We start from the raw sequence: 72,089 nt of genomic DNA, 5'->3' as shown, positions 1-72,089 counted from the left end.
AAAATATGTATGTAGATACCTACTTAAAAACCTACATGATTTTAAACCATTTTTAACCATAATTTACAGATATTCACATAAAAAGAATCTTTTTATGTGAATACCGCACAAGAGTCTCAATTTCTTCGATTGTTCTATAGCCAGTGAGACCATGGAATCACCATTTGGATTATGTTGTGTGGCAGAGGGACGTGGAGAGAGGAAGGAGGTGGGAAAGAGGAAGGTGGTACAGTGCCTAGCTATTTAGAACACTAAACACGGCTAAAGCCATTACAAGTAACATTTCAATTCTGAATGGTGGTATTACACCAGGGCGATACCGATAGTATCTTCCACTTTGGATTTACTGCATATACTCGTATGTGGTAATTTTTGAGGATATAGAATGTGCTTTAAAGGGCTTAGGGCTTAGGGCTTTAAAGGGAAACTGTGAATCAGAATTTGCGGATCATTTATTAAATAACGACCATACTTTCGATATTAATTCAGGTTTTAAAATACTACATTCTGGTTACAAGGTATCTCAAATCAATAATTTTGAAATCTTAGAAATAAGAAAACACGTGAATATGAAAGCAGATATTATTAATGAACAAAAAATTTTTATAAACCCCATTTTAAATATTTTCCCAATTACCCGGTCTTTCCCGTCTAATGACATTTTAATTCCTACTTTGAATAACCCTCCCCCACTCTTACCCCTCCCCGCTCCTTCTACCTCTTCTTTCTAGACCTAATTTTTAATTATAACTTTAGTATACTTGTGCTCCTGATGATGTGAACTTGGTTCACGAAACATGTTGAGATTTTGTATCGAAATAAAGTGATGTAAACTAAGTTATTTGTGTTTTAATAAAAAATAAATAATGCCATCACAAAGTGAAAAGCAGTTAGAAGAAGTTTTCTTCGAAAAATTATATAGAATGTATTTATATAAAAATATATAAAATAACACACGCTAAATTTTTTTTAATTATTACCGTGATCCAATTAATGTATAACCTACTATTTTTACTACAAGTGTAGTAGGGGTGGGTGATATTATTATTCACCACGAATAAATGTCCTCACAAGAGGGACGGGAGCATCGATGTTTTAAGCCTTTAATTTTTAAAGTTTACGCTTATCGGTAGAAGAAGAATATTATTTAATATTTTTTTCGTAAATATAGGTACCTTACTTCTTAAAAATTAACATTTATTAATTTTCGAACATCATACTCGTTTCCTCTAAGTTGTTTTTACTTTACAGCCATAGCTTATAGCATGTTAGTTGTAACGGAGCTCGAGTTGTAGTTTCCTTTGCTTTGCGAATGATATAATGCCTCCGTCTCTGCTACCGTTAACATCTCGACTTGAGAAGCGGAAGCCGCTGTCAGGGGCGGACTAACTCATTCCACCAGTAGACAATGTCCGAATGAAATGATATTAAATTTTTTGTTTCAATAACGTAGAATTATCCTCAATATTTCGCCCAAAGTGCATGACTTGAACATTTACTTGAGGGATAGGAGTCAATAATTCTATACGTTTTTCGTATAATATGAAGTCATCCCTTAGTTAAATATTTTGGAAGGAAATATTAAAAAATACGTAAATAAAAATTGGACGGATCTTAGGCATATATTTTTATTGCTCCATATACCCGAAATCATAATGATTAAATTATGTCTATCTTATTTTATCTTTAAATTACTAATTTATTATTTTTTTAATTTCACTTGCGCGGCAATATTCCCTCATCCCTTTCCTCCCCCATCCCGCTTCATCCTCAAAACCTGTCTCTCACTCCCACATCCGTCCTGTATACATAAAAAACACATATATTCTTGTATAATGCATTATATAGGTGTATTACATTTGTTCTACTTCCATTTTATACTTTTTTATACTCGTTACTTAGTTAGGCTTTTAAATTTGTTACTTTTCAGATAGTTTTTTCTTTTAAATTAGTCCTGCTTTTTATATTTTAGTCTACATTAACTAAATACTTAGTTGTATATTACCAAATCAACCATCCGTGAACATTTATAATTTGTCTGTTTCCTTTGTCCTCCTCCTTTGTATATTAAATTATTATTAAGACTGTTTATTTTCATTAAAACAAATAAATTTAAGAGTCTTAATTGCCTGGCATCAGCATGAATATTAAATACAGATTTTGGATTATATATATCATGAGGCTGAAAAAGTAGGAAAGGAAAAGATTGGGGATTACCTGGATATTTAGATTTGGTATTTTGTTACTAAAAACGACCGATACCATTTCAAGCAACGCCAATGTTTCAATGGTTATATTTACCGTTCTGGGGATGGAGCAAAAAAGATATTTTATCAGGATTTTACGGGGAATACACAAGCTTAAAACGTATATATTCTTAATGTGCCTTATATTATAAAAAATATAGGCAACAAGTATAAATTCGCTTTGCAAAAGGAGTCTACTAATTAATTTTAGCGCAAAAGTGGTTTTTATTTATTTTGTAAAAAAAAGGTAATTAAGTAAAACTGTTACAGATAATCTTAGCCATACATTTTTAATAGTTCACGCTTATATTTTCTTAGATAGAAATAAACATTTTTATTTTAATTCTACTCAAGCAAAACGATAGAAAAAGCTTTAATTTACCCAATGCATATTTTGGATTCATGGTGTAAACCGATTCGCTGTAAAGATTAATTGAAAGTGGCGATTTCACATTAAATTTCGTCAATATAATCAAGCTGATAACATACCTACCATGAAGAAATATGATCAAGTGCTGACATTCAGTTAGAACTAATTTCTCATTTATCTAATTTAAGTATGAATATTAGATTCCCTTGGAAACTGATTAAAAATAATATGTTAATAACGATATTGCGAAGGATTACTTATACTTATTACCGATTCATCGGAGAGATGAATGAAACCGTTATCATTGGTTATTCAGTATCCGAAAAAATACATATTTTTAAAGTTTAAAAAATATATTTCTGTTTTTTAAATACATTTGTCTCGATATTAGCCAGGTTATATTAAGGCACCTTTTTCAAAAACTTCTCAAATTATCTCATTTACCAATCCGTCCCTGCCAGCCATGAAGATATTAATGCTACTTGGAAAAGACTATTAACTGGATATCGCCTGGATAACGACCACGCCTTTTAATGGAGAGGTCTATCATATTAACATGCTTATCAAAAAGTATAGTCATGTTTTAGTGGTACCTAGTATTACCACGAACAAGCGCCCTTGAGGTGATTTTTCACGAAAACGGCGCTATATAAATTAGCTAAATATTAAGTCTTAATATTGTGTATTTTGCTGTTTGAAAGTAAAGTTATGATTTAGTGGTACATAGTATTACCACCAGTAAGTGTATTAATATTTTGTTTTTTTGAAAGTAAAGTTATGTTTAAGTGGTAGCTAGTATTTCCACGAACAAATATTGATACTGTGTATTTTGTTGTTTGAAAGTAAAGTCAAGTTTAAGCGGTACCTAGTATTACCACAAATAGGTGTATTAAAATTGTTTGTTTTGCTGTTTAAAAGTAAAGTCAAGTTTAAGTGGTAGCTAGTATTACCACCAAAGATATTAGAAGAACGAGATATGCTATGTTGGCCGCCGGACCGTAGCCGGAGTACTACCTAATTAGGGTACTTTGAACGGTATCGGGACGTGTACGCACAGAAATCTGTTCTATGTATTAGTGCGGATACCTTAGCGCAAGCGAAGGTGTGCAGTAGTATTGGTGAACAAAACCGGCGACACTCGGCAAAACAATTCCACTCAGTACGAACTGCTCATAGCACATCTCGTTCTTCTAATATCTTTGATTACCACAAACAACTATTGATACTCTGTGTTTTGTTGTTTGAACGTAAAGTCAAGTTTAAGCGGTACCTAGTACTACCACAAAAAAGTGTATTAATATTTTGTGTTTTGCTGTTTGAAAGTAAAGTCATGTTTAGGCAGTACCTTTTATTACCACAAACAAGTCTTAATAATGTTTATTTGTTTGTTTGAAAGTAATTCACATATTCCAGGTAAAGAATAATGTGCAAATATTTTCGAAACCCCAACTAGAAAAAAAAAACAATAGAATTCATTGTGTAATGATGGAATTCATTGTGCAATGATGGAGTAGAGGAATTCAACTCTGGCGCCGTGGTTAAATTGGACTTTGTTTTAGCTTGAAACCCATCGATACCTACATCGTGTGTTGCAATAAGTACGGTTTAGCATATTATGTAAACGCAACAAAAGTGGGTGTTTATGAGCCTGGTTGGGGTTAAACATTATTAAATGTTGTTTTTCATTTATACTTTATGATTAATTGATGATTTTCAGAGATGTGGACACGCACTAGAATAATAAAGATTAAAAAAATCACGAGCTGCCACTGCTAGAATCCTATATAAAGATTCCTCGAAAATCAATTAAATACACAATGCAACAGCTGGTGGCCATAACAATGCTCATTAATCGTTCGCGAAATAAAGGCTTGGGTTGGTATTGCTTTATGAAATTTACGCCTTACGATAAAAGGCAATTTCATCGAAATGATTCAACTAAAGGTGTTCTGAAACGGATTTCCGAAGCATATTTTTAAATAAACCAACAATTTTATTTATCACTTTTGATGAGAACACTTTATATTGACCTCAAGGAGCACATACCATAGCATTGGTTTATTTAAAAAGAAATACGTTAACCCCATACAGGAGAATAAGGGGAAATTATTTCCCTCAGGGCCTATCTCATCTTTTAGGATGCTGTGTGGAGAGTCTTTTTTAATAACAGGAAGGAGAGGAAGTTCTGGGAAGATAAAAGGTATGAGGGTTGGGGAGGAATCTAGGGATCAATGTGTCCAGGAATGACTGACAAACGAACATTTCCACCCTGCTTTGTCAAATGGTCTCCCCAAAAGGAAACCTCCCGAAACGTGGGAAAGCGCATCCTGAACACGGCCAACTGGTAAACCCGAGTACCCCTACTGAATCACCAAACGTAGCGTACCTCTTGGGGTGACCTATGGCAGAGCTGTTGGTTATACAATAAATGGTTTACGGGCGGCGGTAGAAATAGTATCCCCTCAATTTCTAATTAAAACAACGTATTTTCTTCACTCTTTCCAAATAAAATCATGATAATAATTATAAATATTCAATTACAACCAGAATAACACAATAAAAAATAAATTCCACTTATTTACAATCACAATTCACTACGGAAGCAATTTATGTATGAAATCAGTTTCATCAACGCTTATAGTTTATTCGTTTATTACTTAATAAAAGGTAGCTCTAAAGGCATCTCCCCACCGGACGATGCTTTCATTTTTGCAAATGGCGTCTTATGTCATCACGACAAAGGCTTTTGTGAAGTGAACGGAAGCAGAGTACACCTTAACAAACCATGGCATATTTGTAATGGCACTGGATAGATGGTCGTAATTTTTAAATTTTTCTAACATTCTTGAGAATTTATTAAATTTCTCCTTTTAAAAGGAAATTTAGTAATTCCGGAGGCAAATATTGATTTTTTATAAATACTTCACAAATCCTATAATGATATATTGTCCCGTGATTTTTTACGGTTCTGCGCTAGTATTACGTATAATATTATTCATACAATGATATATTTATGATTATGGAGGACTTATTAGAACACTCATATTCAACACGAAAATATATTGCTTACTTGCGGTCAAACAACTTACAAATCCGCGGTAACACTCGCGTTTGTAAATTGTTTGTAATCCGGAGTATTACCAAGAAACGCCTCCATTTGCAAACTCTCATTGCTCTATTATGGCACAGCACTGCCTAATCACATGACACCTCAAAACCTGTCAGACGCCCAGGCCCCTTATCCTATGGTTTATTCCATTCATACACATACATTTTTTAAAGTATATATCTTTGTCATACATGAGCAACGTTTGAATTAAGAATTTACTGGAAACAAGAGTGTTTCTTGCAACATTTTATCTAAATACTGTGAGACAATAGTAATTCTAGGCCATAGGTAATGAATTTTTTTGTCTCTCTTCATGACGTTAAAAGGTAGCTAAATATGTATAAAGGTGGGTACCTACCTACCTAATCAGTTAAACATAAAAATAATAAATCATACCTTTGTGCGTTGAACAATACACCTTATACGGTCCGTTATTATTAACACCGCACTCGCCGTAAAAGTGTAATGCCTTATTGTCAGGCGGTATAATTCATTCCGCGCGGTATTATTTTTGTGGCGCGGAGTGTGAAAGGGTTAATTTAAAATGGTATAAGCTGGCCGTCGGAATAATTTACGGCTTTTCGGCTGCGGCCGTAACATCCGATATCTCCCGGTAATTTGAGACTCTGGCTGAGAGGCGTGTAACGTATGACCGGCGTTGCTGTGCAATACTTTATGCGGACACTTCTAAAACTGTGTGAAAATTAACAAATTTGATTAGTATGTATTTTTATTTGTCAATCGCGTTTAAACAAACAATTTAACGACGCAATGGTAGATAAAGGAAGAGATATAAAAGGGCCAAGAGTCTTATGTATATCATATGTACCTACTCACCTACTAGCGTAGACACATGAAAAATCACGGGATAGTTGTAGAAACGCTATTGAATTCGATCGTCCGTCGTTAGAACGTTGGAGATCAAATTGAACTAATCCGATGTTAAAAATTGAAACAAATTTCTTGCTTCGTGTCACATGAAATAACATAATACATCAATGGGGTTAGTCTGAATTCTCGACACATCAGTTCCAACTTTGGAAATTGTAATTAAAATATTATTTTGTAGGTAAGTACTTTATCGCTTTTCTGAATTCTCCAAATTCGAAAATGAAACTTTAATTCAAAGCAAAGTTCTAGAGTTCATTCAACCGTAGTTACAGACAAACGATCAGAGTTAGTGCTTCTTAAAAATAAATTAATATAATAATAATATAATAACACACCAACCTTTTTTACACAACTAGTAATAATACAAACGCTGCAGCCAATTCCACTATTTCTCGCATCCTTCAAACATTCAACTCAATTCAAACAAGCACAAATACCATTATATATTTTTTGATTCTCTCCCTCTATTTAAGAAAAACTTTTTTAGCACACTGAATTCGCCCACATAACACACACAACCACACACAGACACACATGCACACGTACACACACACACACACAAACACTCACACACACCTCTCTCCTTCCCCAGCACACTAATTTAACTTAACTTAAAAATGTAACTTAACCGTAAAATGTATAATATACCTCATATGCATATATGTCAGCGACATGTCATTGGTACCAATTATTGTACTAACTTTTATAATTTTGTAACTATTGTCATCTATGTAATTATGTACTGTTTGTTTCTGCAATAAACAAAAATAAATAAATAATTCGCAGATTGACAACCATAGGTCTCGCGGGTAATGAAACTGAAGCGGCATATGAAAGGCTATATATTTTCTAAGTGATCGCTTTAACAATATATTTTGACAGGTAAGTATTTGGTAGTTCACGATTCCCGCCGGTTACCAACCATCGCCATTGCAGCAGTCGTTATGTTTACCGATTCACGGGCTGAAGACAAAATGCATTTCGTGTATTTTAGTGTTCAGTGTAGTTGTTGTTTATGGACGGCTTAACAAAGGTCATGGGAAACAAATAAAAAAAAATCGATTAATACTTATTTTATTGAGTTAGTAGTTTATTTTTCTTCTTCTTTCGTATGGTGGGGGGTCAGAGGGGAACATCTAGGGCCTCAGGAGTCACCCTGTTGACCACATCAATCCCGCCGGGGAATGAATGCAGCGGGCATTCTTTGATCACATGTTCGGTCGTCTGCACTGTACTGCATTCACACGACGCCAACTCTTTAAGGCCTCACCTGTGCATCATGAAAGTTAATAACTATTACGTATCTGCGGAATGTTGTAGCTGAAATTTGTTTTTATTTTTGTTTTTATTATGACCCATAGTAAAAACCAAAATTTTAACTGAACTGAATGGCAAAAATAGGTATTTTTAAAATGCACAATTACACGAATTTTTTTAATAATATTTTTATTAGCTTTTGCTATATGATAGTGGCCAGATTTATTTATTCGTGTTCTCCATAAAATGGCTTTGTACCAATAATTACGAAGAAGATTACAAATTTGAGGTACATTTAAGTATAAAAGGTTATAGGGGCAGTTTTATTACTTTGTGACGTATGTCAAAAGATAAGCAGTTGAGTCGCTATGTTTGATAGTCAGAAGTCTTCATTTTCGGAGTAGGAAAAATGCGGTTTCATGATATTTCATCAAAATGAAAACTCAACACACCTCCAAAAAGTGATATAAAGTCATGAAAAGTGATGAAAAAAAACTAAGTTTAATAGTCACCTATTTAACCTAGTTTTTGTTTCATCATTTTTCATGACTTCACATCACTTTTTGGAGGTGTGTTGAATTGTCATTTTGATGACATACCTGGTCACCGAAAAATGCATGGAATCTCCCACGAGTGTATTTGTTAGCCACTCGAACGATTTTTTTGCATATTTTTTTTTATTTTTTTTTATTTGTTACAATATTTTTTTACATTTCAAAGTTTTCCAGCAATGTTGGCCTCACTGGGTGGCTTGCCCGTGCTGAGGCCTTCATTTTAATTTTTCAATATTATGGGAAAATTACAAAAAATGTTCAGCGATAGCTTGCCATAATGTGGCAAATTTATAGAACCTAAATGTATACGATAAAAGTATAGTAATCAAAAAAAGATTTGTTGATTTGTTTTAATTTATGACTATATACTCTTTCAATGAAGGTGTATGTATAGTTCCAGAAATTACTTAAAAAAAATGTTTACCCACAAACATTGGCTGCTTCTAAGGTATTGAAATCAAGCATTCCTGTAAAGATCATCAGGGATTGTTGCAGAAATGGATACTAGGTACATCTCTCATGTACAGGTAATGCGCAAACCTCTTTTATACTTTTTCTGTTTCTATATATGGTATGGTTAGTTCATACGGAGCCCAAATAATGGAGCTATATTCCACGATACTTATCCAGATCTGAATGGGCGTGTCTTAAAGTCCAACAATAATCCCCAAAAGGAAATATGATCCCAAAAAAAAAATTACCTAATTCTTTGCCTAACAGTTGACTATCATTAATGAGAACTATCCATTGATAGATAAAAACTATTGTTTTTGTTTATATTTTTCATGTAATATAGTACACGAATAAAGGACGTAGGAGTGTAATAGACAAGTTGGATCTAGTCACTAAATATGGCTAATTCGGTTTTGAGCTACTTTTCAATACTGATAATAGTCATCAATAAAACAAGTAATACTCATCAATTTAATGCATAAGTTAAATGACTAGCAAACAACAAAAAAATCACGTTTTACCACTACTGCCACGAGTTCTTGTATGTAGTTATACTCCGTTCAATACAATTATGCCGTTTTCGTTTTACGGGAAGGGCATGCCTTGAAAACGGTGGTCATAAATCATGTTTTGATTTATGTGCTTGCCTTCAAATATAAACGGATAGGTATATCGATCTGAAATCAGAAGTTGCACGTTTCAACAGTATTCATATTAAGTGAAGGGTTGTCAAATGAAATTGCATGCCAGAACGTATTCTGTCTAAGATTAAATTGGGGGGTACACTTGTTTCTCGAAGAAAATCTGTACTTAGAAATTAATTTGGTATTTTCACGTACATCCACTATAAGTTGTAAGTGGATAAGCAGGTAATGTGCGAGCCTGCTAGAAAGATCGTTACAAACACTTTTGAGTGTGATTTTAGACCATATTGTTAGTTTTCTTTCACGGTAACATGATTCGTCAAATGGTGAATCAGAAGCATATTATAGGGCGCTAGAGAAAAAAATTTTTTATCATGAAATGCTTTATTTTATTTTTAGTAATGGTCAACTTTTTCATAGCGCCTTCAGTGATAAAATCAACTCAAGTAAGCTTTACATTTGATTAAAGTTGGTAGACCCTAAATTGATCATTGTACGCCTTGGTAAATGAGTTAACGTGAAGAAATTAATGGTTCAAAATAATTAGTGTGCAATATAAGAATAAGAATACCCAGCAGAGAGACCCCTGCGGCACACCACAAAATAAAGAAAATTTGTAAAATCTCCTACCCTCAAAAGCCACTGTCCTCTCAGCTTAATAAAGGGTTCCCACTATAGTACCTAACTACAGAGTTACCAATACTGTATTTATTTTTCCGATCAGTTCATGCTCAAATATTGTTAAATCGATCCCGGGCGTGTTTTCACATAATGTACCGCATTTGCAGACATTCATAAAATGAAACAATTAATTAGCAATTTTGAAAGATATTGAATTTTAAATGATATTGTTTCATAACTGCCCAAGAGTGTGTCGCCTTTATCGCGATACTGGCAGATACAGATTAGTTGGTTATTTATTAGTTTTTAATCTGATGCACTTATTGTGGCAAAGTAACATTTTTAGGAAGCTGAAATTATTTATCTATTAAATGATTATTAATGCATTGAGTAAAATTATTTTCTTTTGTTATTTGTTTTTGGGGTGTTATGCCGTGTTGCGCTAACTCCTTCTTTAGCCCTGCTAACATATAACACCCCAAAAACAAATAATAAAATTACTTTTGCAAATGTATCATAAAATTAATTTTGTTTCACATTTTTTCCGTTGGAGTATTGTAACTTTGTAATCGAAGATTCAAACCAGAATTAAACCAATCTGTTTTTAAAAACTTAATTAAATTTAATTGATTAAGTTTCATGTGGAAATTGCTAAATTATAGACACCATGAGACATACATACTTCACATTCTTAAAATGATTTTACCGTGAAATTGAATCAATCGATTTCAATGCGTTTCGAAAAGATCATTAAAACCATTGTACAATCTGGAGCACATAAAAAAGTAGTTAATAGTATGAACATTTTTTAAATTTTAATGTTAGGGCTTCTATCTAGGAGTTGGCACGTATTAAATCTTTAAAAGATCTATTATTATCACAGCATCTGTTCAAATGTTCAGTACTTTTTTCGCATTTCGATAGGAATCTATTCCGTGACCTCGTATTTCGGAATCAAGACCTCGCCGTGGGAGCCATCGCATTCGCAGCCAAACTTCGTGCAAACTACTGAACTATTTCGTTATAGAAAAATATCACTACTAAAAACGTTAATTAAACCACCAACCACTGTTGGCAATTAACAACAATGAAACGTATTCCCGGTTAGTTCGGCTGGTATTATCATGACCATTATTATTTAATAATATCATGCCATATTCGGACAGTATTCATAATGTGGAGGAAACGGCAGTTTCCCGGGAGAGACCATGTTGAAATCTAAAATATAATACAATGCATAATAAATTGAGAAACAACAACAGTGCATGACCAACGACCCTCATATAATAATATACGCAATGCTTTATTTTAAACAATAAAGAAAGTTGATTCTAGACACACATCCATTTAATTTTTATTTTATTTTATTTAACTGCAATATAAAGTCAAGTAAAAAAGATACAATATTAAGTAAAATAAGTCATGTAATCTGTTCTCAGTCCTGCTCACTAGGTATTTCTGTTCCGAGGCGGACTGTAGGTTGTTGTATGTGTGTTGATCATGATTTCCTCATCTTCTAATTTGTTGGTTCCCACAAAAAATAAAATAAATTAAGAAAAAAGTATTTATGTTTGTTGTCTGTAGGTTGCGTTGGGGTTACTTCATAAATTTAATCTGACCTAGAATTTTTCGCTTGATATATATGCTATCACACTTGATTAAAAAAAAAAAATTAATAAAAATTTCACAGTAGCTTCGTTTTGCATAGAGTTCTTTATTAAAGATTATTAGTATTTATTTTAACAAAATCAAAAACATCCATTTTGTAGTATTAGACATCATGCCATACAAATAATGTGCACTGAATGTTATTTACTGGCCTTTTGTTGTGAATTAGGCATTAAAATCATTTTCACTGTGAACTCATTCTCACAGACTATAAATCAGATAACTGTTTGATAAGGTTTATTAGCAGGAAATTAAGTGCAGATAGGTATTACATCAATAATCACCAACCGATTTACGATCAAATCTAGGTACCAGGGGTGTGCTTATTGTACGATTTTTTGCATTAAATTCTTTCATAAATATATCTATTTTAATTTCAATTTTGTTTTCAGTAGTGAAATAATGCAAATCTAAGAAGGGAAAATTTATCCACTTCCCGTCATCAACTTAAACTTGGAAGATAGACTCGGTGTCTATGGCAATGCATTTTATCAACTTTTGGTGGCAATCACGTACACTCACGCGGATTGTGTACGCATTATTCTGAAGTCGAATGAAAGTTTTGCTTTCGAGTTTAGATCTGGTAAGTACGTTTTGACATGTCTTCGCTGTGTTATATTTCTGTTGTGACTTATATGAAAGATTCGTGTTATGCTTAACACCGGGTACCTGGCTTTGCTTAACGGGTACCCGATAATAGGTTTCAGTTATTCAGTTCGTATATAATTCATTTAAATGCATATTTATCTAATTTCAGAAGAGAACAATGGATGAAATGCTTGAAAAAACAAGATTTTTTCAAAAATATCTAAATTATTTTCTCAGTACTTGTAATAATAATTTTTATACTACTACCGGCTACCCGATATATGGGTAGGTATTCTATTACCGGGTACCCGATAAATGGAAGACACGGTACCCGATATACAGGCCTCTTTTTTTCGAAGACAAAATAATTCTTTTTACCTATTTTTCCTTCTAAATTTGTAAGTCTGTTCGCTAAATTATTTCACTGTGCATCGATGATAAACAACGAGTAAAGTTGGGCACCTGCACATTTATTTTCAAAAAATTCAATAATTTTCTTCATTTTAGAGCTGCTTAAAAAAAGTTCCCTGTAAATAGCGACTTTACTTTATTGGCCAAGAGTAAAAAATTTATATAACTTTTTTGTCAGAAACTTAAATTTGCTTGAAATATTGAACATCAATCGCTTTAAAAATTTATTATGTGCCACCTATCAAAAAAAAAGGTTTTGATTACCAGCAGTTTCGCTATTAATTAACTAATATGTATTAATACATAATACTCGTGAGCGGAAATTGATTTAACTATAAAAATAAATCATTCAGCGATTTCCTTGATACAAAAGCTCCAAGTTATATATTATTGTACTAACTGTACTTAGTGAATGATTTATTGTTGATAATTTCAGTTCTACGAAGCATTAATCGATTTCCCTGACGTATATGTGGGTGTAAGACGGTGATTAACAGAACACTTCTGATATTGACCGGACTAATAATTATACGGGTACATACGTAGATACTAAAGTACTGACAAAGTTGTTTGTACTCATTTTGTACCAGTTGTACCTGAATCTGCTTAATGGTCTGATGATAGAGATATAATTTGAACGTAAATCATGACTAGATCTCGTTTCTTTGTAAAATTACCCATATTATTTTAATTTGTCGAACAAACACGATTTTAGTCTAAAGCAGTGACGTGCATTATATTTAGGACCTTTAAAATATTATAACATATATTTGAAAAAAAATTTTGAATGCTCTGTTGAAAACTTTATGTCAATATTGGAGGTCCGCATTGTAATAACATTAATATTGTAGATCCGCATTGTAATAACATTAATATTTGAGGTCCGCATTGTAATAACATTAATATTGGAGGTCCGCATTGTAATAACATTAATATTGGAGATCCGCATTGTAATAACGTTAATATTGGAGGTCGGCATTGTAATAACATTAATATAGGAGGTCCGCATTGAAATAACATTAATATTGGAGGTCCACATTGTAATTACATTAATATTGGAGGTCCGCATTATAATAACATTAATATTAGATGTCAGCATTGTAATTAAATTAATTAAAATATTAGGATTATTTGTATTTCCGTTATTTTAGTAAATTTTTGTGGTTGGGTTATTATATATTTTATTTCACCTATTATTAAAATAGATCCATATTTTATCTTCCAATTCTTTTTTTAATAAAACATAGTCAGGTCAGTGTCAACAAATATATTTTCACATATTTATTTGTTTGTTTCATATCGACATTTATTATTTTTTCAGATACAAACATATGTATCTACAACCTTTGTTCAAGATTTTTAGATAAGTCTTTTTATAAGCCCAGAAAAAAATAATGTACAAGGCCTATGAAAACTGCTTTAATGATCAAAATCTCCTACTTACGAACCTATTTTCGGTTAAAATTTTATTGTTTAATGTGGCAAATTAAGTTATTTATAAAATGATCGAAAAAAAATTAAATATTTATGCCTGAACATCCACAAAATAAAATAAAAGGCACTTTTTGGCCATGTTTTTTATTGCATAATTCAAAACAGGCGGATGGTGTTAAGCGGGAATTTAAACCTTATCACCATCTACGTAATGGTTGTTATTGATAGCGGCTCAATTTAAAATATGACACGACGTAGTGCATCGCCTTAATGGTATCTTTGCAAACTCTACCTAATGCAAAGTTACCAATTATTAGCACATTCAAGAATATGTATTGGAGAGTAAAAATATTACTGAAATACGAACTTCATAATATATTACAATCTGTTAAAAGCCAAAAAGAAAACGGGAAACCCAGAATATCCAATAATTGGTACTTCAGGAGACATAAAGAGGATAAGGACCTCACGGCTTCCAAAACTATTGAGTAGCTGTTCTAAGATACTCCAGTCAACACACTGTAGGGCAAAGAGTGCCCTCATAGTATCCAAGTAGAGGTTTGGTTTTTAATGGTCGCTTGTCTTTAAATAACAATGCATTAATTGTAAGTCTCCCAATTTAAAAATGTGATTATTCTGACAAAAAAACCTCTGGTATTGATATATTCATATCATTTACGATTAGATAGTGGTTTAAAAAAGTTCTTTATTTAATTTAAATCAATAATCTTATCTTGCATTAAATGCAAGTTAAGGTGATAAAAATGTTCAATAATCTTATCTTACATTAAATGCAAGTTAAGGTGATAAAAATGTTCAATAATCTTTTCAAGCAAACTCAATTTACATACTGTAACGCAAAAAAGGAAAATTAAACTTTATAGTGTTTGTAAAAAAATAGTCCTTCTAGTCAAAATTTTCGAGGTTTTTTTTGGATTTTTCACAAAGATCCGGAGGTTTTGTACCAAAAACTCGTAACTACCCCATTCAAGTTATAAATTTACTGTATTATTTATAAATATTACTAAATAGGGGCGGCTCGAGCATTCTTATATAAAGGTACTACTAATAGATACATAGGTAAATAGAATAAATAGTGTTCTTCTTTATTGTGTATAAATACAGGCAGCAGCGGGGTCGGGCCGTGTCGTGTCGCCGGGCGCGGATACGGTCTGTATCTGTACTCTCTACGCTGTAAGGCTGTTCCACTGAGACCGTACTCGCCCCCGACACGGAATTACAATGCCAGATGTACAGATTGCCCGTTAATTAATTGTCACGAAGTTAGGCCCATTGTCCGAGAGATCTGATCTGCATGCGCGACGACAGGGGTGGGAGGAAACACTGCCAGGAATGGACCAAACTTTTGATTAGTTTACTAAAACATCTTTTTCAATATTTGCTAACACCATTGAAGAAAAAATCGAAAGCATTTCTGGGCATCTCTACATCTCTCAAGGAAGCACAAAAATTATTTTATTACGTTGAAATATTTTAATTAAACTTTTCAAAGAACTAAATTGTTTATTAAGCAGATAATCAATATTATTGGCCTGTCTGTAACCAAGGTGTCGATTTCACAACAGGCGCCATCATTCTAAGGCATTTTATTCCACAAAAGTTGATCCCCCGGACCGTTGATCCCTCTGCATTTTATCCCTACGATACTTGATAAATAATTATTTCTGTTGTAATTCCTCCCTAGTGTGGACTCAGAGATCATAAATATATGTCTAGGTACCCATAGCGGATCTCCTCAAAAAAGGCCTGTAGATACAATGGCAATGATATTATACTCTCTGCATACATTACCAACATCTACCGTCTAATTAACGGTGGTTAATAAGGAAGAAATAGAACAGAAGTAATTCTTCGTGGGATCAAGTACCCGGGGATGGATTGACCCCTCTGATGGAGGAGTAGTCTGAGAGAGGAATAGTTGACTATTGGGGATCAACTGTCAGTCGGTGGATTAAGAGACGTATGTAAAATGAAACTTAAGTTTCATTAAAATTTATATAGATCTGTTCATTGAAGACATGCGATCGAGGGAGGGGAGTGGCGAAGGGGTAGGGGAAGGATACTTGTAATTTCATTACACATGGTCACTAAAAATAGATGTTTCAAGCTACGTTAAAATCATAGTTTTGGTTGTAAATGATTGTCTCTTACTAGGGTATTAATTACAGTTCTTTCAGATCTAAAACATAGTGCATATATTCTACAACTATCAAGATTTTTTTTCCGAGACCTGCTTACAGTACCTACCTACATTAATTTAGTTAAATTTAATGTTTATTAAATACAAAAACAAAAACAAAGAACCCAAACTAAGGCTCAGTACATTAAATTGGAGAATACTCATACGATCTTACTGAATAAATGAGAACCATCATAGTGAAAATTGATGTGTGTGCGTTCGTACACTAATCAAGTGAATGATTCAATAAAATACCATTCTCAATCCCAATTATGAACCGAAAACAATTTGACTAATTTTCATTGGGCAATTATAGATGTCGATCATTGAATAAGCAGACCATAATATGTGAACTGAATAATACAACATGGCCAGAGGCTTGAATAAAATATGATCGAAAAATATGAAACTGAATATAAATGAATTCTAATAAACCTAATCAATTCAATCATATTTTCAAATTGTTCGCACATATTCTTTATTTGCATGGAATAATAAATACCTAACTGCCTACTTTCAATTCAGTAAATTCATTAATGCATAATTAGTGATATTTAAATAAACTTAGCATAGTTATATTGTAATAATTTTATTCAAAATTATATCTGCTCTCCACAATAACAATTATAATTAGCTATATTATTACGAAAACGATCGTAATTCATAATGAACTATGTTAATCTCAAAGTATTACTTGATTGCAAGATACATTAAATTAAAAAATATATATATATACTTGTGGAAAAGAAGCAAGATCATCTGCGGCAGATTAACCAAACATCGTCAACGCTTTCAGTACCTATACTGATTGTATTGTTATGATTTGTTCATTACAGTAATTGAATTGATTATGCATTCGATGGGCTCATCCTAATACCCATTATTAATAGGAAGAGATAATAAAGAGATTCTTTCTTTAATAGTTAAAAACTGTAGAATTGTACTAGACATAAACTTATAAATTATACTAGACATAAACATACCTCAACACAGGCTTGTACTAGTGAAGTCAAACATTCTAACGTAAAAATGATACAATATAAAAAAACAGTAAGCAATGAACTAAAAAAAAATAAAAATCAAATATCTTCGCCTCATTCTGAGAGATGACATTGTTGACTGTGGAAGCTTTTCTAACTGATAATTCAGGGGCAGAATAAAGGATATATTAAAGGAAGACGTCACATCTTCACTTCCATTACCTACTGTCTGTAACGTAAAGATTTTATTGATGAAAGCCAACCCTTCACGCAGTATCCCCAAAGATGACGAATGGGGTTTATTTTCCTTCGAGTCTACTGTGTGAAGTTAACCTAAAAAATCTCCAATAGAATACTGCACCAGAAGAGAACAACACCGTTCTTGCGATCGCGTAAGTAACACAATGCCGGAGAAAATCTTGCAAGATATTTCAATTGTTATAATGTACCTAAATAATGTGAATTCTCGGTATTCGTTTCCCCCCAAAACGAACTATGCTGGATATACCCGGACTGCAACAAGCAATCAATAATCGAAATATGCGGATAGCCGTTCTGTGTTGCAATGATTTTTTTGATTGAAGCTGCCGATGAATGCTCGTAGCAGTCCATGAACTCCCTGACTATATGTGAATAAATGATAACATATGAATTAATCAAGAGTGCATCTCGCAGCCCTGTTTCGAGGAATCCACCAGGCCGCGGCCATAGAGAATGCATGTTGTCGCGCGATCTTCGCACATCCTCCGGTGCAGGCGGGACTGTGCTCGCCGAGCGCTGGTCAGTGGTTAGTGCTGCCGGCGAGTCATGTCTCGCCACGTAAGCCGATTTGTTTCCATCGCCAGCAAGCTGTTGCCTCCTCGCACTCTGACTTCCATGCCGAACATCACACTGACGATATACCACCTCTTTAATTCTTCAACTCTTTAACTGTTGCGCTTAAGAAAGGTCTGCTCGATAGCAAAAAAAAAATTATATTGTCAAAACCAAACATGCCTAAACAACAATAAAATAAAATCGATTTTTTTAGCATTAATATCGAATCAATGAACACTAATATTCAGATTAAGAATCTATAATTATTATTATGTGTAGCATAAAATTTTATTTCTAAAACTCCTGTGCCAAAAAACGAAAGGTGACAGAAGTAATGCTGTTAACAATTTTGAAGTATAGGTACTTGTGGCTTATAAAGGAATACCGTACGACTCAAAGTTTATCATTAACGCTTTTTTGTTTTGTTGTGTAGGCTTGTTTGGCTCTTTGCCACTCATTTGTATTTACACAATGGAATCAAAATGAAGTTCATTACTTTCGCAGAAAAGAAAGGAATTATTATTTCAATTAATCTACGAACCTTTAAATTAAGTTAATCTCATTGAAAAAAATCAATATTTACATAAATGTTTAAACATTGAAGGGAAATTAATTGCACTGTTGAAATCGATCACGTCATTTCATAATTTTTTGATAATCTTACAGATTATCTTATTTTGCCGGAAGCTGGAAATTTTTTTGTGTTATTTTTCAATGCCAACTTACTGTAAATAAATGTAAAGAGATCGATTACTAAACAAATCTGTCATCCAGTAAAGTCCATTATTATTACACATGTTTAATCTATCTCTCCCAAATACGGAGTAAGATTTATTTCCCTTTACTGAATCTAATAAGCTGTGTCAGTTTCTCTTTATTGATATGAACCAATGTTGAAAGAATTTCAGAGGATTAAGTCTGATTTTAAAAGAAAGATTTTTTTTTTATTGAAAATTTTTTTATTTTATCGGAGTAATAATTCCTGAAATCCGAAAGAAAAAAAATTAAGATCGCCTTTTGATGGCCCAAAAAATATAGATTTTGTTATAAAAATGACTTTGAGGGCGCTTTTTTTCAATTTTTCTTATAAGAAAAACAAACATTCTCGGATTACGAATAATCTGACAATATTTTAAAATCTCTTACTACCACCATAGAAAGCGGAAAATGTTGTTTGTGTTGTTATGGAGGACTTCGCCAGCCGAGGAATTGAACGCAGTACTGGTGGGACCCACACGCAATATCAACTCAGCCACCGACCGGTTTTCCTTAATCTTGGTGCTAAGTAAAAATACGTAAAATGAAATAGGTTTTCCGTTTTCAGAAATTGGATTTATGTCATACCGGTTAAAAAAATATCTTATAAATTTCCATTCAAACACGTACTGTTTATCAAAATTAAAAAAAAATCGAAAAATTATATAATATGTGATTTAGTATTTTCAACATTTAGCTGCATCCATAACCTAAGATTGCAGCGCGGCGAACGGAAGCATAAATAAAACTGTTCAATTGAATGTGAAATATGATGTAACAAAACTGGTATTTTGTTAGTGCGTGTTAGCTGTTAGGCTGTTAGCTGTGCTGTTAGACTGTTACCTTACAAGCTGGCAGCCGCCGATATAAAGCAAGGAACATGGACCATTTATCAAATGAGAATTACGACTTTATCTACGATTCTCAGAGCACTCGGTGGTCCAGTGGTTGTCTACATATTTTTTATTTGAAAATTGAAAACTTCAATAGCAGTGCAATTTGGCAGGTTTTAGCAAAGCATAATTATTAGAGCGGACGCCCAAATATCGAAAAAACCGAATTAGTCTTCTTTTTCATTTTAAAATGCCTTTTATTTGATGATTATAAGTTGTCATTCGTATTATTTCATAATAACTTAAGGAGGGCCACGCTTATAAAATATTTCAACTAATAGTTCTTTGAAAAGCAGACCTCGCGTCCAAAAGAGTATGTTTCTGATTTGCCCTTATTTAACAAATCAGAACCAAAATTTCTAAGTAGGTACTTTTTCAAAACTCCAACATTTTAAGGTAGTTTTTAGGTTAGAAGTTGAATTATTTGTATGGGCAAATAAATATTCCCCTATGGAAAAATATTTTTATATGGGAAAATAAACATTGGAATTTCTAAAAAAGTTATTAATCTTTTTTTCTTAGACCGTCATGTAGAATCACTTCGCGAAGTAAGCGCAATTTACCCGCATACATCCTGTATTTTATGTCACGTTTTTTAAAAATTTCAAATAAGGAATTATAAAATTTTCTAAAGCAACGTATCTATCTCAATGACGATTCTTTTTTCAAACTTTTCAGGCGGCACAAATAAAAAAGTCCAAATAAACGGAAACAGAACGAACAGACAAAATGCAAAGTGGTCGAGTTAAAATGGGACTTCACTACGCTCAGTCAATATAAATAATTATTTTGAAGTAGGCAGGTACCTCGGAATTCCCGAGTATATTTCTCGTCTACCTAATCAAAACAATTATCGCAAGATAAGCATTATAATCGCTTCATAACGTAATATATCGATGATAACGAGAAATAATAAATCGTAATATACCGATGAAAACGAGTTCATCAAATGACACACCGATATGTATTATGTTGCTTTTTGGTCCATAGTAAGCGAATCTTATATTCGTGACTACTTTTGACGAAGAAAGAAAATATCGATTTGGAATAAATAAAAATAGTAAGCAGAAATATATTTATAAATTACGGTTACAATTATCTAAAGAAATATTAAAACAGTTATATATTTTCCTGAAAAATTATATTTTATTTTATTGATTTGCGTTATAAACAGTCTTTATTCATTCCCATTTTACAGTATTAGGAATTGATTATATCATTGACTAATAAAATAACGATATTATAAGAGTTTTGTTATATTTTCAAGTTTATCATTTAAACATGAAGCGAGTATCAATAATGACAATGAGAGAAAGTTGTGTTATTTTATAAATGCCTGTTATTTAATTGAGCTGTTATTCTGCTATTCAAACTTATTTTGTTCAATTCAAACTGAAATAGAACAGGAAAAAAGAAAAATCTATGGTGAAAAAAAATATCAATAAAATAATAAGTTTTCTAACACATTCGATAGGTTGTTATTTTTATCAGAATGCTATGAATTTAGTGAGGTTCGTGTCAAACAAATCAATTTCTGAGCATAATCTATTAAACGTGCTTCTTCTTATAAATATATATTTTCAAGATAATTAGTGTTGCTTTTAGGAATATAAAATGTGTCCGGAGATCGAGTAACTCTTTACGGACATCTGAAATTGATATTTTGTAACATTTACGCGCTTTCAATAAAATTGTGAATTATCTTATAAAGCATTACTAGGCGTTTATCAAGAGTTTGGTTCACGGAGACATAGTTTTCATCATTTCGCATGCAACCAGAAACCTAATATTTCAAAAACTTTTTCTGTACAAATTTCTATGTTTGATTTATACGTAGAACAGTGAGGTTTCCACACTCTTGAAGCGTACTTTAGGTGGCTTCTGACGTAGGATATGTAGAGAATCTTAAACATTTATGGATTTTCGAAAACTGAACTAACTCGAAGTATAAATCTTACTCTCTCGACGGCCAGATTAAGTTTTAAAAAACGTAATCTGGTCGTCGTGAGATAGAAAGAGAAGCGCGCCCTTGAGGTTATTTTAAACAAAAACGGCGCTATAAAAATCATCCACATATTATGACTTTTATTATTACAGTCTAATAGAACTCCAAGAGCTTTATTATATTTAGCCTATTTTAAAGATTGTTCTTAATTATTGTATAGGGATAAAACGCTACATTTATCTACGAGTATATTAAAAAAGGTATTTTTTTAACAATATACATTGACCAGAGAGTCTAGGTCTTCCTGGAGCTCTATACAATCCGTCCAGAACTTAATGATTTTGACAGTATTTTTGTCAGGAGGGCAAGGTAGATCCTTGGGGAACTCCAGAGGTTACGGGGAAAAAACTAGAGCAGAACACTTTTGCGGTTACAGCTTGCGTGCGATAGTTGAGACAAGAGGATAACCAAAGAAGGAGGTCACAGTGTATACCGATTCCTTCAACTTCCAAATTAAGAAAATGTGTGGAATTTTATCAAAGGGTTTGGAATAGACCATGTATACCACATCGACTTGATATCCGTTATCCATAGCAACAGGGACTGTATCAACAAAGTCACACAGATTGGTTTCTGTTGATTTTTTGTCACAAAGTCGTGTTGGTTTGAACTGATATGTGGTCGTATACAAGGAAAAATGTAATCAAAAACTATTTTTTCAAAAAGTTTTCGAGACGATAAAAACGAATATTTGAAATCCGTAAAAATAATTAAATGTCCGCAGATATCTTTGAGAAAGATCATATTATTATTTTATTAATAAATACCAGTGTTTCAATAAAAACTTAAATAAACTACCATAATTTTTTTTGTTAAATATTTATTGTAATTTTTAATTGGCATTACTTTAGTGCCTTAAAGATGTCAAAAGCAGGTGATAAAACCAGTTATTAATCTTCGAAAATACTAATTTTGATTGTGGGTATGTCTATGGAATTTAGGATCAGTGAACTTGGGTTTGCTTTGAATTTAAGTGTCATTTTCAAAGTCGGTATTTTTTTACATTAGCTCTACACAGGAGGCACTGAGGATAAAAATTGCCTTGGGGAATATTTCATCTTTGAGGATGCTGTTTTGAGAGTCTTTTTAGGGAAAGGAAGGAGGAAAAGTTCTGAGAAGGAAAAGGGCGCTTAGGAATCTGGAGGACAATGTGTTCAGGAGTGACGGACGTATGAATCCATCCATCCCACTGCGGTGCAAGGCGATGGGTTGGGAGAGAGTCTGGCTGGAGAGCTCAAAAGGTCACTCTCAACCAGTGCCTGCCGATCCGACCCGCCACGCAGTTGGTGGATAAACGCACCCGCCTCCGAGACCTAGACATACCTCGCCCCTGCTAAGTCATCAAACGTCTTGTGATTTTTCACCGGTCTAATCTAGTCAATTTATAATTACTATCATTAAATACCTGTTCATTATTTTTCCTTACCCAGAATACGAACAAAATGATCTTTTTCTCGTTAAAATCCATTCGGATATTATCTCCATGTCCCTTCTATGTGTTTCCAAAAAGTGCTTTGTTGATTGAATCATACCCAACAAATTGGTATTTTTTTTTGATCTTATCATACAAATTATTTATGACAGAGAGATTGAATGGATGTTGGTTATAGATTGCAATGATTGATCAATGATCTTAAAGCTACCCGGATTTATAATAAAAATTACATATAAGGGCCGAAATAGTTGGGTATAAGGTATAATAATTTCAGTTTTAAAAGGAATACCTACATGCTAAACAATTATACGTATGTGTTTAATATACCAATCTAAAATAATATTTTAGAATGCACATTATTGTGTTTGAGAAAGACAAATACTGTTTGAAAATATTGATATTGCAAAAACAAACTATTATCTATGTTAAAAATAAAACTATTCGGCAAACGTTAGTGCAAATGTAATAAATTTTGTTTTGTTTTTAAAAAAACTTTATTTTTTAAAATACTTGTGGATTTTTTGTGGAGACGGGTTTTTTTAGAAAATTTTAACAGTTCATCAAATTTCAAATTTAATTTTCAAGTTCTGTGAAAGTCCTAATGAAGTTTCGTTATTATATCAACTTGGGCAAGTTTCTTCACAGAACTTAAATAGTAATAGTACTTGAATCGGGATTTAGCAAGTGATAGAGCGGTTGACACCAGTCCCTGGGGAGGAAGGTCGAATCCTCAGTCAAATCAAATAAATAAATAAAAAATAAAATAAAATTAATAAACATTTGTGTATTATAGAAAAAAATCTTTTTTTATAAAAACCGGCTATTTTTATTCCGATTAATCGGGAGGTTAATAGTGACGTTTGATAAGCTTTACAAAAAGGGACCAAAGTTAAAAAATATACATAATAAAAAATAAAAATCAACCCGCCTTAAAAAGTACCCGTATGGTTGAAATAAAAAAATGAGTAACTAACTAACTAACTAACTAACCATCACGCCGTTTCCCCGCAGGGGCAGAGAGTACGGACCGTCAAACAACTCTGTCTTGGCACACACCAACGTCACTATTTTACAAAACATTATTTCAATAATATGTGTAAATTATATATATTATGTATGCATTACTGCCGCCATGGACGAAACAACAGTATCCTCCTTAAGTACCTCAAGAACGATGATGTGTTTTTACTTAAGACGGTACAGTAACGCAAAACATGCGAACTCCCCAACAAAAGTTCTCATAGTGAGGTGTTAACAAAACTTTTGTAAGATGTTTAATAAAAAAGAATTTACTGTAGATATGTATAATTTTTCTATAGAATCTAGTGAGAAAATATAGCACGAAAAAATTAAATAATTCTAATTGTTTTGCCATAATGAGCGGCTCTGGAATGATATTGAAATCTAGAAATACGATAGCAAAACCGGGTCCTAATTACAAGTATATTTAATTGTATAAATGCTTTTGTATAAAAAGAAAATCTTCAAGAAGATCATTATTAGTATCATCATGTTTCGTCTAGCAGCAGTAGTGATCTTGGTAGTGTCAGCAGGTATAATTACTTTTTTCATTAAGAATAAATTAATTCAGTTATTTTATATCCTTGTACTGTGAATGGAAAGCAATGTAATTCTAATACACGAATAGTTGATTATTTAATCACTGCATGCATTTTGCAGTGTAGACTAGTTAGTTTTAGTGTAGTTATATAGACTTAAAGTGGGTTGTTTAAACATCATCTGTTACAAAGCGTTAATTTTTGTACATCATTTGTTTTCACTGAATCAAATAACATTGATACTATGTAATGCGCGTGTTTAAACAAATAACAGATCCTACCTACTACTTTAACAAGATGAATCGATGGCAACCGTTTTATCAACTTGGATTAAACCATCATTACCGTTTTACGAGGTGTCAATCTATCATTTTATGAACCTGGGTTCTGGATTTGCTACGTAATCATATTCCTTGAATATATTTATTGTTTGCTTATATTAATTTCTGAGAGTCATTGTAAATTGGAACGTATGTATGGATGACGTATGTACATTATGTACAGTTAAATGAAATGTATTTAACCAGAAATCAGGGGTGCCTACGGACGTAATGACTGAGGGGTATTCCGATGTTCTGTAGTCACTTTGTAAGTTACTTTGAATTAATGATCTCTCAAGGTCACGGTCTATTTAGAGATATTCCCGTTTGACATTGATTTTCCGATACATCCGCTGTTTTTGAAAGAATCCCAAAATGAAATACTTTTTTATAGATGAAAGTCTCTTACAGTTCTAAGTATTACAAACCTATTTAGATTAGCAATTTACTACTAATATTTATTAAAAAAATGAGGACTTTTTTAGGGGGTTTACGGATAGAAGATTGTTTTGTCAAATTCACAAATTTCGAGTATTATACTGGTTTTTATTTCGTTACATATAAAAATAACGATGTCTTTTGAAATATGCTGTAATTATTTTAAAGTGTACATGGTAAACTTTTAAATGAAAATACAAAATGTGGTCTTGCAACTTTCTAAGACTGCCTAAATCATATATCTTACGGTGATAAAAAGGAGATAGAATAATTTTGATGAATCTGTCTTAGTTTGTGCCCAAAAGCACGTAAAAATACTGATATCGATATGCCTTGTACTAAATGGCACAAAAATACCCAAGGGGTTTCAATTTAAAAAACGAATGAGGGAATATGAATGGATGCGTTTGAAACAACGGGTATTTACAAAAATAGAGTTAAATATGTGACGTTTCCCACTTGTAGTCAGTAAATTAATAAAAACTTATTTTGTGTTTTCCCTTATTCAAAGTGTATGATAAAATGAAATCCTTTTTAGTTTCTGCTCTTCCCTCGTCGAAGATAATCGGCGATGAAGCCTCTATTGAGGAGTTCCCATCGCAAGCTTCTTTCTTCATCTATGGGTCACTGATCTGTACTGCCAGCATCCTCAGTGAAAAGGTGGTGTTGACTGGTGGTCACTGTATTCTTAACAGAATGTAAGTTCTGCACTCCCATAACATTTTATCTTCTTCATTTTTAAATTCCTTATTATAAAGACGAAGCATTTTTTATTTAAAAGACATTTTTGATTGATTGATTAGACACAGTTGTCCCAACATTTTAATAAATTAAATGTAAAGTTAGTTGCCTAATGTTCTGTTTGCTTTTAATTTTACATTGAATAGTTACCACTTTCCCAAAGCCCGCGTAAGTTTTAACGATTTGGTGTATAGTGTATTTAAGCAACCATTTAAGGCGACACAACACTCTAATAACGTGGGTTTACTCGAGGCGCACATTTTAAGTAATCAATAATTTAGAGCGATCCCTACGGATGTAATTTATTTATATTTGACATTTATAAAAACAGTACCTTACCAATTAAATATTTGTGAAAAACGGTTTGAAAATTTTATATAACGTTTTCCAACTATAAGATTAGCGGTGAACACCATATTTTATTTTACTAGACGATCAATTAGTCACTTTCCGAGAGATTCCTTTAGAAATAATTGTAATATCTATTTTTAAATCTGTCAGTCATAATGAAATAACAAATTATTGACCAACTTCTTGTCTTTAATATTGCAAAAATCTATGAAAAAATCGTTAAAAAACAAAATATGATCTATATTCAAATTAATAGTACCTATGGCTGGTCCTAACCAGTTTGGTTTTAGAGAGAAACTACTAAGCTATTGCTGAACCTATGTCATCTTTTTATCGTGCCTTGGACAAAAAGTGGTATTTTTATTGATTCACGTCTTTTACAACTTGCGGAACATAATTGAAAAAATCAAACGCATAATTTCGTACATGGCTTCTTCACTTACGTCTTTGAGATTTCTATTTTTTTATGGTATTTTCTCTTCTTAACGAAACTATAAAATACAATTTTCCGTATGTTCCCGAGCATATCAAGGCTTTCGTCGTACATAAGCTTGTGGTTTTTTCATGCGAAACCCGGTTGGCGTCTAAAATATTACTAAATATTACTATTAAAACATTTTTTTTTAAATTTTAATTTTACACACTTTACAAATATAAGGCAAAAAAGTCCCGATAACAGTTTTTCTAACGGATTCTTTACATTATAAACCTTATTATGGTGAGTTTCCAGTTACATTTTTACAGATACATAAAATTAAAATTTAAAAATTTTACAGAAATATAGCATAAGAAAGTTAAAACATAAATAACAATTTTAAAAGTCTTTAGAATAATATATCAACAAAACAAATTAATTCTTTCAGTAAACCAAGTCTTCAGTAAGTTCACCATTTGTTTGTTTAGGGCACAGTTTTTAATTTCAGCAGGTAACTTATTAATACAACTGGGAATCATTTAGTTTAACTTTATTTGTCCATATTTATTAGTATGCTTAGGTACAATAAGTCCTTCGTTAAAGTTAAAACGAGTATTATGATTATGTTCTAGCCTGCATATATATATATATATATATATATATATATATATATAAAGGGTTATTTATTTGCTGAAACATGATTTTGTACCACTGAATTGCTCTCACTGAAAGAAATTTGAGACTCTTATAGAAGTATGGAATATTATGCCTTTCTTTGTGTAAATTTTTTTCAGCTAATAATTTAACCAATGAATTTTGCACGGATTGAACATGGTCGATATTAGTTTTACAGGAAAATACCCAAGCTGTTTATTCCATACCTTATAACAGATTCAGCTAGAGATAAATAAATTATTCGAAGCGTACAGATTGGAACATACTTTTACTAAGCGCATTTAATTTATTTTGTATTATTGTAAACATTCACAGAAGTCCTCAGGACTGCGATGTTAGAGTTGGCTCAGCACTCTATGACGAAGGAGGTCAGTTTATCAACGTAGCACAGCTCTACATGCACGACAGATTCTCGAGATTCTCCTTCGACTATGATATTGCCTTGGTTGTACTGAGAACTCCTATCGTATTCGATGGAGTCACCGTGGCACCTATTCAATTCGCTCAATCTGGAGAACCTCAACAAGGCGGCGCAGGCATCGTAGGATTGGTCGCTGGATGGGAAACGGTGAGAAAGAAAATCATAAATGATGAATTATCAGTCCTTCTCATCCCAAATATTCTCCACCCCTCCGGTTCCACGCAATTTTTTACCAATCCCCAGATTTTCTTCCTGCTCCGATCTTGTGTCCATATTCATGCAATTTACATCTTCCTCTACCAGTACACATATTGTTTACTCTGACTGGTTTGCATAAATCTGGCAATCTTTACACAAGACCAGTAAATTTCTAGATATCGGTCATCTAGTTATGTTTTTGTGAAATGAAATAAAAATCTCAAAAATCGGCTTAGCATTTTTATATGATTCTTAACTATTTGCATACTGAACATGAATTAAACATTCTTTTTTCCAGGGCACTGAAGGTCACAAGGAACTGCGCAAGGTATCTCTGACTGTTGCCGAACATGAAAAATGTGTGGAGGTATTCGCCGACAACGATAACAAAGTTACCGAGAGAATGTTGTGTGTACTTGTTGATGAGGAGAACTCCACTTGCGGCAGAGACAAAGGAAGTGCTTTGATTGTTGACAAAGTTGTGGTTGGAATAGCTTCCTGGGCGAAAGAGTGCGGTAATCCTGAATATCCTTCCGTCTTCACTGATGTTTCGACTGTGAGCGACTGGATCCTTAAGACCCTAGCCGTCATTGGCTAATGCTTTACGGTCTTCGCCTGCCGTGATACAAACCTACTTATGTAATATTACGTTGATCTATCGTAGAACTATTTAAATTAAAAGCATTTTAATAAAGACTTTATGAAACTTTATAACGTCTTATTTTGTCTTGAAGTTGTTTGTTTGATCGATATATGGACTTTAATGGAGAAGTGAATGCAGGATGTTCAACTAGTGAAGAACTGGCGGTAAGATTGGATAAAAGTGGAAATTAACATACTACCCGACATCAGATTTTTTGGTTTGACTGAGGAATGAACCTTCCTTTCCAACTGAGCTAAATCCCGAGTGGTTAGAACCGACATTTATTTCGTTTACTAACTACTGTATGTCATCCTATTTCAGAGAAATGCATGTATATCCGCGTGTATTTACCTGATTTCCACTAACACTGAATGTATTGTCATCGACAACGAGTCAATCTGCCGAGTTCCAGCCAGATCGGATATCGGGAAGTGGGTTAGTTTCCGCTTCTAAGATTTGCATTCATTTTAAAACGTGATATTCAAATAGTTGTATTTAAAAATAATATATACTGTATCTACCCTGTATTTTGGTAATAATAATTTTATAAAAGCAGTATATTTATGATCTACCATAAGAATTTCCCCCAGAATATTTGCTCATGTGCTGAGAAATATATATTTTTTTTTTTTTTTATTTTCGTTACGCTCAGTCAATCATGGTTTGCCTTGCAGTGGTATTCTTGATAGTGTCCGCAGGACAGCAAATGTTGTAATATTATTACATTAATTACCTAACACATTTCATAGCTTATGTGTTTTTTTTTGCTTTAAAGTCAAAACTAATACGACAAAAGTTGTTGTACAATAGGTACATATTATATTTCATTTCATTTTTGATACGCATTCATTGAATTTCAGCTCTCCATGTTGTGGGTTACACTGCCTATACAAATACTTGAATATTGCTGCAAAATATGTAAGGAATAACCTTTTACGTAATATTTATTACATGAGAATAACAAATAATTAGTCCCCTGAAATATCAATACAAATTGAAAATATTTCCTGAGTAAAAATAAATACCGCCAACGGGAATTGAACCCGTACTTTCTGATTTCCGGTCAGGTGCTCTGAACCACTGAGCTATGTCGGCTTATTTCCAACCCGCCAAATAATTCAATAGGTATGTACTAGTACCTCAATCAGCAATTATATTTTTTCACGACTATATGAGAACATACAGAATTATCTTTTTAATTTTATTATAATTAACTGTTTAATAAATTTAATTTTATTATAATGACAGTTAACTACACATTTGTTTGTTTAGAAAATCTCACTAGAATTTCCTACGATTTGGGTATAAAAAAGAAAAATTGATCACTAATCTGTAAATGTTCGCAGCAAATCTGCAACTAATTTTTATTTACGTCAATATATCAGCAGCAATGATAGTTCCAAGTTAAAGATGATGTAAATACTTCGGTGAAAAATAATAAATACCCAATGCGTGTGTTGATAGGTTAAACCATCATTACATCAAATTGGATTATGCTGTACCCAAAGTATTAACAGATATCAGCGTGTCTTATCTATTCTGTTTACTTATTATTTATCAATCTGGGTTACAAGGTCTCTTTGTTTAATTTGTTGACCCACAAATTTTCACGGTAAATGTATATTTTTAATATCTTTAAATGCTCCTGTAAGGTTCTGTACGAACAATTTTGTACAATTAAAACTGTGTCCTTTTATGTTGACTGCGAGTGACTGAATGTCTAAAACTCTACATGCCTAATATTTTGCTAACAACTTTTGCCGAAGTAATATTATACGAAAAGGTGCAATTCAATAAAAAATTCATCATTTTATTTTCGTCCTGATGATCCTTGGAGCAAGTGGATAAGTTTGATGCGAATCGCTAGAAATGGCAAGGCTGTTAAAAGGGTGAATTCAGGACGTTCACTTAAAAGAAGCAAAAGCATGAGCTACGCATTTTTCATAAAATGTATAGCTCCTGTTATACCGTACCGTTAAGTACCGTACCGGTAAATACTTACCGGTGATCTATTGTCTCCTACTACTGTGTTTGGAAATTTGGCATCTCCAAGATTGAATAATTTTCTTCTCCTCACCAACATATAACAAATTGATTAACGTGCCACCTGATAAGAGAATAATCTGCTGCGCATATTGCATGGGCCAGACAAAGCCTTAATATTGCAGGAAGAGATCTACAACAGGTTAGTGCACGTTTTTATCATACGTTTAGGCAATTCTTGACCATAGTCTAATAGGTGAGAATAATTTGCCAGTTGTTATAAATTCTTGGGTATAAAGCCCGCCTTTGTTGGGGCTATTTAAACGCTCCAACACATGCTTAAAAAAGTGTGCACACAAAATATATATAATTAATTTGGCCGTGCTTGGTGACCAGATCTGAATAGCCAGGTGTTTTCCAACCTGCCTCTCCCCCATCTCATTTCCCTCACCGCTACCTTCAGTCTCATAACATACCCTAATTGGGGATGTCATAGTCTTACTGGCTTCAGACAGTTAAGAGCATTGTGCGGTTTCACATGAAAAAAATTACTCTTCACTTTTCATAATTGTTTATGGTTATCCCTCTTCTAGTTATTTTGCCATCGGTTGAACGTGCCGAGAAAAAAAAGAAAAATTGCTTACAATTGAGGACTGTCAATTTGAAGATCATATCTATAATCGTACCAAAAATGGTATTGATAGGAGATTTATCTATAAAGAAGGTGATATTTATTAAATCTTGAAAAATACTTGTTTACAGAAACAGAATTTCATTCGTTCAATGTCATTCCTACAAAATGTACCGGAAATTAAGTAATCAGGAAAATTGAGTCCTAGCATTTTGAAATGATAAAAAGGAAGGTAGTAATGTACTATAAATCAATTATCAAGTAATAATGAGCAATAAATATATCTTTTATTTACGATTAGTAATTTGAATTGGTGGAAATGATTATGAATTATCTAACCACTAATCTTTAATTAAAAAATGTACATAAGAGATGCATAGCGCATTCCAAAATAGTGTAATCTTTACGGTGTAAAAAATATTTTTGTTGTATGTCCATCGAGCTTGTTATCTGATTTTTGGATTGATATATAAATAAGTTATAGGATACCTACACATGATTTCGATTGTGAATATGTGTTAATCTATTGTGTGCGCATAATTCATGATATTCATGATGATATCACTGAAATCGTTGTCTCCCTTACTTTTGCCGTGAGAATTATGATCAAACGGCAAAAAAACATTACGTTCTCTATTCAAATCTATAAGTAACCACAGAAGAATTAAAATGTACACCTCATTGAAACCAAAATTCCATCAGCAATTTGAGATAAATTTGTGACTTTTTTATTACTATTTTTTTATACGAAACGGCATGAAACTGAGGTGAAAATAGTGTTTATAATACATTTGTCAAATAAAATGTGTTTTTTTACCTTATCAATAATTTTAGTTCAGTGTTTAAACGAAAATTTGTTAAGTGAGATTAATCTACTTTCCTATTTTATTTTATTTGCCGTTATATTAAGCGTATAAATATGTATTTTTTTTATGTGTGTAACGATATGTTAAGTTGTATAAGTAAGATGTTTATGTAGTACTTGGAAGGGAATGGCCGACAAAGATGTCGATGAGGTTCGCTATCCATCACATCGCCAACCCTTCGGTGGCGCAAAGAGGAGGACGGAACGTGATCAATGTCGAATTGGTACATGGAACATTAGAGGAGGAATGGAAAGAAAGATGAACGAACTATGTGATACAATGGTGAGCAAATGTTTGGACGTACTGTGTATAACAGAGAGTATGAAAAAGGGTAGCGGTACAATGCAGCATAATGATAGGCTCGTCATTTGGTCTGGGAGACCAGATACGGAGAGGGCTTGTCAAGGTGTTGCAGCGCTACTGTCTCCCAGAATGATTGAATGTATGTTGCAGTATGAATGTGTAAGTCCGAGAATAATGTGGATCAGATTTAAAATCGGTTTGACAAGGGTGTTTCTTGTTATTTGCTACGCCCCTGTCAATTCTGAAAGCGATGAAGTGAAAGATGATTTTTGGACTGGTGTGAATGATGTAATGAGACTAAAAAATATGAACGAAAGGATTATAATGGCAGGCGATTTAAATGGGTGGGTGGGAATTAGACGTGACGGATTTGATTCGGTCTTAGGTATGTTTGGGGATAAAAGAACGAATGACAACGGGAACAGAATACTTGAAGTATGTTTAGAGTGGAACCTGTTTTTGTCGAATACTTTATTCGATCATAAAGGTATCCACCAATATACGTGGGAAAGAGGAAATGAGAGGTCAATTATTGATTTTGTAGTAATTGACTCTAGGTTGAGAGCTGTTACCGAGGACACAAGAGTTTTCAGAGGGGCTGAGGTCGAAACTGACCACTTTCTTGTAGTGTCAAGAGTAAACCTCTTTCGCGGTTGGCGCTCTAAAGTGAAAACGGTACTAACTCCAACAAGAGTCAAAATAGAAAAACTACAAAATGATAATGTGAGAAGTAAGTATATGAATTGTGCAGAGATAAGATTGAATGCGAAGGAAATGGATGGTCTAAGCATAGACGAAACATGGAACCACATAAAAGTGTGTCTTTGTGAATCTGCTAGGGAGGTTTGTGGAATAAGTACGCAAGGTAGGAAGAAAGGTGGGATGATGAGATTAAAGCACTGGTCTCAGAGAAGAAGAAAGCATGGTTATGTGTGATTGCGGCTGGCAGTGCTTCCAGCGAAGAGAAGTATCGAGCGAAAGAAGTATATAAAGAATGTAAGAAAAAAGTAAGAGTTGGAGTGAAAGAACGAAAGAAACGCCTGGAAGAGGAAGAAGGAATGAAAATGACAAACCATTTCCAAGAAAACATTAAGTTGTTTTGGAAAGAGGTCAAAAGGTCCCGGAGTGGCCCAGAAAACAGAAGCATGAAAGTGATAAAATCAAAAGATGGAGAATGTTGACGAATGAGGAAAAAATAAAAGAGAGATGGATGAATTATTTCGAGGAAGTCTTCGAAAGCGAAGTGAGTGACAGTGATTCCAGCGGTGAATCAGATATGAATGACGATGGAGTGAATGTTACCGAAATTAGCATGGATGAGATAGAAAGTTCGATTAAATGTATGAAGAATGGTAAGGCTGTCGGGTTTGACAATATTGCTGCTGAATATTTTAAAGGAGGTAGCCGTATAATTCTCACATGGTTGTGCAATCTTTTTAACCAATGTTTAAAGGAAGGTTATACGCCTTTAGACTGGAGAAGGGCTGTGATAATGCCATTATACAAAGGTAAAGGGTCACGTATGGAATGTGGGAATCATAGGGCTATTAGCCTGCTAAGTTCAGTTGGCAAGCTGTATGGTAGAATTTTGATTGAAAGAGTAAGAAAGGAAACAAAAGATAAAATATGGGATGTGCAAGGTGCTTTTATGAGTGGAAGGGGGTGCATGGACCAGATCTTCTCATTGCGTATGCTCACTGAGAAGTTTCTGGCAAAAAACCAGAAACTTTTCTGTGCCTTTGTAGATCTACAAAAAGCATACGACCGAGTCGACAGGAAAAAGCTATGGAAGGTGTTGTCCAAGTATGGAGTGAATACATATCTGACTCAGGCAATCGCGTCTCTGTATGAGGGAAGCGTTGCATGTGTTAGGGTAAACGGTGGTTTTACGGGGTGGTTTGATATCACAAAAGGTGTTAAACAAGGCTGCGTAATGTCACCGTGGTTATTCAATCTATACATGGATAATTGTATGCAAGAATTGAAAGAGGTGGGATTGGGCGCGAATTTGAATAATTTGAAAGTATGTTGCCTGTTGTATGCTGATGATGCGGTGCTGATTGCTAATAGTATAGAAGATCTACAGTCTCTCGTGTCTAGGATGAACGAAGTATGCATGAAGAATGAGTTAATGATGAATGTAAGTAAGTCTAAAGTAATGGTGTTTGAAAGAGAGAGTACGAAAACAGTGTGCAATATAATTGTGAATGAGGAATACTTGGAGCAGGTGGATGAGTTTGTGTATTTAGGAAGTATGTTTACGAGAGATGGGAAGGCTGACAGAGATATTGAAAGAAGGGTAAATGCAGGTAATTCCGTTAATGGAGGACTGAACGCCGTTGGCGCTAACAAAAAACTGTCCAAAGAAGCGAAGTTAGCAGTCCACAACGGAGTGCTGGTACCTACCTTGATGTATGGAAGTGAGGCATGGAACTGGCAAAGAAAGGATGAAAGTAGATTGAATGCTGTTGAAATGAGATCCCTGAGGCGTATGTGTGGTAAAACCATGTTTGATCGTGTGAGGAATGTGGAGATCTGCAAAGAGTGCAAGGCTGATGTAAGCGTAATGAGTAAGATTAAGAAAGGGACGCTTAGATGGTTTGGGCATGTAGAGCGAATGAGCGAAGATAGGAGTGTAAGGAGGATATATGATGCAAATTCGAATGGTAGCAGAAGTCGGGGACGCCCGAGGAAGACATGGCACGATCAAGTGAATCAGATACTAGAGTCGGGCCATGTCAAGAGTCAGAATAATAGAAGAGTATGTATGAGACGATGTATGAATGTGAATGAGGCAAGAAGTGTGTGCCAAGACCGAGTTGTTTGGCGGTCCGTCCTCTCTGCCTACCCCTGCGGGGAAACGGCGTGATGGTTAGTTAGTTAGTTAGTTAGTTATTCTTCTTCTAAGGAAAAGTCAACATTTTTAGCACATCATCAATGCAACCCATATTGTTTTATACGTATATTCAATATTGTTAGCATTTCATGAATGCCCCTATATTTTTATACATAAATTCAATATTATTAGCACTTCATCAATGTCATACAACAATACCTATAATCGAGTGACAGCTGTGTTTTGATCTGCTCCCGAAATAAATAGTTAACAATCTGGTACAGCGAGTAAATTTCCCCGTGGATGTGTCAAATCTGATGAGAATTGTTAGTTTTACTAATTCAGTGTTTGATTTGTCAGTGATTGACCAGAGAATAAATAATTATCAATAGTTTAAAATCGAAAAATTATCAGTACATCGCAAGTCAACCAAAAGGGTAATAGAGGCAGTGTTTGACCCACAGTGTCAACCAAAATGGCAAATTCAGAAAAAAATCTGAGAAGCAAAGGACAATCGACAGCTGCTAACCTTTCATCTGAGCCCTACGTTTTAAACTTCGATAATCTCCTGGAGAAAATGGAGATAAAAATGGAAAAAAAATTGGAAGTATTTAAACAAGCAATAATAAAGAAAATAGATGACGAAAATCAAGAAACCAGAAACACAAGGGACTTCATCAGCCGTCAGTACGATGACATTCATCTTAAGATGGAGACCATTATCAAACTGGTTTCGGAAGTTGAATTAATGAGAAAGGAGCTAACGGAAAAAGACAGAATAATAAAGAGCCTGGAAGTCAGACTGGCAGAAGTGGAGCAAGTAACTCATGAAGACACCCTTGAATTTACTGGGATCGAAGTAAAAGAGGGTGAGCAGCCTGCAGAAATTATTAAACGGGTGGCCGCAGTCTCAGGAATCGAATTAAAAAGCGATGACATCCTCGACATCAAGAAAATTCCGGACCGACGACCTGGAGTCCCCCCAAAACTCCACGTCAGATTTACTAACCCCCAAAAAAGACGACAAATTCTACTGAACAAAAGGCAACTTAATACAATTACAACACAAGGAAACGGATTCCAGAAGATTTTTGTTGGTGAAATCCTTGGTCCCTATTTCAAAGATCTTCTGTGGAGGTCTAAAACAAAGGCAAAAGAAATGGGCTTCAAATATGTCTGGTACAAAGACTGTAAAATAATGATTAGGAAAAATGACGGCGATAGGCAAATACACTACATCAAACATTCGGATGATCTTAAAAAAATTGATTAATTTCTTTGATTGAGAGTCCAACTTTTACCGGTCATTCACTGGGTCGTTTCCCCCAATATTGGTGAGTCATATCTTTTATGCTTATTTTCGCACTGTAACAATAATTAACTCCTGCACTAGGAATAAAAGGTTGAAACCCCCAGTGATGGCCACGGATTAGTGGAGCTCTCATTCAAGGGAACTAAACAATTTTTTTTTGTTTATTATTAATTTTATAATGGCTATTAACTTTAATCGCGTACATGCAGAACATGGTGATCAAATCAACCCTTTTACTACTTCAGATGCCAAAATTTGCAAATACCTTATAGCAGAGGTAAAAAACACTACAATTATGCACCAAAATATTAGGTCAATTAATAAAAACTTTTATGAACTCCAGATACAGCTTAACCACCTTAATATAGACTTCGATATAATTATTCTCACGGAATGTTGGTTGTCAAACATTTATACTCCAAAATTAATAAATCACTACTCTTCCTTCAATTCGACAAAACATGATAGCCAGAACGATGGAGTCGTCGTATACACAAAAAATGATCTTAACCCCATTGTAACGGAAATAGACATTATTGGCGCGAACTGTTTGCAAATAACATACAATAATGACACTTGCATTCTAGCAATTTACCGCTCTCCTTCGAATCGTAATATCACACCATTTCTAAACAGTCTTAATAGCATATTATCCAATCTTTCCCATACTAAAAATTTGATAATTATGGGAGATTTAAATATCAACATACTCCCAAATAATCCACATCACCAATGTCACGACTACCTGAACATGTTAGAATTCCATGGATTAATTAGTACCATCAATACACCAACAAGAATAGTCAATGAATCAAGTTCATGTATTGATCACATAATGGTCAAAACTAATAAACAAAACAAAAGCATCGTTTACAAATCAACAATTACAGATCATTACACAACAATCTTCACTTTGCAATCCGACACCACACAAAATAGACGAGATCAGTCTCTTAAATACAATAATATTAACTTTGAAAATTTAAAAACCTCAATTAAAAATAAATCTTGGCAAGAGCTTTTCCAAATAAAAAACTCAGATGATGCATGGAGATATTTTGTTGACTTTTTGAAAAATGAATTAAGTAATAATACCACAACTTTGTCAAAAAAAATTCCAAACAAAATTAAACCCTTGAAATCATGGATAAGTCATTCAATCATCAACTGCATTCGCAGAAGAAATGCACTACACAAAAAAGTGAAAGACAATCCTTACGACGTAATCTCATTAAACATCTATAAAAGATACAGAAATACGTGCGGGGAAGTCATTAGAAAGGCAAAAGAAATCTACTATGGAGACAAAATCAAAGGAAGCAATAACGATCCCAAAAAAGTATGGCAAATTCTAAGAGAAGCCACAAATACTCAAAATGCCAAAGACAAACAGGACATACAAAAACTCTGCATTGATGGAAAAATTATTGACACATCAAAAAATCCTAAGGTCGTTGCGGATTACATCAATAATTTCTTTATTAATATTGGTTCAAATCTTGCTTCTCGTCTACCAAATTATGGGAATGTTCATCCTACTGAAAGAGGACTTCAATACTCCAACAGAAGACTCAATTTCCAAACGGTGTCAGAAGAAGAGATTCTAAAAATTATCAATTCCCTAAAAATCACTTCTTCAGCCGGGGTTGATGGCATAACAACCAAGATCTTGAAAACGCTGTCTACGGAAATTGCATTGCCCCTAGAACATTTAATAAACCTTAGTATCACTCAGGGCCACTTCCCCTCAAATCTTAAACAAGGTATCGTTATTCCAATACATAAAACAGGAAACAAGACTGATATAAATAATTACCGACCAATAACCCTACTAACAAGCCTATCAAAAGTATTTGAAAAAGTCATCAACTCACAGCTGGTAAGATTCCTCGTGAGCCATAAACTGATCTCAGAAAATCAATACGGGTTTCAAGAAAACAAGAGCACCTCGGACGCTATTGCCGCTGTCACAGATTTCATTGTAAAACACCTTGATAAAAGGAAAAAATGTATTTCAATCTTCTTAGATCTTTCCAAAGCCTTTGATACAATATCACACAGTAAATTAATAAACAAACTTGAACAAATCGATATTACGGGAAACGAACTTAACTTTTTTAAAAGTTACCTTAATGAGCGCAAACAACAAGTTAAAATAAATAACATACTTAGCAACACTTGTTCATCTAACTACGGTATACCACAAGGTAGTATATTAGGTCCGTCTTTGTTCCTGTTGTATATTAACGACTTATGCAACATTAATATTCAGGGGAAAATCGTTAGTTTTGCCGATGACACCGTCTTACTGTTTGAAGCTGACACTTGGCTAGCTGTCTACAAAAAAGCTGAAACGGACATAAGCATGGTAAAAAAATGGTTGGATATAAACACGCTCACACTGAACACAGAGAAAACTAAATATGTCACACCTAGTATTAATATTACTGGTCAACCTCCTGATGATGCCTCCATCAGAATACACTCGTGTTTGAATTCCGATGAATGTTGTCAGTGCCCCTACATTGAGCGCTCTACTCAGATGAAGTACCTCGGCCTCACCATTGATCCATATCTCAAATGGAACCTTCATACCCAAATAATTGCAAACAAAATTAGAAAAACCATGCACTTTTTTAGAATCATACGAAACTTTCTCGGCTTTCAAGACCTGAAAATGATTTATTTTGCAGTCTGCCAATCTATTATCGAGTATGGTATCATAGCATGGGGAGGCGGCACTTCATCTGCACTAGACCCAATCATAAAGGCTCAGAAAACAATTTTAAAAATAATTCTAAGGCTACCTATAATTACAGACTCGAATCTAATTTTTAATATTATGAATGTATTCGATGTTCGGCAGCTATATGCAAAAACTATCCTAACTCATCTATACTCAAATATAAATAATTACTACATAAAAAGTTCAAATACACGATGTACTCGAAGCAATAACAAAATCTTATTACAAATTCCGAAAACACATACTACGTTTGGTCAACGAAATTTTAAATACTTTGCGACAAGACTCTACAACATTCTTCCAGACAGCATAAAACAATGTGATTCACAAAAAAATTTCAAAGATAATGTAAAAATTTGGATTAAAAATAAGAATAGGGCCTTTACCGGTGCATTCACCCAAATTTGCAGCTATTGAAGTCACCACATTACCACCACATTATTGAGCGAATACTTCTTAATACAAGTATAGGTATGTTCAATGGTATTAGGAACTAACACAAATAATTCTGCCTCAACACAGGCTAGCCTAGTGAGGCGGTATTTGAGAAACCACAACTGTGCTTTTATTTTCTATTTACCTTCAAAATATTATGTTTGTATTAAAAGTTCTTAATTTTTGTTAAATTTATAACCTTAAATATAAAACTTACAAATTAATGTACACCATAATATGTATGTATAGTTGTAATGTGTAAACTTTCCTAAATAAAGATATTATTATTATTATTATTATTATTATTATAACCAATATTGTTATACATATATTAAATACTATTAGAACTTCATCAATGCAACCCATATTGTCATATTTGTAATACATATATTAAATATTGTTAGCACTTCATCAATGTAACCCATTTTGTTACACATATATTAAATATTAAAAAATATATAATATTCGTATTCACATTTTAAATTGGACTTCACTAAAACGGAAAATTCTTCTTAATTGGACAGCTAAAGCATATTATTTGTCAAATATGTTTCTGTACTGAATGATGAATAAAATAAAATCTTAGCACATGGTCAAAAAACTCTCTGATATTATATAGTATACCCATCTATAGTACAACAAAAGGCATTGTTGAATCGTATACGATTTACGATAATACTTGATCACCCAAAGCCAGAACCATATAGCGATATAAGCCAAAAAATGGTACGAAGGACGTTGGTATATACCTTTCAGGTTCTACCGATCTCAAGTTTTGTTCCTACCTTTCAGCAACTGAGGATTCAGTAGCTCAATTGGTAAAGCGTTAGTCCTGATAATACTAGAAGACCTGGGTTTCGTTATCTTTTCAGTGTCTTTTTCTATTTTCAAAGAAAGTTTTTAATATTACTTTCAATAATTAAATATTACAATGCATAAGTTAATATTTAATTGCAGTGCTTTTGATAAGATAGTTTCGGAGACGAATTGTTTCCGTATAATATTGGTAATATTATCTAGCATATCTTAAATTAATGATAATTATTTTGGAAACGGATTTAGATTAACAAAACTTGATAATCCAACATCTATAATAGGTGGGATTATCAAAATCATTGTCATTCTTGATTTTTAGTCGTAATGGTGCGTTTACTTTTTGTTGGTGTTCTCTTTACTGTGGCAGCAGGTGAAAAACATTATTACTTTTCCTCAATAAACCTTCATGATTTTGAGTTCGGGAGATAATTGATTTTAATCATGGTATGTTTAATCGGTAACCGGATAAATCATCACAATAATAATTCATCACATTTTTAAAGTCATGGAAAGTGATGAAACAAAAACTTTTTTTATGTAGGTTAGGTTAGGTTAGGTTAAATTAGGTTAAAAAAAAATTCATCGTTTCTAATGACTTTATATCACTTTTAAAAAGTGTGTTGAATTTTCACTGTGTGAGTTATCATGGAACCGTTTAATCAATGATTCACATATGTCAATGGCGTATTTCTACCATTAAACGTAATTTTCTTTAATTCTCACGAAGTTACAATTGCCAGAATTTTTCAATTCTGATCACGTATTGCTCATGCTGTAGTTTTATATTGTGATTTTTTTTAAACTGTATTTATGAAATTACATTGGGAATGTGCTGTGCCTGTCCCAAAAAAACAATCAGCATCGTTCAATTTGAAAAACATTATTATAAACAGGTTTTAATTCGTTGACGTTTGATTTGTTGGCTGATGACTCAAGACTTGATGTCTAATTTATATTTAAAATAATTTTTGTTCTCTCTAATGGTCAGTGAAATTGCATTTTATAAACTTGTGCAATATATTTTATTTACAATGAAAAAACAATATTTTTTATTTTATACAGGGTGTCCGGGGGTAAAGTGGACTAACTTTGGGGGGGATTCAAGATGAATAACTTTCTTGAAAATTCCAAAGTTTTAAGTTTATTTTTTTTTAGTTTGTATGGGAAAATAAATATTTTTAGAAAAATATTTTAGTAATGAAAAAAAAGGTTGGAATTTCGATTTTTTTTTTTAATTCTTACTCTCGGACTCCCTGCAAATAATAAACCAATTTACAATACAATACAGTTAACAGAAAGTGAAGGAAGTAAGATACACGAGGTGAACAAAACACTTAGGTAATCCGTTAGAATTCAGGGCGATGCTCAAAACCATCTCAAATCTCAGAATAAAAAAAGAGAAGTCCCCAAAATCATAGTCAAGAGTCCTCAAAATCGATGTGTTTATCCTATCCAATTTTTATTAAGGCTTTGAAGTTTTTCGCTTCATTATTTTTTTTAATAATTGTGTTGGCAACTTCAATTTCGATTTCAATTCAATTTCGGAGGCGGGTATGGGTACCGCCACCCAGGGAACCATTTATTGGATAACCATCACCCCTGCCACAAGTCACCCCAAGTGCTCACTGCCAGTGGTCATCCTAAGTGGCTACGTTTGGCGACATAGCGGGGGGTTCCCGAATTCATGGGGTGAGGTTAATCTAGCTATTGGAAGCGGATGCGTTTGCTCACATATCACGTGGTGTGTCGGATCTGGAGAGACTGGTTGAGAGGGACCGTTTATTTTCTTCAGCCGGACTCTCTCGACCCGTCACCTTGTACCGCAGTGGGAGGGATAAATTCAAATGAGCGTCATCTCCTTTTTTCCCAAAACTTTCTCTCCTTCTAAATACCTTCAAAAGATCATCCCCAAAGATGACATAGGGCCTGAAGGAAATTATTTTCCTCAGTGCCTCCTAAGAGCTAATGTACGTCGGTCACGACTGAACACATTGACCCCCAGATCTCTACCCACCCTTCTTATATTTTTCTTAGCAGAACATCCTTAACCTAAAAAGACCCTCCACATTGCATCCACAAAAATGACATACGCCTTGGGGGAAATTTTTCATCAGGGCCTCTTGTGATGAGCTAATGCAAAAAAATCTTAATTTTGTATTATATCCTTTAAATGTATTTTAAGTTCAGGTTAAAAGTATTTTCTCGCCTTGCAAACCAAATTGAAATACTTGACAATAAACTAGATATTTATTTATTTATCAACATTTATATTTTATCATTTCTTAAGTATCGTTGCCTAATTTTACAGGAGGCACAAAGATATTCAATCAATAAAGCCAATTATAATTTCTGTTTCAGTCTCTGCTGTCATATCCCCAGCACGACTGCTGGGAGGTGAGATGTCACTAAATGATGCTCCATACCAAGCTGCTCTGATGACGTTTGACGAGGATCACTTCCACTGTGGGGCAGTCATCATTTCCGAAACAGTAGTGGCCACAGCGGCTCACTGCATTCTCCGTCAATCGTAAGTCTTTATTATTATTCTTTTACTTAAATTAAAACCGATTCGGGGGATGAGTGACTTGATTGAAAAATATTCTGACTTTTCTCAAATTAATAATTATAATATTTTACACAAATACAGAATCTGTATTTGTTTAAAATATTATAATTATTTGAAACAAATTTATAAATTAATAATTATAATATATTAAACAAATACAGGATCTGTATTTGTTTAAAATAATTATAATATTTTAAACAAATACAGATTCAGAAAACTGAACTACATTTCCACCCAAAGGTGGGCCAAGTGGTTGTTGTATCAGTAATGAATTTGTTTTCGGTCTAGTTGTAGCCAGTATGACAATAATAAGCTCGAGTAGAATAATTGAAAGCCATAACCAAACCGTAAGAAAAATATTTTAATGGATTTTATAAATTAACCAATATCGCATTATAGTAACCGATTTGAATTTTTAAAATTCTCTTCAAATTATTGGTAATCCGGTTAAAAACAGGATTGCAGGCCGTAGTAAGTTTTAATAATTTCCTAGTATATCGGGACATGTGTTCATGCAACTGCATTTGCCGTGATAATATACCCTGACGAAATGCGAAAATATTAGTAACACGTTTTCCGAAATGGTGATAATACATTTGTTTTTTATTAAAAGTTTACTAGGAAGCCTATCATTTCGTTCGTTAAGGGCCTGGAATCTCGTTTTTAATCGGTTGACATATAATTTGAAGTAATTCTTAATAAATTACCAACATTCAATATCAGTCATTTTTCTCCTTGTATAAAACACTCCAAATGCCGACTAACACACCAAATACCAATTAACACGGCCAAATTCATGATAACACTTACTACCATAGAATAAAAAATAACATAAGAAGTTCCTTGTGTGCGTGTTTTGTGATCGAAATATTTTCCTAATCGAGCCTTAAATTTTCAATGTAAAACTGTGTTTACGAAATTCAAATGGGATATACGATGTCAAGTGAGTGTAAGTGAGATGGAGCGCTGGGCTATCGGATTTAATGAAACAATTGTTTCCTTTCAAATTTGTGTATATGAAAGGCACTTAATTAGGGTAAATTGTTCTTTCTATGCTTACCACGGCATTTAGCCGTTTTAATCGATTACTACAACAATTGTGAATTAAATAAAAAAATTCTGCTGATAAATAGCCAGGTAATTCCCACATTCCTCTTCCCCATCTCCTTCCCCTCCCCACAACCTTTAGCCTCACAACATACCCCAATAGGGGATGCCATAGTCTCACTGGCTACAGACGGTTGGGAGCAGTTAGGACTCTTGTGCGGTATTCATATAAAAAATATAAAAATAGGTAATCTTAAAAAAATTCTGATTTTTTTTTTTTACAGAACTGCAAATATGTACAAAGTTCGAGTTGGTTCCGATCGTTGGAGCGAAGGGGGTCAACTTTTGAAAGTAAAATCGCTGTATCTCCACGATAACTATATAGGAGGTCCAAATTATGATAATGATATTGCTCTACTACCCTTGACATCAGAGATCATATTCGATGGAGTCACCGTTGCACCTATTCCTCTCGCACAGTCAGGAGTTGTTACGGCAGCTGGAATCAGAGGATTGGTCTCTGGATGGGGCTCGGTAAGTCCAGTATTTATTGAGTATTTTATTGAGCCCGGTGCGAGTAGATACGCCCGTTTTTTTTTGTTCTCCGTTAAATAGTTTTCTTCTACGCATGATCTGCTTTGAATTTGAATGTCATTGTCAATTGTATTAAAGCGATAAAACGATGATAAGCGATGAAGTACCTACATGTAAACCTATGGATATTAACTCTTAAACCCTACCACTCTGGGAATGTAATTATTCCTACCACGGGGTACTGAAGTACCCCGCGCAAAAAAGATTAATAAAATAGAAGTTTTTGATATTTCTTTAATTATTATTTTTATTATGACAAAGTAATATGAAAAGACAATAAAATTTATTAATAAAAACTAATAGACATATTTGCCTTTTCCAGAAGGACTGATTTTGTAAAAATGGTCAGCACAAATATGGCTGCGGCAAGTGTTACAGACAGATCAAGATTTTATGTCCTATGTTCGCGGACAAAAGCAGCAGCGACCAGGTTTGGGATTATCAGGGACCGGCCTATGATCTTCAATATAAATATTCAAGACTGCACGTATAGTTTCTCTGATATCCCGGGGTAAACTTTCCTATTGTAATTTTGCTCTCATATGAGGCTTTATAAGTGCCATTGACAAACTCTTAGAAATTCACGCCGCTTGGTGATTTTCTCTTTATCAATGTTAGTTGACAGTTTAAATAAGACCCAAGAGTTGACATCAACAGCATTTAGCAACCCGTAGAAGAGACACATGGGCCACCTTTTGGTCTTCCTGGACGTCGAGTACTTCTTACAAAGATGGTTGAGCACATCCACTCCGCATTTGGTTTTACTATAGAAATGTATTATTTCTGGAAGGTACACTTCATTATCCTTGTCAGGGCTGTCATGCATGGTGGACAGCATAATTACAATTTTCTTTTTAGCTGACTTCAGAGGACAATACGACAAAAGTGTGAGAGGTCCGTCATAGGCAAACATTGATGTGCATCTCTCTCGATTTTTAGTGTCCAAGAAAACCGGAGGAATTTCTCGTTTATTTTTCATTACAGTTCCAACTAATGTTATCCCTTTTTCCAATAATTTCTTGGCTGTGGGTATAGACGTGAACCAATTGTTAATTGTCATATCTCATTACACTGCATACACTGTCATTACATTCATAACACATTATTAGTCCATGAATGTCTCGTTATTGGGCGCAGGCCCTCCCTATCAACACTGTTACCTAACCATTATCACAAAATAAAGTAAATCATAAATAATGTGTAAAATTACCAGAGAGATGTCGAAAAACAACTTCAGTAATTCAAGTATAACTGGAAGGAAGAACTAACACTATTCCTACCACGGGGTACTGGGGTACCCCGGAACACCTGTGGACGCGACTGCACTTGCCGGGCGGTCATGGCTTTCTGACGTACTTACGCGCCAATTATCGAGAGTAGATTAGCTAGAGCGATTTTTGCAACAGTGCGATATTGTTAAAATTGTTGATATTTTAAACACCAGGGGGGTACTGCAGTACCCCAGGTAGGGTTTAAGAGTTAATAAACATATATATTTTGTATTCTAGGGAGTCAATGAACAAGTGGAAGATCTTCAGATAGCAAACCTAACCGTGGTAGACAATGGACAATGCGCCCAAATGTACATAGACGATTATCCTATCACCAAGAAAATGTTGTGCGCGAGGGTCAATCCGCTCATTACTACTTGTGGATCCGACGGAGGTGGACCCTTCGTGGTCCAAGGAGTCCTTGTAGGAATCGTTGCCTGGGAGAAGGAGTGTGGCAATCCATTGTATCCAGCAGTATTCACGGATATTGCATCAATGAGTCAGTGGATAGAAGATGGTCTCATTTGGGCAAGCCAAAAAGATTAAATTACATTTTACAAAACTTTTGTGGGAAAAGCAATCACATCGCTCGATTATTGTTTGCAGACAGTTGTAGCTCAAAAATTCAAATTTTTGTTAAACGAAGGATTTCCCATTGTTTTATTGTGTTTTCATTCAGTTATTTAGAGAATACATGTATTAATCTTCTGTGAGTATGTATAAGCTTTGACGTGATCTTTAATTTATTATTAAGTCGACATGTGACAATGATTTATATGTTGAATTTCGACTAATCTGCGAATATTGAATGTTTGGTTAAATAAAATAACACGAATTAACTAGGTAACAGTGTCACATTTAGGTATCTACATACAAATATTTATTCTTTACTTTATTCAGTATATGTATAATTTTGGATCCAGGTAGAAATTTAAACCACTTATTTCGCCAGAAATGTTTATTGCAGAAGAGGAAGAAAATTATAAATCAACCTATTTATTGACTTTTAGCAGGGGAGCATTTATGGCGACATCTATTGAAAAAACTATCAACTTATTTATTAATTTCAGTCCGTTGGAAAGGCAAGCATCTACACACAGAGACATCTATGCAAAGCCAACAAACTCCAATTTCTAACATAAACTCCCCCCGAAAAAAGGATTGGAGGTCATTTTTTCTGAAACAAACCCCAAAACATAAGAATAAAAATTAAGCAGCTAAATATCTACATATATGCCAAAATTAATTTGGAAGAAACAAAAATAGTAATTATTTACTATTACTGTTAATACAAAAAAAATTGATTAACAATAAATATTTGAAATAATAGGTAACCTATTTCTAAGCATAAGTTTAAACATAAGACTACTCTAAAAACGAAATGACAATTTCAAACTAACTAAAATTATACAAATTAATTATGAGATTAAAATTATTACTTTCGTTCAAATCAAATTCATGCAATTCACTAAGCTATTCTATACTATAATTTAACAACTAAGATAATTCCAATAACCTTGTTCTAACAGAAATCATAACAATAATCAAACATAAAACAAATAATATAGACAACACAACATGGAGCGCTGGTTTCCTGGTCATCCTTCTTAAGGGTTTGTGTTTTTCTATAGTTCATTACCACATTTATAATTAGTTTCTTCAGATGTATTTGTGTAGTTTGAAATTACATATAGCCAGCAGGCTATCTCGGTTTATAAGCGTTCATTTTTAAAGTGTTTTTTTTTTTTTTTTTTTTTTTTTTTTTTTCTTGGTATATACGGATCTACAATCCTTTTTTTATTTTGTACATTTTTTATCAAACTCGCAAGTTTTATTGTTATCCACTTTTTTATGCACTGTTTTTACCTTTTATTTATTATTATTTCTTCCTTATCTTCTTTTAATTTATTATTATTATTTTTTATTTTTATTTATGATAATGCACAAAAATTTTATATTGTTTTTATCACGAAACTTTTTATATTGTTTTGCACAAAACCTTTTTTTATTTTGCGCTTACTCAGCGTCTGGTCCGTTGGGTGGGGGTGTCGACATTTTCAACTCCTCGTTGTCATCTATTGGCAACAGACAGATCTTTGATATGGCCCTCTGGATGATGCCTTTCGACGTGATGATGGTCGCCACGCGAACTCTTCCATCAGCGCCAGGATGAACGGCGCTCACACGTCCCAGCCTCCAGTAGCAAGAAGGGACGTTGTCCTCCTTTATTACGACCATGTCGCCAGACCGCATCTGCCTTTGATTCCTATTGGTCCATTTGCTTCTGGTTTGAAGTTCTGCTAAGTACTCCTTCCGCCACCTCGACCAGAAAAATTGTACAATCTGGATTAGTTTTTGGTAATTGTTTAATCGATTGAATGTGATATGTTCCAAATTTTGTTCTGGAATCGCCGCCAAACTAGTTCCTATTAGAAAGTGACCGGGAGTCAAGGGATTAAGGTCATAAGGATCATTTGATAAGGGAGACAGTGGCCTGGAGTTTAAGCAAGATTCAATTTGACACAACACCGTATTAATCTCTTCATAAGTTAATGAAGCGATACTGGTTATTCTTTTTAAGTGATGCTTAACTGACTTTATCCCAGCCTCCCAGAGCCCCCCAAAGTTCGGCGCACGAGCTGGTATAAATTGCCATTGTATTCCTAATGTGGATAAATAATTATCAATTTTATCATTAGACATATTTAAAAAATTATAAATTTCTCTTAGTTCATTATTAGCCGCTTTAAAATTGGTTGCATTGTCCGAGAACATTTTGCTTGGTCTACCACGACGCGAGATAAACCGTTTCAAAGAGTTTAAAAAACTCTCTGCGCTCAAGGACAGCACAGCTTCTAAGTGCACGGCTTTAGTGACCATGCATACGAATAAGCAAATATATGATTTAACGCTATGTGATTTTCTGTGAATACCCGACTTTATTAATATTGGTCCACAGTAGTCCACTCCTGTTATCTGAAATGGCCTACATTCAGTTATTCTTTCAGCTGGCAGGTCGGCCATCAACTGCTGTTCGGATTTGGGATTACATCTATAACAAATTATACATTTTTTTATTATTTTTTTTACAATATTCCTTCCCTTAATCGGCCAAAATTTCATTCTAATCAACGCCAATAATGACTGCGTTCCCGAGTGTAAGTTCAAGTAATGATAGTGTTTTACAATTAACTCTGTTAATTTATGATGCGAAGGTAACAAAATTGGGTGCTGCTGGCCCTCGGTTACCATTTTACCTTTGGAGAGCCTTCCCCCCACACGAATTAGATCCCTTTCAATGAAAGGATCTAATGACTTTAGTGCACTATTCCTAGGTATATTACCTCCATTATTTAAAACTCGAATTTCGTCTCTGAAACAGTATGATTGCGCCCGAGATATTAATTTGTTTACTGAATTTTCCAACTCACTCACTGTCAATTTACTATAGCGGCGCTGCGAAGGGTTTCTACAATTAAAAATAAATCTATTAATGTATGCTGTTACTCTCTGTAATTTGGAAAAATTGGAATATCTATCAAAAATGTCCCAGTCCTGTTTCACAGCAGACAACAGTGCCGAGCTTGTTTTGATCTCTGGTGGATCAATACAAAATGAGTTGGAATTTGGCCAGCACGCTGAATCCAACGTCAGCCAATCTGGACCATGCCACCAAATGCTGGAAATTAATAACTGTGAAACGCCGATTCCTCTGGAAAGCACGTCTGCTGCATTGTCTTCTGACCGTACATGGTTCCATTGCTCCGGCTGACTGGTTTCCTGGATTTCCGCCACTCTATTAGCAACGAAAGTGTTCCATCTTACCGGCTGATCCCTGATCCAGCACAGTACTATTTGGGAATCACACCAGTATGTAGTAGGTATATCCGGAGTACATAGAGCATCTTTAATGTAATTCACTAGTCTTGTCAGTAATACGGCTCCACATAATTCTAACTTGGGTAGAGAAACACTTTTCAAAGGCGCTACCCGTGATTTGGACATTATCAAATTGGAGTACTTCTTACCCAATTTGTCAGTAGACACCATATAAACACAGGACGAATATGCCTTTTCTGAGGCGTCACAAAATCCATGTAGCTGTAAATTTACATGATCTTGACATATTATCTTTCTACCTATTCTTAAATTATTTAATTGAGGCAGTTCATTCACATATGCTTCCCATGTCTTCAACATATCATATGGAATAGGCTCATCCCATTGAAGCTTTGCCTGCCACAATTTTTGCATCAATAATTTAGCAATAACAGTAACAGGACCTATTAATCCTAACGGGTCAAATATGGACGCAATGCATGACAGTATTTGTCGTTTGCTATTAATTGGATTTTTTAATAACTTCACTGTGTATAGGAAATTATCCTGCTGATTGTTCCAAGACAGGCCTAATATTTTGTTGTCATTTGAATCTGTACTAATAATCATATCTGACATGTTTTCTTCCTTCGAACATAACGAGGGCAAATTCGACCGCCATTTCCTTAAGTTCATCCCAGCGGATGCCATGATGGATATTAGTTGTTCTTTAATTATTAAACAGTTTTCTTCAGTTTCATCTCCAGTAATTAAATCATCCACATAAAAATTATTCTTTATAATCTGACTGACCTTGTGGTTTGATGATATATTTTCATTTCCCAGCTGTTGGAGGCATCTAGTTGCCAAAAATGATGACGGCCCCAGACCGTAGGTAACGGTGTTAAGTCGATAATGCTGAATTTCCTCCTCCGGGAAATTTTTCCATACTATTCGCTGTAGATCTCTGTCTTCGGGTCGCACCAATATTTGCCTGTACATTTTCTCAATGTCGGCTGTTATCGCGTACTGGTGTTTTCTGAAACATATCAATTGTGCGGCTAAATCTTTCTGTAAAACAGGTCCTATCATGAGAGCATCGTTTAACGATATACCATTGGATGATTTTGCTGAACCGTCAAATACCACTCGAGTCTTAGTGGTAGTGCTCGATTCTTTCAATACTGCATGATGTGGCAAATAAAAATAACAATCTTCATTAGAAGGTGCTTCGCACTGGGTCATGTGACCCAAGTCTATATATTCCTGCATGAATTCTTTATATTTTTTCATCAGGTCAGGATTTGAAGAAAATTTCCTTTGCAAATTGCAAAGTCTTTTTTCCGCCATGGGCAGCGTTTCTCCCAACTGTTTAACACAGGGGCGCTGTGGTAAGCTTACCATGAAACGACCATTGTCATTCCTTTTATAAGTGTCCTTGAAAATCTCCTCGCACGCTCGCTCCTCATGGCTCCGGTGCTTCACCGGTTGGAATTCTTCTAATTTCCAGAAGTTTTCAATCTGTTTATGGATTATATTTAATGATAGTTGACAAGATTTTACTGGCCTTTTTATTTTTGTTGTGACGATGGGTCCTGACACCAGCCATCCGAATTCAGTTCTCTGTAATATGGGTCCTGAGTCTCCATTTCGAAGTTGATCTTGCTTCATAATTTCCCAAAAGATTTCCGCTCCGAGCAGCATATCTATGGAGCTTGTTTCATAGAAGGCAGGATCCGCTAACTGAAGACCATCAGGTATGTTGGCATCCTTTCTCTGAAAAGAAATTTGCGGCAGATGACTTGTTACTTCTTTCAAAACGAGACATTCTATGTCTCTTTCATACGGTGAATAGTTCGAGAAAATTCTTAAATTTATGCTATTTTTAATATTCAATATTTTGTTTTGGATTCCGGTAATCGGTATGTTTGCCCTTTTGGGTTTTAATTGCAACCTTGTTGCAAATTCTTCTGTTATAAAATTGGATTGAGAACCACTATCCAATAAAACTCTAGCCTTAATCAAATTTCCGTTATTATTCAACACTTTAATAACGGCGGTAGATAACAAAACAAAACTATTAGATATTTTCGTAGAGTGATTTGTAACTAAAGGTTCATTATTTGATGTTGATGGTGAATCCTTATCCTGAGACTTCGAATTATCTGTTTCCTTTTTTAAATGCAACAAAGTATTGTGCGAGTTATTTTCGCATATACGACAATTGTATTTACTTTTACATTCTTTTAGCTTATGACCCAAGCACAAACATTTCAAACACGCATTTACTTGACGTATCTTTATAATTCTATCCTTAGTATTTAATATTAAAAAATTTTTACAATTATAAACCTTATGATCGCCCTTGCAAATAATACATTTTGTCATTTGAGGCGTTAAAGAAATCATAGCTTCTTTTCGGTATTTGAAAGGAAAAGTTTTATTTTGATTAAATTTTCCTTCAGTAATCCCAGCAAATTCTAAAATCTGAACTCGATCTGATAAATATTTTATAAACTCTTTATATGTGGGTAGATTCTCTTTTGTGGCAAATACTTCCCAATGATGTCGAGTTTCACTATCTAGTTTTCGCGACAATAAATATATTAACATGATATCCCAATTTTCGGTGGGTATATTTAACTTATTTAACGATTTTAAATGTAATTCGGATTCATCGATAAGATTCCTTAATGCTACGGAATTTTCAAATTTTATTTCAGGCAATTTAAATAATGCTTCAACGTGCTTATGTATAATAATTTTTATATTTTGATAGCGAGAAGTTAACATCTCCCATGCAGTATGATAGTTCTCCTGGTTATTTGGAAGTGAGGTTAATAATTTAGCTGCGTCACCTTCAAGGCATGATCGCAGATAATACAATTTTTGAATAACTTCTAAAGATGGATTATTTTCAACTAAAGCAACAAAGGTATCCCGAAAATTCAACCAATTTTCGTAACTCCCATTAAATTTTGGCAACTCAAGTATAGGCAAACGTATGTTATGTGATGTTGTATTCTGAACTTTATTTAACAATTTATCTTTAGCCTTAGCAACAAGATTATAATATAAATTTTCAAATGCTTGCCTTTCTGTTTTGGTTAATTCTTCCGGCGAAATTGCTTCTATGTTATCTTGTAATGAGTCGAAAGTGTCTAAAATTGGTTCAAGTTTCTTCAATCTGACTTCAATTTCAGATTGCGACAAATTATCACCGTTTATATATTCATTGAACCTAGTTAATTTCGCCTTGCAAATTCCACGCTGGTTAATCAAAGTTTTGAGATCCATTTTTAAATATCAAGAAAGGAGGTATTCACAGAACGTATTGTCAAATGATAATCACTTGTAATCAATCACTACACGTGCACTGTCCTTGATCACAGAACTTTACTAACTAACCGATAAACAATGAATTTTATCTGAATTTTATAAATGCAACAGCTCGATGGCTGTCAAAAAGAAAACAATTTGACACTATTGTTATTCTCTCCACAATCTCCACCGCGCATGCGTCAGCTTGCTTCGCGGCTGGGTTGGTGTTTTTACCGACTCGCGGTAACTTTCGAAATTTAAACTAACGGATTTTCAAATATAACCGCTCGTAATAAATCTTTTAAGAAATTTAAAATACTGGCTTTGTATTCTAACTTCTTTTTATATTGTTGTAACAATTATTATTGCTTACTACAATTTCGATGATGGGTATGAAATCAATTCAAACAACACTTGGTAACAATCAGCCCGATTCAATTTTAAAACAAACAAAGAAATACGGCTGTGTAATAAATCATGCTCTCCTGCCTGGGAAAATAAGGTAGGTATATGGGATATGGTCACTTGCCCGTTTTTCTGAAGATCCCCTCTGATGTTGGATGTTGAAGATGTTTGCTGGTTCTTTTATCATCCGCGATTCAATCGATAATACGGATGCGGCTCGAAGGACCAATGTATAATTTTGGATCCAGGTAGAAATTTAAACCACTTATTTCGCCAGAAATGTTTATTGCAGAAGAGGAAGAAAATTATAAATCAACCTATTTATTGACTTTTAGCAGGGGAGCATTTATGGCGACATCTATTGAAAAAACTATCAACTTATTTATTAATTTCAGTCCGTTGGAAAGGCAAGCATCTACACACAGAGACATCTATGCAAAGCCAACAAACTCCAATTTCTAACAGTATATATTTTACAAATATCACGACACAAGCAATATTTTTCTGCTTACTGTGGTGGTAGTGCGAGATTTTCATATACTGTCAGGTTATTCGTAACCCGGGAATGTTTGTCTTTCTTAAATTATTCAATATTTGAGGTGAATTTGTTTCTGCATTCTGTGGTGGTAGTGGGAGATTTTCTTATATTGTCAGGTTATTCGTAACCCGGCAATGTTTGTCTTTCTTATATTATTCAATATTCGAGGTGAATTTGTTTCTGCTTTCTGTGGTGATAGTGCGAGATTTTCATATACTGTCAGGTTATTCGTAACCCGGGAATGTTTGTCTTTCTTAAATTATTCAATATTTGAGGTGAATTTGTTTCTGCTTTCTGTGGTGGTAGTGGGAGATTTTTCATATATTGTCAGGTTATTCACAACCCGGGAATGTTTGTCTTTCTTATATTATTCAATATTTGAGGTGAATTTGTTTCCACGTAGGTATATTATGAAGGCGAGAAATAGGTACATGTATGTTGTAGTTAGACTCATGTTGGTGTATAACTCCTTTATTGAGACTGAAAAATACATAAATTTAGAACTTGCAACCACCATAATATTTGCATATAGTAGTCAAAAATGTTTCATCCACCCACATTTTCACTATTTTTGCATATATTCTACTAGAGCATATATGCTAAAATATTGTAAATGTGGGTAGATGAAACATTTACAATATTTTAGCGTATATTTTACTAGAGCATGTGCTATTTTTCAAATATTTCTTACCGAAGATTAATAAAATTAAATTTATATTCTTAACACAAAATTTATTTAATTATAAAAATACCAGTAGTTGACATAATTAAGGGTAAGCTGCAATGCGTGTGTGAATGCATAAAGGCCCAGTCAACACTAGTTTTTAAGAAGGTAGTGCGTGTACTAATAAACCAATAATGTGCAATCTGTAACCTTCCTCCTTCCTCCTACAACATGGGTCTCTTTAAGACCCAGGTTCACTCATTCCTTTCCACAAAGAGACCCTCCACTCAACATCCCTAAAGATGAAACAGGCCGTCAGGGATATTTTTTTGCATTAGCTCTACATAAGAGGCACCGAGGAAAAAAATTGTCTTAAGGCCTATTTCATATATGGGGATGCTGCGTGGAGGGTTTGTCTACGAAAGGAAGGGAAGGAAGTTCTGGGAAAGAAAAAAGTGTGGGTTTTGGTTCGGTGTGTCCAGGAGTGACAGATGTAGGATTGCGCTATAAAAATGTCCATTATTATTATTATATTATTAATGTGGTGAAGGGCGATGTTCTGAGAGTCCTATGGAGAGAACATAGGGTCGCCTCCAAACAGTTTTTCTCGGCCTGCCACGTAGTTGGTTATTTCATATATGGGGATGCTGCGTGGAGGGTCTTTCTACGAAAGGAAGAGGATGAAGTTCTGAGAAAGAAAAAAGTGGGGGGTTTGGTTCAGTGTGTCCAGGAGTGACAGATGTACGAATCCATCCCTCCCAATGTGGTGAAGGGCGATGTTATGAGAGTTCTATGGAGAGAACATAGGGTCGCCTCCAAGTTTCCTCCAACAGTTTTTCCCGATCCGGCCTGCCACGCAGTTGGTGGGTAGACTCGGACAAAACTCACTCCATGAACACGGGCACCCCTGCTAAGTTACTGATCTTAGCGAACCATATGGCAGAGTTGTTGGTTGGTTAAGTGCGTTAACTTCATGAGGTGATTCTACATGTTGGCAGAAATTAAATAACTTTTTTTTCTCATATAAAATATATTCCAATGAAGAATTTTTATTTTCCCAAACAAACAATTTAACTTTTTTACCTATGAACCGCCTTAAAACGTTGGGATTTCGAAAAAAGTTATTTACCTTTTTTTCTTCTAACGTCATGTAGAATCACCCCCCGAAGTTAGCGCACCTTACCCGTGGACACCCTGTATATCAAATTATAAAGATTTTTTATTTATTTTATTAAGTTACTAGTACTTATAGGTAATACCAAAGATATTAGAAGAACGAGATATGCTATGTTGGTCGCCGGACCGTAACCGGAGTACTACCTAATTAGGGTACTTAGAACGGTATCGGGACGTGTACGCACAGAAATCTGTTCTATGTATTAGTGCGGATACCTTAGCGTAAGCGAAGGTGTGCAGTAGTATTGGTGAACAAAACCGGCGACACTCGGCAAAACAATTCCTCTCAGTACGAACTGCTCATAGCACATCTCGTTCTTCTAATATCTTTGGGTAATACACTAAAATAGAAAAAAAATAACAATGGAAACAAAAAGTAAGACAGAAAAGAAATAAAACCAGTAAAACCCATCAAAATCAAACAGTATTTACTATAATATTATATTTATTTTCATGTTTCAATATATGTCTGTGAAAAAAAAAAAATTCTACTACAACACATAAATACCTGTCACACTTAATCACAAACACGTTAACAGCTCAGCACAGGTTTTCCTAGTGAGGTGTTCACGTAACATACAATATCACCCACACACAGTTTTACCTATATCAACCTATGCTCTTTATTTTTTATACATTTTTTCTGCACTTTTTTCTCTGTACTACACTATAAACCACTGTGATCATTTGTAAAATGTGTATTCAAGAATAGACATAAATAAATATAAAATAAATCTATTTTAAAATGCTTTTTCGAACATAATTTTTTTTTTAAATTGTACAGTCTGAGGATTGAAAATCTCTTTTCCTACCCAGGAGGCAGGAACCGGAGGCAACAAATCTTCAGCTCTACTTGTCGATCAGATTAGACCGACTTCAGAGAAATGAGTATATGTTCGCGTTTGTGTTTGTTATTGCTACTAAAATTGAATGTCATCGAAAACGAGTACATCTGCCGAGTTTCAGCTCGATCTGAAGTCGGGAAGTAGGTAAGTAATTTCCGCTTCCAAAATTTGCATTCATTCATTCCTGATAACAAAAATGAAATTAAAATGAACCTATTGAAAAATATTTTTTTATATTTGCGTTAAAGTCACAGGTACAGCGAATAATGGTAATGGCATTAATATTATTCGTCGATTTAAAACACTTTCAGTGGCTTGAAAACAATCGAGGTGTAGGGGAGGACGGAATGCAAAAATATCTCCTTATATTCCTTAATACGGCCACGACGTGGGCTCACGGTAGACGTTATCATCTCGGGCCCGCGTCCGCTAATCGGCCCATCGGCCATTTGTTAGGGCAGTCGTTTCTCCCGCGGGCCCTGGAACGTAATGTATGCTAAATTTATGCGCTGATAAAGTGCTCCTTTTTGTTATTTATATTATGCATCGTGGGTTGTTCGCGGCCGCGAGCCGGCCATTTGTTACCGCTGAATTAATGGCCATCGCCTTGCGGAAGCGCTTTATCAGTTGCCAAAATTAAAAGAGTTAAGTTTTATGTTGCACCTTTCGTGTGAAACTATTTTACAGATACGTTGCTCTCATAAACTACACCTAATTATTATGTGCACATGTGTAATGTTCATTGTCGTAATCAACGAAGGAGGTAGGACTGTCCTTATCAACCGTGTGTATAAAGTTTCAAAATCAATTATTTTTGACTTCGAAGTACCTGCTTCTATCTTAAGGATGAAGTAAAATGTTGTTATCGAAGCCTAATCTCATTTATGCCAAATATTCTGAAAACATTAACAATATTGTAGGTAGGTATCAGAAAACGTACTAATGTCGGTTGTCGGTGCGTGAATAGCGAAATGTTCCTGTGTGAAATTATTCACGTTCAATGAACTCAAATATTATCCTTTTCAAAATTGTAACTACTTGTGTGAAGAATAATTTAGACAAGCGATCTTGAAAATTAACTTTGAAATTTGATGAATTGTTCAATTTCTGTGAAACAATTAGCCTAAATTGATTTGTTTTCCATTACACTTTTGTCACATTTCCGAAAATCAGTTCGTCACACTAGTTTTGTGAAGATTTGCTTTAAATGGTTTCAACATGGTATGGAAATACCTTCGGTTAACGAAGCATAAGCATAACTTTTAAAAATCATTTTCACCCTTCAAAGGTGTTCTATCCATAATTTAAAATTATGGAAAGAGGGGAGGATTAATTTTGAAATTAATTTTATTTAGATACGCAAATTTCAAAATAATGTGGAAGATAAGAGTTGAGTTCAGGCTTACAAGAGATGAGATGTTAAACGGAAGGGAGGAAATTTTAGATAAGGCTTGATGGAAGATATTTTTTCAAAGTAAGAAAATACTTTGTGGTGTGACATTATATATTCAATGAAAACACACAATTTGTAATACACCACTTTTATTTTTAATTAACTAAATCTCTTTGTCAGGGCTTATTAGAGCTTTTAATAATAAGCCTTGACGAAGCTTGGGAAAAGGGAAACCCGTTGGCGATCTTTGTTAATTCAAAAATAAAAGTGGTGTATTACAATTGTGTTTTTTCATTTAAGATAGGATTTTTGTTTAGAGAGGATGAACAAAAAGTATGTGAGCTAAGGTTCCCACTTCTAGACCACAGAAAATACCCACAATCTGGTGAGTCAATGTACTCAGTGTAAATCCAAGGTTGTTTTGCAGAATTTGAACAATACTTCAAATTTAAAAGTTAATTTTCAAGTTCTGTGAAAGATTTTTTAAAGTTCTATTATAATATCAGTTCTGTCAAGCAACTAGCCTATATTAATATAATAACAGAAGTTGAATTGGACTTTCACAGAAACCGAACTTTTTTAAAAAGCAAATGTTAAATAAACAAATATTAAAAAAATAGAGGATTTCTTACGTTTGTTTTTTTAATTATTTTTTTTTTAATGTATATTTATTTAGTTATAAGAGTTTACATCTTATACCTAATATATTATTTTCTATGACTACTACAATATTATTTACTTCTTACATACTAAAATTTAGATTTAACAACATTGAGACATAATCCACGAAAAACTGCAAGACTTTTAGCTTCCTTAACAATTACCGGGAGTTCATTGAACATTTTAAAACCTTTATAATAAATATTGTTTTGTGTTTCTGATAAGTGTGTTTTAGGAAACCTAAAATCGTTGCAGTTTCTCGTAGGATATAAATGAACTGCACTATTAATTCTAACATTCTTTGACATATAGTCAGGTAACATTTTATTTTTTAGCTTATAAATAAACACTTAGGTATTATAAACTAATCGTTGCCACACACTTAAAATATTGAGTTGACGTTGCATGGTTTTTATTCTGGTGTACCTGCTACAACACAGTATTGACCTCATGCCTCTGTTCTGGATTACTTCCATTCTCTTAATTTGGGTTTTGTTACTTAGAAATATTACACTTGTACAATAATTTAGATGTGATGCTACAGTGGTATTGTAGACCAATATCCTTGTTTTAATGTCCAATTTTCCTTTTATCCTACTTAAGAAATTAACCTTTTTCGCCATTTTTTTATTTAAAATTTCAAAGTTAGTGTTAAATTTTAACTTGTTATCTATTATGATTCCCAGGTATTTAATTTCTTTTACTTCTTCCATATTTTGATTGTCTATATTTAGGACAGTATGTACGTTTAGTTTTTTCCCTAATACCATAAATTTACTTTTAGTTACATTTAATTTCAATTAATTTATGTTTAACCACTTAGATAATTCATTAAGTTCATTTTGTATTTTTGACAACGCATCTTCAATATTATTTGCTATAATATATAAAAGTGTGTCATCTGCAAAAAGTTTGATGAAACAGTACTTTAAGCACTTCACTATATCATTAATATATAAAATAAATAGGAGCGGTCCCAAAACAGATCCTTGAGGAACTCCAATGTTGATTTCTTGTTCTTCAGAGATAGTATCTCCAATTTTGGTTTTTTGTTTTCTATTTTTTAAGTAATCAATAAACCACTGCAATTCATTAGCACGGATTCCTATGTCCTTCAATTTCATTATTAGGCTTTCTCTGTCTATCGTTTCAAAAGCACGTCTAAAATCCAAGAACACTGCTATTGTGATTTTCTTCTGATCCATAGCTGTTTTCCATTCATTTATCACATAATTTATTGCTGTTTCACAGGAATATTTATTTCTAAACCCAGATTGTTCTTTTACTAAGATGTTATTTTTTTCTATAAATTTACTCATCTGTTCTTTCACAATGCATTCTAGTAATTGTTCATATTTAGGCAATCTATTTATTGGTCTGAAGTCTTCGAAATTTTTAGCATTTATTATTTTGGGCACTGGTGTTATTATGGAGGTTTTCCATGACTGCGGAAAAATTTCCTTAGTCAGAGATTCATTTATTAGTGCAACTAATCTGTCTCCTATAGCTGGCAGTGCATCTTTGATTATGCTTATAGTAATTCCATCCGGCGATGATTTTGATTTCATTGTTTTAATGATTTTCATTAAATACTCATTGTCAATTTTATTAAACCTGAAAATATTTACCTGTGGTTTTTTCTTGTTAACTGTTGAAATACCACTTTATATGAAACTGAAAAACCTATTTAATTAAAAAATATTTATATAAATGTTATGGTTTCTTCACTGTTTCGTTTCATATAATAAATAGTAGGGAATAAAAAAATTCACAATCATTGGCCAATTTTTCATTAGAAATCAAAATAATTATAATATATTTGGAATATATTATAATTATTTTGAAGTGTTTGTTATGATAATATATTTATCACTATGTTAACAATATGTTATGATACTTACTTAGCGCAATGTTGTGTGAATGGGCTGGGTTAAGATAGGTTTTTTTAAGTACATTATTGACTGTTATGATGATTGAATAGTGGGTGGCCAAGTTTGACTTTGTTGGCCTTTGAAAGCCAACGCGCCAGAGTCCCTTCCAGTGGTTGAACTGGAAAAGAGCTCGCCAAACCGACCAACCGCCGGTAGAACATAATTCTCCATTCAGGGCGGGGAAAATATATCCCATCTACATGATGTTTGAAAGGAAGTTGCAAGGTTATAGAATGAAAGTAATCTGGTTAAACTTTGGACTGGCCGTAACAATTTATATTTTGATAAATTTTACAGAGATATACATAAAGGTGAAAACTTACCCCCATCGACCAGAACGTAGAATCTATCTACCCTGTCTAAAATAATTTGAACGTATTTAGTTATGAGGAACGAACACTGAGTGCCGCGAATGGCGGAGTAGATGAATCAGCCAAGTAGCTAGAGGACGACGGCTTCAGATGTGACTGACCAACAGCCCAGTGAGGTCCAGCCAAGAGGATTAGACGGCATCAGGATGTGGCTGGCCAACGGCCCAGTGTGGTCCAGCCAAGAGGAGTAGACGACAGCATCAAGATGTGGCTGGCCAACGGCCCAGTGTGGTCCAGCCATGTGCCGGTTTCACGGTTAATCCGTAAGTTGCCCTTCCACGAGGCGAGGTGGAACTTAATAATGCTCCGAATCAAAATGCACACGGCGAAAACAGTCTATCGGCAGAAATAACCACCGATCACTTGGATAAACTCTGATTACCTCTGTGGCCACACATGGCGAGATACGTTTTCATTATCCACGCCATCCGGGGCAAATTCCACTCGCGGGAAATATTATTAGACTTCTAATCTTGAAGCACAAACTGAACATTTCGGTATTAATCACAAATCCATGAAATATCTTTCGAACAGATCCTCAGACCCCCAGAAATAATAATTGACCTCCGACCGGACACCCTGGCTCCTCTCTGTCCGACCGGGAAGTGAAGCCACATTGAATTTTTTGTCACTTCCTGTTAGAGTTTTTTGTTGCCAGAGCATAAACAATAGACAAGATAAATCACAGATTTGACAGGTTCTTACTTAGTGTAATAATCGTATGTTATTTTCATAACATGTTTGTTAAATTTTTATCTAAATAATTTTATTCTATGTAAACACAAAGCGTGGTGGTATTTCTTTCTAACACTGCTTAAATCACATACCTCACCGTAATACAAGAGGAAATATAACAATTATATTATGAGTCCGTCTGAGTTTGGTTTGATAATAAAAAAATTTACTGCAATTCCTCATTATATTATACCGAAAATTGATAGTACTTGTTTTTGGAAATCACAAATTATAAATCCTACGATTAGTATTTATAGATGTTAATAGGCTCTGATATTTAATAATGTTAGACAAATTCATACAATTACTATGCCTAGTAAAGGGCATGATAATTCTTGGAGAGTATTTTGAAATAGTAAATAATTTAATAAGAAATTTATTTAAAAAAAAAAAAAAAACATTAAATAAGAAATCCAACCAAAGTTAACGCTGTATCTGGTAAATCCTTAATTCTTAACCTACACCCAGCAAGAATTATTATTGTTCGGAATATCTTTAGAGTCTGATTGTCTTTAGCAGATACGAAAATGTAAATAACACAAAATAATGCCATGTTGTTCTTGGATCGAGTGGTCACGCCGCGAGCGCTATCTGTAAGCACTCGGTAGCATCTTTATGTGTGTGGTTCATTATTCAACTATTTCATACCTTCTCGAGCTGAATGTGCTCCTGATATTATCGGTAAAACGGAAGACAATATAACTATATATAACAACTTCAATTTGAATAAAACAACTTTGATTGGTTAAGAGCTAAATATTTATTCCAGAAATATCGCGAAACAGTTCTCAGCATTAAGCGTGCCTACATTCGTAATTCTAAGCTAACTTCCATATTGTAATATTGAATAACGGACGTGTATACCACTTTTAGTAATTTATACCAATAATAGTGGTTATGCGTGGAAGATCGTGGGATGTTACTTGACTTGACCAAAAATCTAAACTAAGAAATGTTATTCCAACATAATGAAAAGGCGCATATAGAAATGTAGAAGAATTATATTAAGGCCATGCACTACGTAGTAATGCAAAATCATGTGTATTTTGGTTTGAAAATTTGGTCGCCTAGAAATGTTTCAGATGCTTTAATTAAATACTGCGAGTAGAATGCATCCTGCATTGTATATATAAAATAATCTAGTATTTTTTAGATAAGTCTTTTTATAAGCCCAGAAAAAAATAATGTATTAGGCCTATGAAAACTGCTTTAAAGTTCAAAATCTCCTACTTACGAACCCATTTTCGGTTATGATTTTATTGAATAATGTGGTGAATTAAATTATTTATAAAATGATCAAAAAACATTCAAATATTTGTGCCTGAATATACACAAAATAAAATAAAAGGCACTTTGACCATGTTTTTTTCAGTAAGTTTATATCTAATATTTATATCAGTAAGTTCTCATTATGTGGGTAGGTATACAAATCTTATGATCTACTAAATAAGAGAAAATTGAATTTATTTTGACGTGAGGTCCACTGTTTGCGGGATTACTAGTTACTAGATTTTTTTTCAAAAGATAGCTTAGACTGCTTCTTCGGTTCAGCCAGCGTCGATTCTTTCAAATAGCCTCTTTGAAGAACACTGTTGGTGACGGACGCAACATTTCCGCACAATTAGCGGCACACGAAAGAGGGGTCGAGGATGGATATCGCCGGCGCTGCGCGGAAAAGCAACATGTCAAAAATCACACCGCCGCGCGCCCTTCACTCCTTGGGTAAGCAGATGAATGACAAACGCATTAGTACGTCAGAGATCATCTACTTGGCGGACAGTTTGACAGTGTGAAATGACAGCGAAAACAGGAATGTTTTGGTGGATAATTAAAATGATTTATTAAACGCGTGAGTTACTGTCAGAGTTTAAAAAATTTGTCGCTTTTTGGCGTACATATTATTCTCTTAATAAATCATCGATTGTTACAAGTTAATATTTATAGCTTCACGTCATTAGTTATTACAGAGTGTAAATACTCTAAGTATCGTTAAAACATCATCATTTAGAATCGAAACCTTGCGCGTTGCTTTAAATGGTACAAAGCGTGTTTGGTGACCAGATCTGAATAGCCGGATACTTCATATATACTATATATCTTTCCTGCCCACATCCTTACCCACCCCATTCCTTTTAACCTCACGACATGCCCCAATGGGGTATCTTCACATACTATGATTACGTTACAAATTTGCGAAAGATTTAGGATGGATTGTTTCACAGAATTTGTGAAGGTTCCATTCATTATAAAGTTACGTATATTTTAGTAACTTCTAAAAGTCCCATTTAGTCGATAATTTTTTTAAATCACATCAATCCTGATCCTTGTTTGAAATCCCATCACAATATTTCCATCCGATGAAAAAGATTAATAGTTCCTTGTTTTTGCCCGGAATGGCTCCTTAAATGATATCTCGAAGCTGTAGAGTAATTTCGCCCTTGGGGTCATCAATCACCATCTCTTTCTAAGACCCGACGAAGTTAGCAACGAGCTATATTATCACCCGCCTTGTAATTAAGGGCCATTATCGCTTGAAAGCAATTTGTGATTTTTTGCTCGGTTCCCTAGAGCAGTGATCAGTCTGAGGTAATGAGCCAAAAGCTTGAGGTCGTTTTAGAAATGCAACCGACATTTAAGCTCAAAGATCGAGATACAAATTAATTCACGAAACTCTGGTGTGTTCATGAAACATTTCTTGCAATGCGATAATGTAGTTTGAATGTAATTGATGAAGTTTGGTTGAGTACGGGAGGAAAATCTAGTATTGAATGACATTTAGAGGAAAGATGTCGAAAAATGACGGTTTCTAAATAATTTGAATGACTTTGAGTAATGATCATCCACAGAGGTATCCAATCCCCTTCATATGTTTTGTTAAAGCCGATATTAAATGTAAAGTTTAAATTTTTATAAGACAGAGCCTATGCATATGGAGAAAAATGAGTATAGCTGATTTATTAAAATGCTGTTAAAAACGTGATAACCATTAGTTGAACCTTTGTCAATACGTGATCCGACATCTCCGTAACACGTTCGTGTTTACTGATTGTTAGTGTTTCGGGACGCTGAATTGTTTTAACGCTTTTTCCGCTCCAACCAATAAGGAGGCTAGGATTCAAAAAGAACCATATCATCGAACATCACAATAAACTCTTCCGTAAGTCACATTTGCGAATACCTATATTTTTGGTTCAGCGTACAGAGCGTTAATTTACATAGGCACATACCTGCCTAGATTATAACCATTATAATCTAACCCATGTGTCGATAGTCTACGCGAATATCGCACAGTTAGAAAACCTAAAAATTCATTATCCGTGCAGGGAGAAAAATGAGTATTGCTAATTTATTAAAAATTTCTTCAAATTATTCATAATCTGGTTAAAAACGGGTTTGCTGGCCCTTAAAGAATGAATTGATAGGTATCCTGAAAAGCTTTTAGTAAAATAGTTCCCGCAAATGCAGTTACATTAACACGTGTTCCGATATATTAGTAATTTACTAAAAGCTTATCAGGAAATGGCCTGCAATCACATTTTTAACCAGATAACCAATAATTTGAAGAGTTTCTTAATTAATTATCAATACTCACTTTTCTCCGTGACAAATGTAAAGTAATGATTTTTCACAAAAATTGCGCTATTTAAATAACCAATTTAATATAATACTTGATTAAATTTCATAGTTGTGCTGGCAATCTCGTGCAGCTAATTTAATTTTAATTTTTATTTTAAGTAAGCTAAATTTTAAAATGTCGTTATTAACTTCCGTAAGCACTTAAGTTTTTTTGATAATTGTGACAGCTGTATCGGCGTTCGGGGCCGTTGTCACAATAATAAAAACAAAAATACTCGCAGAACTTAATAAAAACATCACTCTTCCACACCTTCCTCTTTTCTATTTCCTTTCCTTCCCCACTACTTTTAGCCTCATAACATGATCCAAATGGGGATGCTACAGTCATAATCATTGGATACCATAAAAATAGAATATTTAAAAACTTTAAATTCAAAACATAAGTATTAGCTGTGTTTGGTTACTAGGTCTGAATAGTCATAGAGTCCTACGAATACAGAATAATAATAAATAAAACCTATTAAATATAATCCATTGAAAGCAGGAACAGATGGGGAAGAGGAAGGTGAACTCTATGACTATTCAGACCTAGTAGGTTTTACAAGCGGCTACAAAATCAATCTAATATTTTTGGTTACCTCGTCAAATTTATCAAAAAAAAATTAGTTAGCCTGTTTGTAAAGCAATTAAAAAATCATTGAACGCTGAGTGTGGGGTTATGAAATTTACAATTTTTTTTTGTCTGAAGTTTCTAGGTTCACGAAATTATTTTCGGATCGCAATATCACTTCCCTTTCAAGCCATTTTAGTTATGAAATATCAATGTAACTTTTTTTCAAATGGCAAAATACCAAATATTTCAATTTTCGCTACAAAATAAAAGAAAAAAGGGTTATGAATATCCATCCGTTAAATTTTAGCAAAACCTAATGACCTTATTTTTCAGCTAAAGCATTAATTTGTCATTTGGACACTTTATATTCAGGTTGTTAAAACAATTTTAATTGGCTAAGATCACAGAAACAAGTTGTTTTTAATCGTTGATTGCATGGAATTATCTTTTCAGTTGTTGATTGGTAGTTCATAATGTATACCATTTATCATCGTTTAAGTGCTATTTGTAATTTATTATTCCAGAATAAAAACTGACCACTTGGTCTGTCGTCGCAGAATCAGCCGCGCCCTCTCCGTGTACCAAATGGCTTAGATAATGAACTGAAATTACATAATTATACGTTGCTGTTACAAGTACGTAGTTTTATGATAAAGTAATGGGTAAAGGCAATTGCCCACGACTAATAAAAGAGGGTAATTTGTCTTCGTGAAGCTTCGCAAATGAAAAGCTGTCACTAGGTTGCTCAATTACTATTTTGCGACGGAGAACGAAAACTTTGTTTGAGAATGAGAGTCGTTCACGGAGAAAAATGAGTACGGTTTTATCTAGATACTGTTAAAAAGGTGACATTCAGAATATATCTGAACACGTGTTTACGCCGTTGCCCTTGTTCGAATAAATATAATGGACGAGATGTGAAACTGTTTTTATTCTGAAGAACATGTGTTCTGACTTCCTCATAACATATTCGTGATTTACGAAAGTTTGATATGATAATTTGATGTGGTTTGATGTATTTTAAATTTATTTTATTTAAACGCTCATAGGGCTTTTACTTATAATAATGTACATCTTTATTTTTTTAGTTATACAGATTACATAAAAAAATCAGTGTTAGCAAAATATAGGTTGCATAAAAAAATATCAGAGAAATATGGGTTAAGTTTAAAAAATATAAGTACGATAGAGTACAAATAAGTGAGACAAAATATAAAAAATCTGCCAAAATCTTCCTAATCAATGATAATGATAATAAGAAGGCATAAAATTAGTTGATAACAATATGATAACAAAGTAGGTAGAAATAGTTCGCATATACTCCGTTTAAAGTTTGCCAAGTTCAAATTATTGTCAAATACATTTATATTGTTTATTTATTTATTTGAGGAACATAAACAGTCTTAGTAACACAATAAACATAAGAGAATAACAAAAAAACAGACCAATTATTAATGTTCACAGATATATATTCAGAAACATAAAACTAACCTGTAAACGATAAACCTATAATATGCCTACCATAAACAGCAATAAATAAAAGTGATTATAACTATACTTAAATAGACTTGGGTTGGAACGGGAAAGGGGAGGAGAGGGATAAGGAAAAGTTGCCACGCAAGTAATATTAAAATATTAGGTACAATCAATTTAACAGTGGTTAATATGAGTTTTTATTTTTTTATTTTTTATAGTGAATACCTCACAAGAGTCCCAACTGCTCCCGTCTGGAGCCAGTGAGACTATGGCATCCCCAATTGGGGGATGTTGTGAGGCTGAAGGTAAGTGGGGAAGGGAAAGAGGAAGGTGGGGAAGTACCTGGCTATTCAGATCTAGTCACTAAACACGGCTAAAGCCATTTGGAGCAACGTTTCAATTTTGAATGGTGGTCTTACACCAGGGCGATACTGGTAGTATCTTCCACTCTGGAACGTGCCGCAAATATACTATATATTATATTATTTTAATTAATTAATTGTGAAATAACACAAATTAATCAAATAAAATTTATTTGCGCACGCCGGGTTCGAACCCGCGACCTTCGGAATGGCAGTCCAATGCGTTACCACTGGACTATGCCGGCCGTCCGTTAGTCATCAGTTAGAATGTGATACAATGAAATTCTGTAGTGATAGTAACTAGCAGTGAATATGTCAGCACGAGTGTCTATATTTGCAAATTTATTATTATAGTAGTTACATGTCCTTTGCATAAATTCATTTTGGTTGGAATTGGTATTGCATCTATCAATGTAGAAAAGGGTATTTTGTCTGCTGTATCGAATTGGCGCATTGAAATTTATTTTGTTCAGCAACTCCGGGCAGTCAACTTTAGAGTTAATAATTTTATACAAAAGCATCTGATCAGCGACAATCCTCCTGTTGAGTAGTGTCAGGATTCGAAAAGTATTTGTTACCAAGACTGTGTAAACGTTGTATTGGAGGATGAAAACAATAGTTGGAATGAGATGTATGTATGTTAAATGTTGATATTTGCCTAGTTGTTCGTGGAAGTATGTGTAGATTTATTAAATGTAGGAGTTCACAATAATCGAATTTAGAGTTCAATAATTTTAATAAAAAGGTTAGGTCATTTATTTTTCTTCTGTGTTCTAATATTGGAATATTTAAAAGATTCATTAACGACAGGTGATTTATGTGTTCTAAAGGGATGTTAAGTTTAAAATTTACGAAGCGTAGAAATTTTCTTTGAATTTTTTCAACATTATGAATATGTACATTGTGGAAGGGCGACCAAACTATGGAGTTATGCGCTATCGGTCTTCTAAAAAGGAATATGTAAAATAGTTTTATAATTTGTAAAGATTCAAAGTTTTTAATTGTTCTTAGTATAAATCCTAATGTTTTCATACCTTATTCACAATTTGTTGAATGTGAGCCGTAAAGTTAAGTTTCTCAAATCTAGTTTGTTATGATATAATAGGCCTCCAGTCCTATTTTTAACAGGAAAACGAATAATTTGGCCAGATTTATAATAAATTAAAGCATTGCACTACTCTAAGAATAACACTCCTTATGTAGATAGCAATAAGGTTTAAATTCCGGCTTGACACCATCCATGAAAAAAAATTCACAAGAATCCAGGCACAAATATTTAAATGTTTTCCGATCATTTTCTAAAGAACTTAATTTGCCACATTATACAATAAAACCATAGCCGAAACGGCATTCGTAAGTCGGAGATTTTGTACTTTGAAGCAGTTTTTACAGACCAGATATTTCACTTTTTTCTGGGCTTGTAAAAATACTAAAATCGTAACCATTCGATTATTTCAAAGGCCAAAATGTGTTCTACTGGTAGTATTTAATTAAAGCATCTAAAACATTATGGTATACATGTTCATTTATAGTTTCATTATATTATGAAATTAATTGTTTTATTACCAACGGAGTTTTAACATTACATTGGTACATTGATATATTTAAAATTTTGTTCATCATAAGTAATATCTTGACATCAAAATGTATGTTTTAAACATCGATTTTCACTGCCAAACTATATTGGCAACAAATTGGCGAGTGTGCTACATAATTTGTTTGTCAATGGTGGTATTGAAATAGGTATTTATGCTCCATGTGTCAAGTGGGTACTGTTGAATTAAACAGACTCAGAACTTGGAAATAGTCGAGCTATGAATTAATAATTTTGAAAAATAAGCATTGGTCGCTGCCTGCAAAACTTTCGCTGGATTCTTTAAACATTTTTTTATGTGATTTTTTTATGATTTTCAGATAATTAGTTAAGATGTCAAAAATGTGTATATTCTTGGTATACCTTATATCGTAGGTAATACGCATTAATATCGCTTGACAAACGGAGTCTAGAAACGTTCGGTTTCTAGCAAAAAACTGGTTTTTATTTATTTTGTAAATAATTTTATAAGAAAGCAAAATAGTTAATCAAGTGAAACTGATAATCTTAGCTATAATACTGTATTTTTTAATTTTTTTTTTCCTTTATGCGTTCATACATTACTATTGTAAAAATATATTTTTTAGTAGTTGGCATTTATATTTTTTACTGAGTAATTAATTTTTTTATTTGTAATTATTATTCAAGCGAAGCGATAGGAAAATTTTCAATTTATCTGAAGCATATTTTTTGGTATTCATAATATACCCCAATTCGTTATAAAAATTAATCAAAATAGTGATTTGGCACTAAGCTTCGCCTTAACAAAGGAATTTTAAAATTCTTCCTACACTTTCACGTGACAAAGGCAAATATATTTAAACTACACCAATACTATATATATGTAAATATATATTTTTTTTATATTAACTCCACACAGGAGGCCCTGAAGAAAATAATTTCCCTCAGGGCCTATGTCATCTTTGGGGATGCTGTGTGGAGGGTCTTTTTGTGGAGAGGAAGGAGTGAACATGGGTCTTGAAGAGTCCCATGTTGTAGGAGGGAGGAAACACAGAGGCCGGCAGTTCATTCCACAGCCGAGCTGTTGAACTTAAGAACGAATCGTAGAAGCGACCCGTTCTCATGTGACAAATGTCAACCGTGTACAAATGTTGGGCGCGCGTTTGGCGTGTATCCGACTACACACCGGTGCCAAAGGGATCAATGACGCTAGTTCCTCAGAGCATCTTCCATTGTAATACTGATAGAATAAGGACAGCATACCTACCTGACGCCTGTGCTCTAAAGATTGCAGTCCGTTTGTTAAGATTGGGGAATCTATCAAACGGACCGCCCGTTTTTGCATAGAGTCAAGGGTTTTTTTCAGGTATTTAGGGGCTCCGGACCAGAGATGGCTGCCAAATTCGACAGTAGGGCGCACTTGCGATTTGTACAGGGTCAGCAGTTGTGTACTATTAAAGTATCTGCGGGCCCTGTACAGTACGCCCAGCTTCTGAGAGGCCAGCTTTACTCTGGCTTCGATGGAGCCCCCATACCTGAGCTGGTCACTTATAGTTACACCAAGCATATCAATGGAAGGCCTGTTCGGAAGATTGCTTCCGTTGAAGGAGACTAGATTATCATTTAGATCCCTTTTAGACGTAATCAGACAGGATTGGATCTTTGAAACATTAAATTCGACAAGATTATTTTTACCCCAGGAGGAAATACTCTCGAGATAACCGTCCATTCTCTGCTTCAAAGCCCTCCGAGCCGTTGGAGTTTGTGTGCCCTTTGGGGGCTTGTCAAACAAAAAGCTATCATGAACTGTACTGTCATCCGCGTAACAATAAATCGGTGCACATGTCAAAAGGTCATTGATGTGCAACAAAAACAAAGTCGGAGACAGAACCGATCCCTGTGGGACGCCAGCATTTATGGAGTGCAAGGAAGAGGTGAAACCGTCAGCAACCGCCTGAATCGACCTATCCCTTAAAAAATCAGCAATCCACGTACACAGGGATGCGGGAAGTCCGTAAGAAGGCAATTTGTTGACAAGTCCTCGGTGCCAGACCCGGTCAAAGGCCTTGGATATGTCTAGTGCGACCGTTTGGGTCTCACTGTGACGTTCCAGGCACCGCCCCCAAACATGCGACACATACGCGAGAAGAT

At 33.9% G+C, this 72,089-nt stretch overlaps 3 protein-coding genes across 5 annotated transcripts; 2 read left to right on the top strand and 1 right to left on the bottom strand.

Annotated features, from left to right (window-relative positions):
* Positions 1–24,810: 24,810 nt before the first annotated feature.
* Positions 24,811–29,163, top strand: LOC149422934 (hypodermin-B-like). Its single transcript, XM_089632780.1, has 4 exons — positions 24,811–24,884; positions 26,187–26,346; positions 28,146–28,398; positions 28,748–29,163. The coding sequence occupies exons 1-4, from the start codon at positions 24,842–24,844 to the stop codon at positions 29,045–29,047; spliced, it is 756 nt and encodes a 251-aa protein (XP_089488906.1). The 5' UTR covers positions 24,811–24,841; the 3' UTR covers positions 29,048–29,163.
* A 7,257-nt stretch (positions 29,164–36,420) lies between these two features.
* Positions 36,421–47,093, top strand: LOC149422933 (trypsin beta-like). The gene is made up of 4 exons (XM_089632991.1): positions 36,421–36,580; positions 43,379–43,547; positions 44,918–45,167; positions 46,736–47,093. The coding sequence occupies exons 1-4, from the start codon at positions 36,421–36,423 to the stop codon at positions 47,042–47,044; spliced, it is 888 nt and encodes a 295-aa protein (XP_089489117.1). The 3' UTR covers positions 47,045–47,093.
* An 888-nt stretch (positions 47,094–47,981) lies between these two features.
* On the bottom strand, positions 47,982–54,298 carry LOC149422932 (uncharacterized). Of its 3 annotated transcripts, none has more exons than XM_089632382.1 (2): positions 53,412–53,941; positions 47,982–49,550 (listed from the first exon to the last, which is right to left on the bottom strand). In XM_089632382.1, exons 1-2 carry the CDS (start codon positions 53,612–53,614, stop codon positions 48,515–48,517), a joined length of 1,239 nt encoding a protein of 412 aa, XP_089488508.1. In that variant the 5' UTR covers positions 53,615–53,941; the 3' UTR covers positions 47,982–48,514. The 3 variants fall into 3 exon arrangements, 2 of the variants coding, with proteins under 2 accessions (XP_089488508.1, XP_089488510.1); XM_089632384.1 differs by lacking the exon at positions 53,412–53,941 and adding an exon at positions 51,131–52,008; XR_016302275.1 differs by lacking the exon at positions 47,982–49,550 and adding an exon at positions 52,018–52,093 and having other exon boundaries at positions 53,412–54,298.
* Between the last annotated feature and the right edge of the window lie 17,791 nt (positions 54,299–72,089).

This window comes from Hesperophylax consimilis, chromosome 6 (assembly GCF_061612785.1).
Source record: "Hesperophylax consimilis isolate HC1 chromosome 6, BYU_Hcon_1.0, whole genome shotgun sequence".
In the NCBI taxonomy this organism is placed as follows: domain Eukaryota; kingdom Metazoa; phylum Arthropoda; class Insecta; order Trichoptera; family Limnephilidae; genus Hesperophylax; species Hesperophylax consimilis.
Note: the sequence above shows the minus strand (reverse complement) of the source record. Positions and strands in the feature narration are given on the sequence as shown.

What these genes read in the sequence shown, in the direction of transcription:
- LOC149422934 (XM_089632780.1), top strand. Translation starts at nt 24,842, where the DNA reads ATGTTTCGTCTAGCAGCAGTAGTGATCTTGGTAGTGTCAGCAG. An exon ending in GATCTTGGTAGTGTCAGCAG is followed by an intron (nt 24,885 to 26,186) that starts GTATAATTACTT and finishes AATCCTTTTTAG; the next exon opens with TTTCTGCTCTTCCCTCGTCG. An exon ending in TGGTCGCTGGATGGGAAACG is followed by an intron (nt 28,399 to 28,747) that starts GTGAGAAAGAAA and finishes TCTTTTTTCCAG; the next exon opens with GGCACTGAAGGTCACAAGGA.
- LOC149422933 (XM_089632991.1), top strand. Translation starts at nt 36,421, where the DNA reads ATGGAGACCATTATCAAACTGGTTTCGGAAGTTGAATTAATGAGAAAG. An exon ending in TGGGATCGAAGTAAAAGAGG is followed by an intron (nt 36,581 to 43,378) that starts GTGAGCAGCCTG and finishes TTTCTGTTTCAG; the next exon opens with TCTCTGCTGTCATATCCCCA. An exon ending in TGGTCTCTGGATGGGGCTCG is followed by an intron (nt 45,168 to 46,735) that starts GTAAGTCCAGTA and finishes TTTGTATTCTAG; the next exon opens with GGAGTCAATGAACAAGTGGA.
- LOC149422932 (XM_089632382.1), bottom strand. Translation starts at nt 53,614, where the DNA reads ATGGATCTCAAAACTTTGATTAACCAGCGTGGAATTTGCAAGGCGAAA. An exon ending in GAATTAACCAAAACAGAAAG is followed by an intron (nt 49,551 to 53,411) that starts GCAAGCATTTGA and finishes AATTTGTTATAG; the next exon opens with ATGTAATCCCAAATCCGAAC.